Source organism: Pinus tabuliformis, chromosome 2_2 (assembly GCF_031772625.1).
Source record: "Pinus tabuliformis cultivar Carrire ecotype Pingquan chromosome 2_2, CPIR1, whole genome shotgun sequence".
Lineage (NCBI taxonomy): Eukaryota > Viridiplantae > Streptophyta > Pinopsida > Pinales > Pinaceae > Pinus > Pinus tabuliformis.
Window position 1 is genome coordinate 1286154291 of NC_142300.1, and position 72089 is coordinate 1286226379.

The 72089-nt window shown below is 37.7% G+C and overlaps 1 protein-coding gene across 2 annotated transcripts; it reads right to left on the bottom strand.

Moving 5' to 3' along the window:
* Window positions 1-10129: 10129 nt before the first annotated feature.
* Window positions 10130-53013, bottom strand: LOC149198172 (uncharacterized). 2 transcript variants are annotated; one of them, XM_089406146.1, is made up of 7 exons: window positions 52461-53013; window positions 16768-16950; window positions 16524-16637; window positions 16136-16198; window positions 15470-15637; window positions 15173-15337; window positions 10130-10793 (listed from the first exon to the last, which is right to left on the bottom strand). In XM_089406146.1, exons 1-7 carry the CDS (start codon window positions 52683-52685, stop codon window positions 10554-10556), a joined length of 1158 nt encoding a protein of 385 aa, XP_089262272.1. In that variant the 5' UTR covers window positions 52686-53013; the 3' UTR covers window positions 10130-10553. The 2 variants fall into 2 exon arrangements, with proteins under 2 accessions (XP_089262272.1, XP_089262273.1); XM_089406147.1 differs by lacking the exon at window positions 16136-16198 and having other exon boundaries at window positions 52461-53011.
* Window positions 53014-72089: the final 19076 nt, after the last annotated feature.

Sequence of the window (72089 nt, forward strand, 5' to 3'; positions counted from 1 at the left end):
GATTTGAGATTCAAAATCTGAAACTAAATTTGAGTGAACAGAGAACAAAATACGGAGCAAGGAATATAGCAAGTGTTACATAGTGGAAAACACTAAATGGGACTTGTAGCTCAGATACCATGTCAGGCTAGGAGGGTAACTCTGAATGAATTTGTTGCATTTGCACTAAGATAGAACATAGATATATACATGGAGAGGGAAACTATTGGGTTTCATCTCCCAGTGTCTCTTTGACTTGCAACTCCCTTTATTTTTCTATTTACATGGATTTACCTAATCCCAAAGATTAAGTGTCAACAAGGTATCTTGAAGACACAGCTCTAATACTTAAAAGTTCAGAGAGCCACAGCAAGAATTTTCTATCATGTGTTATAAATTGTTGCAAGGTTGTTCTTTATGATGTTCGTTACCATATGATTGTTGTACATTTGTGGCAGGTTAATGAACTATTTTATAAACTAAAAACTCTCATCATTCTAAGAATTTTTTGATGATTTTTACATGTGTTTATGTTGGTTGTTGATTATAAACTATTTCATGATTCAATATAACTAATATGTTTTAGCCATCGTGTATCTTAATTAGAAATTGTATCACTCTTTCTATAAAATCCATGCTCATTATAAATCTATTGTAGTATTCTTTGTACAAATTCATTTAAAGTATTCTCATTAAAGCAGATTTTACTTGAATTCCATCAAGGACATTAGTTTGTGTTTCCTTTTCATATATCATCGTCCAAAATCTAACTTTCACAAAACATAAGATCGCAATCCAAGAAACAATCCAAATGGGACTCTCATCTCAAAAAATGTGAAGCCTAATTAGGGCCTCATACCGAAGAGATCCCCTTAAGACTATAAGCACTGCATTCATCCCCGTCAACAGGGCAGTAGCAAACTTTCTTTACAGGCAATTTATACTTCCTCAAATTTCATTTACCATTTGAGACGAGCAATGGTGAATGTTGTTCTAGCTCTTAGGCAGTGGAAGTCAAGCATCACTGGCAACATTTCAATGGAAGGCGCGCTCCCCTCTTGAGTGTTGGTGGACGTTTTAATGCATCATTGTTCTGGGCAATCGTGGTTGATTGATCCCCTTTCCCACTCATATACTTCAGTTTTTCATTCATTGAGCCTGACCATAAGTTTGTAGTCTTCTCTTTGTAAATTGACCTGATCCACCATTGAAGCATCATTGACTTCACTTGTACTTCTTTTAAAGTGAATTGAATTTGTGTTGTAAATGGATGCATTTTTTGGGTGAACTTGACAAACTTCATTTACTTTGGTTGTTGAGAAAATGGCCAAAATAAATAAAGTGACAGAGTTACTAAATACTCCTTACAACATGCACATAACAAAATCGAGTTTCTTCGGCTCGAATCACAACTTCAATGAGATGAAGTACAACAAATAAATCAACATTTCAAACTATTTTTTGTTTAGAACAATTCATTGTGTGAGATTGATTCCCATCATAAGTCAGCGCATGTTAGGTCCCTATAATACTAGTGATTCCCCCATTACTATTGTCATTGTAGCCCTTATTGTTATTATTGTGCCCCTATTGTCCCCATATTGTTATTAGTGTGCCCCATAGAAGCCCACTATTGTTATTGTTTTGCCCTTATGTTATTATTGTTATGTCGGCTTTGATTATATTGTCACCCCTTAGACTCCTATATATAGAAAGAAAGTTTGGTCATTTGTATCATCCAAGAATTGTTCATTTGTGCAATGTAAAGGAGGTTCCCCCTCGAAGAGGTTGATTTCTAAGGCATTGATCTATCTTTCCTATCTTTTTGTGAGTTGGTTTCATAATATTTGGTATCAGAGCTTTGGATTCTAGGGTTTCACTGCTCCAAACAGGTCATTGTGGAATTTTCCTATAACTTTTTTCTGCGACGTTTCAGAAGCTAGAAAAATCCATTTGAGCAAAATCTCGATGATCCTCGGGTCTGAATTTCAGATCTTATCTCGCTATACTTTTGGAGATATGATCTAAGGAAGTTAGGGTTTTTGCAGGCTCTCGAATTACATCCCAAATAGGTGACCTTGGGAAAATCATCATAGCTTTCTCTCTAAGGACGGACTGTAGTTTTTTGTGCATCATTTTCAAATCTGAAGGTTGAAACAGTGACACATGGCACTTCGTACAAGTTCGCTCTATGGAAAAAGTGTATAATCAGGTCATCTTGGGAGATTGGGCATAACTCTTTCTTGGAGAAGCCAATTTCGATCACACTGGTGGCGTTGGAAAGAAGACTCAGAGAGTTATCCCAATTCGCAATTTCAGACCTTGGAGATCTGAAATTTCATAGATACATTAGATTTAATATCGAGCTCCTACAAAGTGAAAAAAGGTGTGTAGTTTTTTTAAAATTTTGCATAAGTTTGGTTTGAAAAATTAGTTTGAAGGAATTCAAAGGGCATAGTGAAGCATAATTGTCATTAATTCATGCCTCGAAGAAAAGAAAATCGAAACACCTAATAAACAACCTGAAATCTCTAGCATGACTCATGAAAAAGAGGAAAAAATGCAACATGATATATCAGAATTACGAAACCAAGTACAACAAAATTCACTTTCACAAAAAGTAACAGAAGCTAAGATGGATGGTTTAAAGAAAGACGTTGAAGCTAAGATGGATGACATGGAAACTAAGATTGATGGTTTAAAGAAAGGTGTAGAAGCTAAGATGGAAGACAAAATGGAATATTTGAAGACAGATTTGACAAAGTTGCTACAAGAAATGTTTATTAATGGTGAAAGGTTAGTAAAGGAAACTCATGATGAGAATAAAATAAATGTTAATCATGATTTCATAGACTCTAATGTTGGATTGAAGACCCACAATGTTCCAAAGATCGATATGAGGAATTTTGATAGCAATGATCTCGTAACATGGATACTACAGATGGAGCAATATTTCGATCTCCATAATGTGCAAAACACACAAAAGGTACACATTGCAACTTTATATTTGGAACCAAATCAGTTTGTATGGTATCAATGGCTTTGCTCTCATAAACAAATTGTCACTTGGGCACTTTTTACGGAAACAATGATAGCACATTATGAGGATACAAAAAGCAATATTTTTTTTAATCAATTGATAAATCTCAAACAAAAGGGTTCAATGATGGAGCATATTGAGGACTTCCAAAAATTGAATATAAGAGTAAAAGATATTCCAGAGGATCATAGGATTGATGTGGTCATAGGGACTTTAAAGGATAACATCCAACATTAGGTTCACCTTTGGGAAATTGATTCATTGGAGAAGGCATTCAGGTTGAAAAGCAAAATTATGGCAACCAAAAAGCGTACCACTCACAACTATAAAGATGGAAGTGTTGTCGCCCCTAGCCTTCCACAACCTACAAGGTTGACACCACAACAATTGGAAGAGAAAAGAGCAAAAGGGCTTTGTTACAGTTTTGATAGCAAATACACTAAAGGTCATAAGTGTGTTGAGAAGAAAATATTTTACATCGATTGTGAAGGGGAGGAAGAAAATGAACAAGAAACGTCAAAAGACGAGGATATACACCAGGAACAAACCCTAGAGAGAGAAGAAATGAATCCGACCATATCTTGTAATGCATTGGTTGGAATTACCACTCCTCAAACTATCAAAGATAGAAGGACACAACAAGAAGAAAAAGGTAATAGTGTTGATTGATTCGGGAAGTACCCATAATTTTATTCATTGTAAGATAGACAAGGAATTGAATTGCTTCCTATATCCAGCGCCAAAGTGTCAAGTGATGGTTGTAAGTGGAGGAACCATAAATTGCTCTGGAAAGTGCCATAATATCAAGCTATCCATGGGAGAATATGTATTGAATAACCCAATGATTTCCATTCCAATGGGTGGTGTTGATGTTGTACTAAGAGTCCAATGACTACAATCCTTGGGTACAATAGCTTTTAATTTTCAAGAACTTTTCATGAAATTTTGTTCAAAAGAAAAAGGAAGTTGAATTAAGGGGTATCAAAGGGAAACCGGGAAATATAATCAGAGGTAACGAAATGAAAAAGCTTCTAAATAAAGAACAATGAGGCATAATTGCACAATTATGTTCGCTAGAGGTTCCCACATCGAAATCATCTATTTCTCCATATCTCCAAAAATTCTTGGACAATCATTCCAAGGTATTTGAGACTCCCAAAGGCCTACCACCTATTTGTGATCATGATCATGCTATTCATTTGATTCTAGGAAGTGTTCATCCAAACATCAGGCCTTACAGATATCCCTATGCCCAAAAGAGTGAAATTGAACATATGGTTGCAGAAATGCTAGAGGCTGGTATAATTCAACCTAGTCAAAGTTCTTTCTCTACTCCAGTAGTATTGGTGCACAAGAAGGATGGATCATGGCACATGTGTCCGGATTATAGGGAGCTCAACAAGCTCACTATTAAAGATAAATTTCCCATTCATGTCATTAATGAGTTATTGGATGAATTGCATGGAACAATTTACTTCACCAAGTTGGATCTTCGTTCAGGATATCATCAAATCAGAATGGAGACTGAAGATATTTCGAAAACAGCGTTTAAAACTCATGAGGGTCATGAATTTTTTGTCATTCCTTTTGGCCTTACCATAGCACCTTCTACATTTAAAGGTTTGATGTATCCCATTTTCAAACCCTTCCCTAGAAAATTTGTGTTAGTATTTTTTTATGATATACTAATCTACAACAAGTCTTGGAAGGATCATGTTCAACAGGTTGACAAGGTGCTCAAACTATTGGAGGAGAAACAATTATATGCAAAAAGCTCCAAATGTTTCTTTGCAGTACAAGAGGTGGAATATCTGGGTCATATTTTACCTCATAAAGGTGTTAAAGTAGATCCTAGTAAAATTAAAGTCATTAAGGAATGGAAAATCCCCACATCCATAAAACATTTGCGAGGATTTCTCGGGTTGAGGGTATTATCGCAAGTTTGTTAAGAATTATGGGAGAATAGCAGCACCTCTAACAACATTATTAAAGAAAGATGCATTTTCATGGACTCTAGAAGCAACAAAGGCCTTTGAACATCTTAAAGAGGCAATGTGCTAAGCACTGGTCTTAGCTACGCCGAACTTCACAAAAACCTTTATTGTGGAATGTGATGCCTCAAGAAATGGAATTGGTGTTGTTTTAATGCAAGAAGAAAGACCCATTGCTTTTGAAAGTTGTCCAATCAAAGGGAAGTATTTACACAAAGCTATTTATGAGAAGAAAATGTTGGCAATACTACATGCACTTAAGAAATGGTGACCTTACCTAATGGGAAGACACTTCAAGGTAAAAACGGATCATGATAGTCTTAAATGCTTTTTAGAGCAAAGATTATCTTCAAAAGAGCAGCAAAAATGGGTCACAAAGATGTTGGGTTATGACTTTGAAATCATCTATAAAAAAAGGAAGTAAAATGTTGTGGCAAATGCACTCTTAAGGATGAGGATGTGGAAGCATTGCTTTGCGCCATTCCATTATCCAACGAGATTGGATAAACGAAGCAAGAAATGAATGGAAGAATGACGAAGAAGTGTGGACACTCATTCAAAAGATACAACAAGATCCCAGTACATCTGATACATTTAGCTGGAAAAATGATTCGTTATGGTACAAAGATCACTTATACCTATGTAAAAATTCCCAACTCAAACAAGAGATTCTTATGGAATTGCACACTTCTCCCTTAAGAGGGCACTCAGGGTTTTTAAAAACTTACCACGAAGTTAAGAAGGAATTTTTTTGATATGGCCTTAAATCGGATATTCAAAAGTTTGTGGCGGAATGTTTGGTTTGCCAACAAAATAAAGTTGAAACAATTAAGACCCTAGGTCTATTACAACCTTTATCCATTCCAAGCCAACGTTGGGAGGAGGCTTCAGTGGATTTTATCACAGGTTTACCCAAGTCCGAAGGAAAGAGTGTCATCATGGTGGTAGTTGACAGACTTACCAAGTATGCACATTTTTGTGCATTATCTCATCCATTTAAATCCAGTACAGTTTCTACTGCATTTATGGAAACAATTCAAAAGCTACATGGAAACCCAAATATTATTGTAAGTGACGGAGATCCCATTTTCACTGGAAATTTTTGGACAGAATTATTTTCTTGTCTCGGTACTCAGTTAGCTCATAGCTCATCTTATCATCCTCAATCTGATGGGCAAACTGAGATAGTGAAAAAATGTTTGGAAGGATATCTTTGTTGCTTTGTCTCTGATAAATAGAGACAATGGGTCAAATGGTTGCCTCTCGCTGAATGGTGGTATAACACTTCCTTCCATACTGCAGAAAAAATGACTCCATTTATGGCACTTTATGCATATCATCCACCATCCATCACATCATATTTAAGAGAAAATTCTAAGGTTCAAGCAATGGAAGATCACATCGAGTATCAACAACAAGTTCTCCAACTCTTAAAGAATAACCTCACTTTGGCGCAGAATAGAATGAAACAACAAGCATATCAACTTCGCAACAAAAGAAGTTTTGATGTAAGTCACTAGATATTCATACGGCTATAACCATATAAACAAATGTCCCTCAAGCAAGCTAAGAAGGATAATAAATTATCACCAAAGTATTATGGTCCATGCAAGGTGTTGCAAAAGATTGGTACTATGACATACAAATTGGAGCTTCCTGCAGCTTCCCGAGTGCACCCAGTTTTCCATGTTTCATGTTTAAAGAAAGTTATAGGTGACAAGCTCCCAATTCAAACAATATTGCCAGAACTTGAAGAGGAAGGAAAAATCATATTAGAACCTGAAGCAGTCACAGAAACAAGAACTCGATAGCTACAAAATCGATCAATTTCAGAGTATCTCATCAAGTGGAAAAACTTACCCGCTGAAGATTCCACATGGGAGGATGAGAATTTATACAGAAGCATCCATAACTACTCAAGCGTCAAGGACAACACTTTTTTGAAGGAGAGGGACATGTTAGGTCCCTATAATATTAGTGATTCTCCCATTACTATTGTCATTGTAACCCTTATTGTTATTATTGTGCCTCTATTGTCTCCATATTGTTATTAGTGTGCCCCATAGAAGCCCACTATTTTTATTGTTGTGCCCTTATGTTATTATTGTTATGTGGGCTTTGATTATATTGTGACCCATTAGACTCCTATATAGAAAGGAAGTTTAGTCATTTATATCGTCCAAAAATTGTTCATTTGTGTAATGTAAAGGAGGTTGCCTCCTCGAAGAGGCTGATTTCTAAGGTGTTGATCTATCTTTTTGTACGTTGGTTTCATAATAGCACATAATTAAAATAATTATACCATTTCAAGAGCATTTGCACATGAAAATGTGGAGGTTTTGATTGCACTTCCCAAGTTCATCATCAAATCTTGGGAAGAAGAATTAATAACAAGTATGGAACCAATTTTGGATATGAAAAGGATGTGACCTTTCACCTCCCAAACTACTCCAAACCAATCCAGTTTCGAAGTGTTAGATTTCTTCAATATGGTCCTTCTCTTGCTCCTCTTTCTCATTCGCTTCGAAGTGTCAAATGCCAACATTGTGATCATGGTTACATGAAAAAACAGTGTTTTGATCTTCACCCTTGTGAGCATTATGGAAAAGATACTCATCATTCAGACAAATGTATTAGACACAGACTCTTACAAAAGGAAAGATTCACCTTGGATGGATTGCTTCTTGGCAACGGTCTTCAATACCCAAAAAAATATATCAGTCATCCCATAGAATTCATTCTCAAATATTGACACATCTTGCAATGGAGAAATTTTCATCTTCTCACCTTGTATTTGACAAGCGGGAATTGATAGTCAACTACAAGTTTCAAAATCATATTGAGCTTGAGCCTAAACCCGAGCCAAAGTCAAAGTTGTAGCCATAGTTAGGTTCATGTTCTATGAGCATGATTTGGTTGGTAGTCAACCTTAAACCACCACCGATAGAAGACTTTGGCTTCTACTACCCATTTTGTCAATTTGTATTCATCTTTAAACCATCATCAAGGAACACTTCCATTTCATAAGAGACTTCAGCGTCTAGCCAAATTCAGAATTGTTCCAGGAACTTCTTCAAACCAAGTTCCAAAGTTGGTTGACAACCATAAACCACCACCAATGAAGAAAATGTCGGCTTCTGCTACCTCATTTGGTTTGTGGTCTTCCTTAAACCAGTAGTTCAAATAACACATTCAACCATAGTCCTCACCCCTCTGCGTGGACTCACATACACTCCTTTGGATTAATAAGGGGAATGTTGACACCTAATTTCTTAGAATTAGAATATAAAATATGAACCATAACAAAGAATCTAAAAAACCTTAGAAATTAAATCCATCGATCACATATGTTGTCTTTATATGTTTATAAACTTGATAAAAGTTGAATTCAACATTTATCTCTCTCGTTTTCATTCAGTAAATCACAATCCAAAAAATGGATATTTATCTCTAACTTTATTTTCATTATAAATTTTCATTTTTTATTCACTTAACTTTTCATTTAATTTTCCTTAAATTTCATTATTTTTCCTATTAACCATGATACTAAATCAAAACCTACAATTCATCTCTGTTATTATAACTATGATAACTTTATTCTACGATTCATTTCTGTTATTTTAACCATGGATATTTATCTTTTTACCTTTTAACTTTATTCGACGATTCATTTCTGTTATTTTAACTATGGATAATAGGATATTTATCTTTTTACGTTATTCTTATAAATATTTACGAGAGATTTTCATTTTGTTATCAACTAATTTAACGTTTAATTTAATTTTCTTTAAATTTATTTTATTAATTTTGTTGCTTTATTAATTTATATCGTTATTTTAAATATAATTTATCCCTTCTCAAGCCAGTCGGCAAAAAGTCAGCAATAATCAGATCGTTCGCAGTAACAATTGATTTACGAAGGTTCTTAATCAAAATTCACATAGGAAGCGTAAACATATATCAAATGTGATAGCACAAAGGATAATATTCGTACTCCCAATCACCAATGTTAGACCCAAGTAACTATTTTTGTCAATTTCCCTTTTTTACTTATTTTAGAGAGTGCTCTACTCCTTTCAAGACTATATCTTAATCCTCTTCCCCTAATGATATCAACTGGAAATGTTAAATGTTGAGAAAGCTATAAACACTGAACAGAATTAAAATTCCAAAAAAATTACACTAATGATGCTGAATTTTGTTAAAATCTACATCCTCAAACACCCATTAGATACCTCCAACCCATCCTCACCCACCATCAACAAGGTGCAGGGGAAAAAACACACCCCCAAAGACACAAGGAAGACTAGTACCACCGAGATGATACACAGCAGAATATAAGGGACTCTGGAACAAGCCTTCATCGCTGCTCAGTGTTTCCTCCATCTAATGGTTGTCTGGAGGCAATGGGAGAACCTCTACAACCTCACCCTTCACGTTATTGAGGCAACTGCTACGAAGTAACAGTTCAAACACAACCGAAGGGCACCGAACCACAATGCATCCACTGACACGGTGGGGGAAAACACATCCGGCCCACCAACCACATGGGGAGTGACACAAAAACCCCGCCACATAATAGGCAAGCAGCAGCAGGCAAGAAAGCAGACCTCCACAGACATAATCCAGCACAATACAATCTCTGTGCCTTATCTCAACAAACAAGGGGCACCTCCCGACATGCAGGCTATAAAGGCTATATGCCAGAGGCACTTAGGATCCTTTCTCAACTCTTCAGCAGCCATAACTCACTACGCAGGGGAAACCTTAATAGGGCTCGAGGCAGGGGCTGCCAGGATGAGAGGGAGGCCAGCACCACTCCTCTTCTCATACAGTCAATTCTCAAATACCTAACGTAGTTCAATTTTCAAGATTTGTTATTTTGTGATTTTCTAAGCTATCTGAGGCCAGTCAGATTAAAAGAAACTAATTTTATACATAATCCTTTTGTTATCATGTTTGTCAATAGAACCGCGTGTCAATCTCTGAAATAAAGTCCAAGACACCGAATTAAATTAGCAACCGTGATCAGGGTCATCAACAAAATATTTTCCAAATACAATAATAATCAGGTTTTCATACAAAACTAAAAGAAATACACACACCAGGACACCAGAAGCAAGCTTGAAATATAACCTTTCTTATTAGAGGCAAACCCAGAACAGTTGCGAATAAATAAATGTAATAATACAGCCCAACAACCTAAAGAATGGTATGCCTGCGAACCACGAACACCCCAAACAGTATTAAGATATTTATACACAAACACCCCAAATTGCAGTGGCGAACAATATCCTACACACTATACAGAGATCTGCATGGAAGTAGGGAGATAAAGATTTAATGGACATGCATCTACCAATAATCTTTGACAACAAGATCATCAAAATGGAACCATCATAATACATAAGATGAATTTTTCTTTTCTAGATGTCCTCCAGCTGTGTCCCTGTATTAGGATTGAAACCTATCTGTTACTTGCCACGCATTCTCATCCAAAAGAACCACATCTTCCAAAGCTAGCTGCGGATACTTGTGCAGAGTCAACGGGATCTGGATGAAATTGACTTTTCCAGGGGAAGCATTCCTATCTGGGTCTCTGAATCAGGGTCCAAACCAATTTCTGTCACCTCACGCATCTCATCCAAATGAACCACATCTTGCATAGTCATCTGGTGATACTCCACTATTTCACGTAGAAATCGATTTTCACGGGCATAACTGGCATTCTCTTGGGCAAGACGTGACTTTTCAGCCAGCAATGTCTCCAACTGAAGCCTTATCTGAAAAATAAACAGTGAAAACAGATAACTGAATATGAATGGCTGGAAGTAATGGCTTCTGAAACAATAATCTTCAAGGCTGCAATTAATTTAAATATTTGGATACTGAAAAAGGAACCTCAGACCCTTAGCATAACATGCCTCAAGTTTTCAATCCAAAATAAATCCATCGATCAATTTATCCTCAATTTATCCCAAACTTGATGAAAGATAATGGTGGACGACTAAATGCTTTTCTCATGCATTCTCAATGCCCTCTTGTTATCAGTAATTGCTATAATATGTTTTGTCCTTCATCTGGGGTTATGGACATAAGTTCTGGTTATCAAATGTTTTACAGATTTCAAGAAAAATACCCGATCGCATGTGCCTAGATACTACTAAAAATATAATGTCACTGTGAGTTGGGTACATCAAAGGCATTTGGATCAAACATAAGTGCAAAAATAAAAGCAACAGGAGTGCTTCCGTCAAAAAGATTATTTAAGCAAGAGATAAAGAACTGGAAGTTCATGAGTAAAAAGCATGATACAGGGATTTCACACTGCAAAAATAATTAAGAATAGGGCTGTGAGATGTGATGGCGGAAAGCCAATACCAAGGAACAAGAACAAAGGATGAGAAATCATATGAAAAGAAAAATGAAACTAGTTCTGTGTTCACTCTGAGAGATTGGAAGAAGATGGCCTGGACTGGGCCCATAGGCTGTGACTCCAAATTTGTACTGAAGTTTATTAATGAAGAAATGCAGACCCATCCAGTGTCTCCATTTTTTTTTCATTCATCTGCCATACGATCTTTCGCATTGGGATTTAATAATTTATATAACAGAGGCATACAATTTTAATGCCAGCATTGCCACGTCAGATTTCTTTGAGATTTCCAACAGTTCCATGTACATCAGCATGGAAGAGGAATCATAAGACTCGGCAAAATTTGAATGACCCCTCTAAAGCATTGCACAATATTTTTTTCCATGGTTACGAAGCCCAGCTTTTTTCCATGCACAGATGACAGCAGTATATGTGAAGAACATCGCGGTCATGGAAAAAGTGACTAGTTGCTGTGAAATTAAAAGATGCCGCACTATCTTTGAGAATATGGTGATTATCTTGGAGGTAAAATCATTACCATAACATTAGGCTGTTGGGACATTTTTGAAGATGCCAAATATTCTCTTAGTTTGTCAGTTGTTCAAGGTCAAACACTGTTGATGATGAATGCGGGAAAAGGCCCTAGAATGTTGATACTAATATCATTGGTTGTAATTGTACTGCATTTCAAGCATTATGAATATCAACTTCAAACATGATTCTGCCCCATGTGCTCCAAGACACAGTTGTCTCTATTTCTAATAGGAGTTTGTGAGCACAATAAAAACATAAAAAATCAAGGCACATGCTTGCACTAATATTATTGGCCGTGGTTATGAATATCAGCGTGAAGCATGATGCCATCCCCATGTGCTCCTTGACACAGTTGTCTCTATTTTTTCATAGGAGTTTGCAAGCACAACAGAAAAATAAAGATCAAGGCACATGGACAGCAACAGTGTAGAACAAGTTACAAATACCGATGCACTCCTAGAAGGCAAAAACGATAAGCTGTTATGAACAAAGTTCGTAACATAAGCCCAGTAAGTACATTACTACATTATGAATGATAAGGAATATTACATGGATTTTTCATTTGTTTACTAAGAATATTTGAAGTTCACAAAGGATATTTGAAGTGAAGGCATGACTCTTAGTATATTGGTCATGACTTTCCATCATTAATTAATGGCCATCAACTGGAACAAGGAACCGCCAACAGGAATATTGGCATTATGGATAATTGACATCGGGAGTTTACTCTGGTTGCAGAATGAGAAACAAAGTTATCCAGTTAACCTCCCAGTTGAAACAAGAACTAGGATTATCTTCTCAAAAAATAGGTGTTCCTAAAAGTCAAAGATTCCAAGGGAGCACAACACTTTTAATATGTTCTGAATGATTAACTATATAAGCCTCCATGCAAAGATATCCTACTAAGTTTGCTAGTGACTGGAACATTATGTTCCATGGAATCTCAGTTTCCTACCAGCTATTATAACTAATGAACTACATAACAAGAACCTGCTATTAAACTATAGATGAATCACAAACTATTAGTACTAAAAAAAGGGTTATAATCAGCTTCGAAATGAACAGCAGAATTGATTCTTTTGAAAAATAAGAAGAAAAAAAATCATGCAAAAAAGAAACCACCTCCTGTCTCCCGTTATCTACCATGATTGCAAAAACAAGTTACAGTGCTTCAACCTCCACAAACTAATGACACAGAGAGAGCACAGATTGCAAGTTTCAGATTACTATACTTTTCATCACTGGAGTTAAAATACTAGCCAGGGTTTTCATCATAAGTCTGGCAGTGAAGAATCGACTACAGCATTATGGTTTTACTGATTGGCATTACGTGATTGGCCGTAAAGTGGAAAAGGTTAAGCAAGTTGAGCATGATTTACTTCTGAGTACAGCATTCTTTTTACTTTCCCTTTCCATTAGAAAGGGATGCTCTTTGGTGAGAAGGGGTGCTCAAACAGGCAGGAAAGAGAGTATGGAATGTTATCAGACTGATGGACTTCATGTTTTATGCAAAGGAATGTGCTGAGCAACCTTTCATGAGGCAACTCATTCAATCCATTTTGCAGAGTTAACAGCTCATAGTTGGCTATAGAGTTCTTCACCAGGATTAAAAAAAATAGGAAAGATGTAGATTCTTTCGAGGTTGGAGCCAAAGCAGAAATGCCTTGCTTGCCTATGTAAGGAGGGGGCACTTGTGTGACCATCCTTTGGCTTAATGATATACCAGGGGGCACTTGTGTGACCATCCTTTGGCTTAATGATATACCATTTTTTATGTACTCTTGTATTGTTTAGTATTGTTTAGTATTAGACTATTAGTAACCAAATATCTGATGAAGAAAAGAATAAAACAAGTTTTACGTCTAGGATCTCAAGGCATCATTAATAATTATTGAACGCTACTTTTATCCTGGACTTAATAATTGCAATTTTAACATGTGCATTACGTTTCACCCTAAAATCATTTACTTCGAAAATGACATATGGCTACATATTGACCAAAGGGAATCACACCAAAACTTTGATTCTCCATTCACACAAGTTTCAAATTAAACAAAGTCTTTTGGTAGAAAACACATGAGAGAATTTTTTGGCCGACGCGTTTCGAACCAACAAGTGTGGTTCATCATCAGACTTTGTTTAATTCATTATGGATCACAGAAGCTTGAATAGAGAAGTTTCAAATTATCAAAACTTCATGTATTCTCTCAATTCAGAAAATGGAATACAGTATGGTAAATTGAACTCAAGCATCTCAGCAACAAATAGGAAACTGGAGTAAACCGGTTTATAAGTGGAGTGCACCCCAATTGATATCTTTTTCTAAGAAGAGACCTTGACTGGTACAATACATCTCGTTCATCACACCAATTGATGATGATTAAGAAGTTTAGGAATCAATGCTTCTTGTTCTTCAGCAAGTCATTTACCTACGCAATACCAAGTCTATTCCTTGTGAAGATAGCCGAACGAAGGGGGAGCTATGATGAGGAGTCTGTTATGTTGAATCTTGGAACTAATCTTTATTTATAGTCATGATCTAAATATCTTCTTGTATTTGTTCTTGACATCTTATATTCTATCAAAGGGGGCTTGCTTGTGAAGATAGCTGAACGAAGGGGGAGCTATGATGAGGAGTCTGTTATGTTGAATCTTGGAAGTAATCTTTATTTATAGTCATGATCTAAATATCTTCTTGTATTTGATCTTGACATCTTATATTCTATCAAAGGGAGCTTGCTGGGTTAGTGAAAACAGGATGTTATCAGTGCAGCCACCAGAGTTCAACTCCCCCGTATGATATGGTTGCCCCTCATGGGCTGGTACACCCCTGCACAGGGGCTGTTGTTCAAGCAGAAATTATCATAGCTATTCAATCAAGCCAGAAGTTCACTTGCCAGAACTGCAACAAGGCATCCCACCGCTTGATAGGTGGTGGTTGCTCAGCAGTGAAAGAATTACGAAGCATCTTGCAATACGTCCACCATCTTATATTCAACTCTACAATGAGATCACTGTGAATGCCAAAAGGACCATTATAGCAAGTACTTGTTATTTTGTGATTTGAAAACTGAATCATCCTTGTTTAAGTTATACCATTCACAGTTTTAATGTAGTTACACTGTAAAAATTTAATCAACCTGATAGAACTATAGTTACCAAAGCTTTGCCAAGCTGCAAGAATTTTTCTCCAATTAAAAAGGCTACTGTTCAATATTCCTAGGTAAATTGTAATTAAAACAAGGAACTCACCAAGTCATCTTCATCAGGCCTATCACCTTTCTCAAGGCTCTCCCTTAGTACTTTATTTTCCTCCTCTAATTGTGTACAACGCTCTTTGGCAAATGCAAGGTCTGCTTTATATGTCTTCAGCTCACGTAGAAGAAGCTTAACTTTTGCAGCCATTGCCATCGCAACCTGCCACAAATGTAACCAACCTGAGCATCTTGCACGCCTTGAGGAATTGCAAATCTAGAATATTGCAAACAAGAAAAACCACAATAAAAGAAAAACTGATTGTGCTTCCAGTGGTGCATATTGCCACCTTACGTCGCGAGATGCCTTTAGTTGTGTCTCTTGATTTGTTTCCACGTTTGGTGCTTTTTTGCATTGACGTTGCCGATCAGCAGCTTTACCAGGATCAGGGGTCTTTTTCATGGACCGTCGAGTATCAGATATAATGTCTGAAGCTTTATTTTCCACAATGTTCAACCCCTCCTAGAAGGCACCAAAAATTACACCCAATAAACAACTTGGTAATTTAATTCACTTCATAAAACTCGATCACAGGAGATTAAATTAGGAAAAAGAAACAAAGAAAAATAGGGGCTAGGCTTAAAGAAAACACCTAAATATTTTAAAAATCATATATTTTGCATCAGTTCATAAAAGATAATTTGCTTTTTACGAAGAAAAAGATAAGTTTATACACACTATTTACAAGCTCCAAGATAGGTCCTAATTTTGAATCTTCACTGTCTTTCACTACATCATTGTGATTCATCACATATTTATCATGCATTGTAGCTGTCATACATGTCATTCACACACCTCAGGCGTGCCTCAATAATTCTTTTGGTGCACAAACATTAGATGCATGCTCAATAAAAAAGGCATAAGACTTGATTCAAGCTCACAAGAATCAAGGGCAGATGCATCAAAAAAACTATCAGGCAAGAAGAGATCCTAAGATAACGAGTTTAACTAAAGACACACCAAGGAACTATTATCGATGCCAGACTCCCTTCCAGGTATTCCACAATCCCTGCATTTGGATGACTTTCACCACAAAGAAATAGCCCAAATTCAGCATGCATTAGAACTAAAGGTATCTACAAATAGTTTTGATCATCATTTACTCTGAATATAAAACACTATAAAATAATGCTGAACAATTAATCATAAATAAGATTCTGAACTTCAGATGTGAGCCACATGTCTTCTCATAGAACTATAAGACCAATAAAAATTTAGAGGACCAACGCAGCCAGAATTTTTAAGCTTGGGAATAAGTTCTTCAATAGCAAACCATCCTTTATACATTCAAGACATTACAAATGCTATTTTTTGAATTTGCAGTACATTACTGCCCCCAATTACTTACCTCTAAGGCATTTCCGATGCTGCCACCAATTAATGTAAGGGAAGAAGTAATTGCATCTATCCCTTTCTGAAAAGCAGGAGCATCTGTTTGCCGTTGTCTCTCAGGTATACTAGCCTGCCAAGTTTTAAAAACCTCCAATTAATGATCTTCATCCTTCATACCTTTCATGTCGTCCTAAAAAAGTAAGATCACCTCCATGAAATTAATAAAAAGTACAAACTGCACATCAGTATACAGTACCCACCTGAATATGTGCACGTGCTTGTTCTACATGGGATCCATTTCTTACTTGTGACTCGGGATATTGGATAGGACTGCCATCTTCCAGAAGAGCTGACTTTGCTTTCTTTGCAAGAGCACTCCAAAAGCTCTGTTTGGGTTCAACTGTATCTTTCAAAGATGTCGATCCATTTGGAGTAAAAGATTTCTGCACATATGACACAAAGATAGTTATTCCACAAGAATGTCACACTATTCTTATTCAAGGTTCAAAGCATCAAAATGATATTTCTTTATAGGTACAAAAAGGGTCTATTAATTGGCTATATATATATTGAAAATTACATCTTATGTTTCATTACTGCACATAAAAGCATACTTCAGATGGTCATACATCAGCAGGCCCCAGTATTGGATTTGTAAATAGGTTTGGTCTTCATAATTGTCATTGTACTTATGCATTTTCATATAAAAACAAAAATAAGAAAAATTATTATTTTTATTTTATTGTCAAGCATGTTCTTCATGTTTTATTTTGGTCAAAAGATAAAAATATAGGGGCATGTTTTTCAAGACCCTATGAAAAGAAAGAAGATTTGAATTTTTGTAATTCGTCCCTCGACACTACCAATTCAGCCCTCCAGATGACAAGTCGGCCTGCCCAAGAGTCGTGTCTTTTCGTATGAGTAAACAACTATATATTGGCATTATTTGTCCATCATTTGGCAAGCAATTCGGTCTTCTTTTGTTGAAGATAATTTGGCTCTGTGACATGGAATCTAAGACACCTTCTGTAATATAAGATCAAGTTGTGGCACCTTCTATCTCTGTGAATGAAAGCTGCAAGACACCAACTTCTGTAATAATGATGATGCGAGTTTTTCTGTGACAAGTCTCTCCTTGATGATGTGAATTTCTGTAATGATGTTGATGCGAGTTTCGGTAATGAGTCTCTACTTGGTGACACAAAAATCCTATGGAACATTTCTGTGCTGATGCGAGTTCCTGTAGCATCTATCTCTGTGATAAAGCAGGCCTTCTATGAGTCCTGTATCTTAGTGACGTGACAGACATGTATAAAGTTATAAACAGATTGGTTGAACATCTTGTGAATGAATCATGGCAGAGTTTGGACTGACTTGGCACTTGGATCACTAGTTGGTTGACATGGATTTCTCTCGTTGATGAAGAATAAGGAAAGGATTGATGGGCTTTCCCCTTGTGGGTTCTACCCTGGCCTCTGGCCTAATTTCTTGTGTCTTTTGTCTTTTGTCTTTTGTGCATTCTAATCGTATAATTGCTTGATGACCTAGTAAATGAAGTAAAACACTTACTGGAAAGACACTTATAAACAGTCACAAGTAATTATCATGTCTAGAAATTCAATCTTGCAACTGTATTTCAACATGGTTTCAGAGCTAGAAAGAATTGCAGAGCAGTGGCATCCAAAGTTTCTTGTGTGTGAGATCCGAGTTATCTCATATGAAGCCACCTCTGTAGTTCAAAGGTCCTACCTGTGGATGTCTTTTGAAGCTAGATCCGAACTCTCCTCCGATCCAAGAAAGAAGTTTGAAGCTCTGTCGAGATCCAAAATAATATGCTCCCAGTCCGAATCTAAGACTACTGTACCCTAAATTTGCTTCAAGATCGAAGGTATCAAGGCTATCTTTCTGTGTAGTTCTAGGCTGAATCCTAGAGGAGTCTAGGCCAAGACCTAGAAGAGAAGTCTGTGTTTCTTGAAGACTTGTGACATTTAATTACTAGACCTGAGCCTAATCAATGATCAGAAGTTCTCAATACAAGATATCCCTGTTGACAAGTTCATGGTAAATCTTTGGGACCAGGACAAGGCACATTCTCTATAAGTGATTGTTATGAATAAAATATATATAAAAATAATATAAATATAAATAATAATGATAATTATAATAATGATTAATTAATTAGAGATTAGTATAGAAGAGGCATGTCCCTAAGGACATGACCGTTCATGAAGGAGCACTTGCCTAGGTATATAAGCGGGCCATCATTTGTAATGATTCAATCATCATCTCATATCTTTTGAACATTTTTTATATAAATATAATATTGTCCTATCATGGATATTTATATATTTCAGATCTTTTTAGTATTATGTTGCATTTATGAACTTTGTTCATAACATTGGTATCAAAGTTGTTTGATCCTAAGTTGCACGAAATGGGGAAACGGGTACGAGTTTCCAAAACGGAAGCGATACGAAACGCAACCTCCCCAAACGCGAATATATATATATATTGAAAATATTTAAATATATATATGTGCAATCATAAAGCATAAATGATACATTATAATTTATTACACTTAAACATTAAGATTTAATTTACATCACATTTACCCATGAATAATCACATAATGAAAATAAAAATATCGGAGTATCCAAAAGCAACCTTTATTATATATCCAAATCTCAAAAATCAGCGTTTATTTATATTAGTATATGAGGCTGCAAGAGAGAGATCCAAATCAGGATTTTCTATATCCACATCCCATTCTTTAGAAGGACCATTGTTGTATTGGGAATCTCCTCCTACATAGTCGAACGACCTTAGTGCTCTTGATTAAATACACGTTTCATACCCTAGTACCCTACATGATCTTGATTATTGGGAGTTTCCCATGCATAGAGAGCTTGGTTCTCTTGATTAAATACAAGTTCCATACCCTAGTACATGATAAAATCCAATGGAAACATTGCGATCCCTCCAATCCTGAAATCCTGAAAAACAAATAAGTCTGCAGGACTTTGAGTGAGATCTAAAATTCTACTTTCTCCATATGAAATCCAATGAGGTCGAAACCACTCTCAAACATCCTGAGTCATTTCATGGTAATGTTAAAAATTTAAGTAAAAGGATGAAAATGAAAAATAAAGGAGAATATCACTTTTACTTTAAGAATTTAACATTACCATGAACTGCATATCCCTCAAACTTCCTGATGAACTGCATATCAACACTAGGGCAAAAATTCACTTTTATAACTTTAGACACGCATCTAGAAGCAACAAGAAGTCACTAACCTACCCTAAAAGTAAATTAAAAAACAAATTAAAAAAAAAAAATAATAATAATAATAATAATAAATAAAAAAACACAAGTTAATGAGGAAACGTGGGTCGTACGACCCTGAAACGCGTTTCCGGCCATACTGGCCACGTTTCCGTTTCGGGAAACGTGGCAGTACGGCCGGAAACGCGTTTCACGGCCGTACCCGTTTCCGTACGGAAACGGACCTCTATACCACGTTTCCTGCAACATAGGTTTGATCCTTTGGCCGCTCAATCACTGCATAGAGCCAGTGTGATCCGGACTTTGGCCATCAACCCTTAAGTCAACTTCATTGTCGTCGTGATTCAGGTGTTTCGCTACACAATTTTGGAGATTCTCTATTTTGTTGTTGGGCCCTAGGCCATTAAAAGAAATTTAAAATAAAAAATAAAAAGAAGAAAGGAAAGATTAAAAAATAAAAAATGAAAAGGGTAAAGAAGTGTTTATGTAAGAAAAAATTTAAAACCATGTGAAAAAAAAAGGAATATATAAGAAAAGGATAAAAAAAGTTATATAAAATAAAATTATAAAAAATAAAGAAATTAGAGGAAAAAAAAGAAGTCAATATAAAATTATAAAAAATAAAGAAAATAAAGAAATTAGAGGAAAAAAAAGAAGTCAATATATATATATATATATATATTAAAAAAAACAATTATATTGAAAAAAATAATAGAAAAAGATATATATATCCCCGGAAACCAAGGATCGAATCACAATCTTGTTTCCTGTGTTTTTGCTTGGTGGTGAGAAACATGGGAAGGAGCGGAAAATTGAACAAGAGTGAGCCTAAGGCACCTGACTTGCTCGAGATTTATCCAAAAATCCAATAGTGGTTTTGGGAAGCAGGCTGGGAGCAATTTTTCAATCGTTGTGCAGGTTACCATGATGAAGTTTCTAGAGCATTTGCTGAAGGTTTCGATGGTCAGCAGGTGACTATTGGGGGAATTACATTTCAGGTCATAGAGGAGTTAATCGTTGAAGTCACAGGTTTGCCTGCAAATGGAGAGAGAGCTTTCAGGAGCCATGTTTTGGCTGGCATTGATGTACCCTTTTTTCTAAAAGATGAATTTAAGGAGATGAATTGGCGTTCAGGGGTTCATAGGTCCTGGTTAAAGGACGAGTGGCATTGTCTCCTACAGATTACTCAATCATACTTCACATGTGAGGGATGCTACAATCATGTCAATCTTTATCATTTTCGTTTTTTGGCTCATATAGTAGGTCAGTTGAGAATCAATACTCCTTATTTTCTGTTGGAAAGCCTGAAACATATCTCTGCTAGAGTCAAAGCAAAAACAAATACATCCTCCCACTTTATATATCATAAGGGTCTGATAAAATTGTTAATTGAAAGTCGGTTAAGAAGAGCTAGAAGGACCTAGGAACACTTTTTGTTTTAGGGAGGGTTTGAACTTCAACCTGCAAAACCAAAAAATGATAGGAAGAATGGTAATAAAAAGAAAGCTAAACAACCACAAAAACCTGAATAGAGGACCTCATTTGTACAGACAAGGAGCCAACAAAAGGTGGAAACAATTCCCCCTTTGGTTCCTGAATTACCCGGGAACTAAACCAGGAGAAGTGATAGGCTAAGAAAAATAGAGGATACTCCTGCTCCCATTGTCCCCATATTTACAGAAAAAGAGGTTAGTAAGCAAACAGAGAAAGCCAAGGGCAAAATGATTGAGCCCGAAGCAGAGCAGACACCAGTAGAGAAGGAACCCACCTTGGTAGAGATGTTTAAGGGTGGAAAAAGACCCCACACCAAGCCATGGAATAAGCTGAAACTGAATGTCAAGTTGAAACAGAATCCTGGGTTAGCAAAGGAGGTCATAGATGTAGATAAAACTCCTCAAAAGGACTTAATCATAAATCAAGAGAAGGCCACAAGCTCAAAGAGACCAAAGAAAACCAAAGATTCAAAGAAAGGGGTCACTATCGAGGTTCAGAGGAGTAAGAGACAGAGGAGGACAAATGTTTGGAGGCAGCTAGCACGCTTAGCTAGTTGATTTTTGACCACCTAGTTTTGGTTACCCACTGTCAAAGTGAAATTTTGATTAGCGTTTGACACCGTTAAAAGTGGAAGAGCGTTGACATTCTCATTGTCAGCGCATTTTTGGCAATCAGTTCTATAAAAGTGCAAACAGCAAGCCCGTCAGCAATACTATTTATATTTCGGCTTCAAAAGGATAACAGCGAGACTGTCAGCGCTATCTAATCAGGAAGCCTGAAGGGAGAATTTGCTCAACAGAGGATATTTTTGGAAGGATGACAAGGCACAAGTTCCAACAAATCAATCAGAGGATCAATCATTGATTTTTGACCCAGTTTTATAGCCATTTTTATAGCACACTGATATCTTTAGATACAGATAGTTTTGAAAAAATGTGTACAACTTTTTCTACAACTTCGGTCTACCGAGAACAATCTTCTACAACTTCGACCAGCCTAGAAAAATCTTCTACAAAAACCCTAACCCTTGCACGTGTGAGAAATGATGATGTGATTTTGTGCCTTTCTCCTTCGTTTGGGTAGATTCTCTCTTCTAGAGAATTCAGCGTCCAGAATATTTCCTCTTGACGACCTAACTTCACTTCTGCAACTTGGCTTTTTTGCAGCAGCAATAACCCTAATTCCTTCCCACGTGTGGAGAGAAATAGCCCTAGAAAGAATCCAAAAACTCGATTTTCTCTTCCTTCTTCATCCTCTTCTCCTTCGCTCTTCTTCTTGTTCTTATGATTAAACTTGATGTGATTGATGTGATTGATGTGATGCCACCAAGTGAAGTCGATGTCTCCTTTATATACGCTTCGCATTGGATCGAATTGCTTCTTTTAGGCCGACTTGTTCTTGAGTGTAGGCCGACTTGAATATTGCAACATGGCTTGGTCTTGGAGGGTTTTTTGACTTGATTTTGACTCAAATAATTTCTTTTTACAATATGTAACATGCCCAAATGGGTCATTCATACATGACAATGACTCACAAGCCCTAGAAGCTCTCAATGGGACCTTGACCTATTAACTAAATTTCCTTGAGCATGAAACACATGCCTCAAGAACAACAATAACAAATTTATTTTTCTCAATACATCAAATACATAAAATCATGATTACATATGTCATTATGAAGACCGAACCTAGTTACATATTTCAACAGTGCAAGACAAATCTTTGTGACGAAATCTTATGTTGAAGGACCGAAACTTTAAGGCATTCTAGAGTTGCAAGACTAGGTTTATGGATGAAAAGGAAGGCTGAAATTTTTCCCTAACAGAGCAAACCAGATCAAGTTTCTTGGGTAGTCTTTTGACATGACTAGGAGGTTGGTGGACCAAGTTTGACCTAGCTATATTGTTGGTTTGATTGACCATGTATTTGACCGATGTATCTCTGTTGAACTTGATGATTTATCTAAAGAAAAGGTTGTTGGGATTTTCCCCCATGTGGTTTTTCCCTATTGATTTTCTAGTGCAATAAATACTAGTACAATTTTTCAAACTAATAACTACTTCCAATGATACAATTAAACTTCTTAAAGCATTCCAATCATCAAGCAGTCATACATGACAAATTTCGACCAGTAACAATAGAGCAGCAGTAGAGATCACAGTAGACAATAAGCCAAGAGACACAAAAATTTAGGGCAGTGGCTAGGGAAAAACCCACAAAGCGAAAACCCAACAAATCTTTCCTTATGACAGAGAATTCAGTTCATCAGAATGTACATCAAAATATTCCAAACAAGATTCCAATCTCTAACCTCAATATTTTCTAAGACAACCAGTGAAAGGAGACAAGAAATAATCAGTGTCGGTCCAAGTCAACGTCTGCAACAGTGGCGTTGAATTTTGGCATGAGGTAGTTGAACAGAAGGAACTGAAATTCGGTCAAATCTCAATCAATGAATCACAATCAAGATCTTGATCAAAGTCCAAATGTTGACCTATGGTCAACCCTCGTTCAATGTGCCAAAACAGGAGCAAAACTTTCGGATCAAACAGAGTCAACAAACCACTTAAAAACTTGGCCTTCAAAACCACTCAAAATCTTGGTCAAACAGAAGCCAATAATCCCAAGTCAATGTTGGTCAAACAAAAGACAAGAGGGCTAGTCAATGCAGAAATATTCTTCCTCTTTTCTCCTTCACACCTGTGGATGAATCTCCTTGTTTCAGATCAAATTGATGAGTTGATGTGTTTTCCAAATGAGGTCAACGAACTTCTATTTATATGTGAGTTAGAAGGAGGGTTTTGACCTTGGGGCCAAACCCATTCAATGAGTGGGGCCGACTTGACCAAATAAAGCTAACTTGACCAAATGAGGCTGACTTGGTCACCATGAAAAATATAAATTTTTCCCTTTGATTTTCCAATGAAAATATTGACCAAAGCTACCAATATTCAACACTCCCTCTTAGCTAGGGAGGTACTTTTTATTCTCTCTCTCAAGATCAATCTCTCCACCAAACCATTGGTCTCTTAGTAATAACTTGAGGGAAAGATCAAATGCACAAGTCTCATCATAAGGAAAGATACATAGCATCAAACTCATCCCATAAGCCAAAAACCCAATGGCATCAAGGTTATTTCCCAACTAACCATGGGATCAATTAGTGAGGCCAAAATATCCAACCATATGCAATGGTTTCTCAGTCACGCACAATGACCCAAGGCAATACACAAGCTCCATCTCCCCAACTATAAACAAGGTCTCTTGGTCCATGAGCCAAGGGAGGAATCCCTATCGCAATCCCCAACTATATAGTCTTTTAGTCAAATACAATGACCTAAGAGAGAGAACTCAAAAATTAGTGTCCCCGACCAAACCCACTAGTCTCTCAGTCAAACACAATGACTTAAGGGATCACTTCAAGCCTCAAAACCAAACTCCCCAACCATATTGGTTTCTTAGTCAATCTCAATAACCCATGGGAGTAACAAGGGCAATCTTCCTGACCATAAATCTTGGTCTATCAACTAAGCCCAAGGAAGATTATCAATCACATGATGTTATCCAATCAATGATCCCTCTCACCCAGAGAGGGATTCTCAACAACTCCATGTTGTTCTCTGAAATAAGCGAACTTCATCTGGCACAATGGTTTTGTCAAGACATCGACAACTTGTTGATCAGTAGGGACATACTTGAGCATCACAACTCCTCTCTAGACAATATTCTGGATGTAATGATACTTGATCTCAATGTGCTTTGACTTGTCATGAAAAATTGGGTTCTCATAAAGCTTTACACAACTTTGATTTTCACAATATACAATGGTCAATTCCAACCATTGATCAAACAAATCAGCAAACAGCGTTCGAAGCCACACAGCTTCACAACAAGTTGAATAAGCAGCAATATACCCCGCCTCAACCATACTAAGAGCAATAGAAGATTGCTTCTTACTGTTGATTTTTGAGTAGCTTAGGAGGTACTCCACGCACTAAGGTTCAGGGTTTGGAGGGTGAAGCGCCAAAAAAGTCATTTGTGGGCTTGGAACCCAAGGTTGGGGTTTTGTACCCAAAGGAGTTGAGCCAAAACCATGAGGTATTTCAGCATGAGAAAATATGAGGTGATAGAGGATGGCGTGGAGAATCCAACGCTTCGAAAATCACTCATATTGGAGCTCTAGAACTTGAGTTATGAATTTTTTAATGTCACAATTGGGTTTTGGTCAAGTCGGCCTAATGATTACAAGGCTAATGAGATTTGTACAAGCCCATATTGACGTCCAATGAATCCCTCCTTTAGTGTATAAATAGGAGGTGAGGATAGTTCAATAGAACACATCCAAAGTGCAAACAACAAGGAATACTAACCTCTGAGGCAGCCGCAGACTTCAATCCCTAGCGTAGGAGAGAAAGAGGGTTGTTTTGTGCCCTAGATTCTTGTGACAGTAGGCCGAAGTTGTGGAGGCGGCAGCTGAGTGGAAGAGGAGAAATTATGGGCAGATTTCTTGTGTTTTCCAGGTATGTTCTCTCTTGCACAGGTAGTGGATTTGTTGCAAACTTGGACTGTGGTAATTCTAGGCTAAGCCAAGGTTTTGAAGGCGTTGGAACAGCTCTCTATTGGAGGTCGAATAGCCGCAAGTCAAAGGAATATCAAGGAAGGACCTCAGCGTGGTATTTGGAGGTAGTTTGGTCATGTTTTTAGTGTTGCAACAGTAGTTACAATCAGCCCAAGGAGGGCCGAAAATCTTAGATTGTAAACACAGGAAGCCTATGTCAAGAAGTGCAGAAAGGTATGTTCAACCTTCTTAGTTTTTTGCTTTGCTAGACGGATGGTAGCCTATAGAAGAAAAAGAGGAGGGGACAGACTTGATGCCCTAACCTGTGGGCAGATTCTACAGTGAAGGATCAGTTTTGGATCAGTTTGATGAGCACCCTGTGGGAGCCATTTGTTGGGGTTGACTTGGGTTGTTAGATACCCCAACTAGGAGCAGATCTTGCAGTGAAGTATTGGGTGCCATTGGACTGGTGGAGGGCAGCGTGTTTGCTACCCAAAGTAGCCCTTGACAAGCCATCATAAAGTGGCGTTGACAACTGAAATTTGGGTGAAGGTTGAAGCCTAATGTGTAGCTCTTTGACGCACTAAAGAGGCTACTAGATTGGCAGAATGGAGCTCAGGTGTTGACCAGCCTAGAAGAGCATATTGGATCAGCTCATGTTCATTATATCATAAGCGACTTGCAGTAGTGATAGGTGGCAACCCTCCTGGAGACTCTGTGTGTTGTCCTTTGATGGACTAAGGGGCATCTAGAGTGCAAAACGAAAGCGAAGGACCGGCAAGACGAGATAGGACATAAAGACCGCAGCGAGATTGTAATTGTATCTTGTATTCCCTAGATTGTTGTATTATTCAAATTGGTTTAATATAACGAAGATTGGGTTGTACATATTTATACAATATTTTGTAAAAAGTTGTTTATACTTGTGCATGTGTGATTTACTGCTTTATATTTTCCACTGTGCAAAGTAGCTTTTGTTGAGATTCTTGGTTTGGTAGCGTCAGAGATTCTAAGATTCTATCCTAGACCCAAGATCGTGGAAATTCAACATGGTATCAGAGAGTGTCTAAGCTACTTTGAAAGACAGTGAATCATCAGAGTGCACAACGAAGTACAACTTAAGAGGGAGTTGGTCACATTGTAGGTGAAGGGCTCACTACAATGTCAAAGTTGTAGGCTGGGCTCCGATATGAGGACAAGTTGGAGGGGTTGTCCAACTATAGTCCATGGAAGGAAAGGATGAAGTTGGTCTTGCAAGTCAACAAGATCTGGGATTTCGCCGAGAAATCCATCAAGAAGCCAACTGACCCAAAGGAGCTAGAAGTGTACGAAGATTTGGATACGAGGGCGAGATTGATCATCCTTGATGGTGTGAAGGATCCCCTAATATCTCATTTGTCCAGGAAGAGAATTGCACATGAGATGTGGATGGCTCTTCAGAATTTGTTCCAAAATAAGAACGAGAACTGGGCACTGGTATTGGAGGATAAGTATAAGTCCACCACGATGATGCAGGGTGAAGGAGTGACTTCGTATCTGATGAGATTGTCTCAGGTCAAAGATGAGCTTATTGTCGTCGATGTGACTATTTCAAAGAATGATATGGTGAGGATTGCTTTGAAAGGGTTCACCGAGGAATGGAAGCCCTTCATCAAAGGGATTGTTGCCAGAGAGAAGTTGCCAAACTAGAATAGACTGTGGGACAACTTCATTCAGGAAGAGTTGCGAGACGAGGATCTTCATCCGAAGAAGAGGGCTTCAGATGATGACATGGCACTTGTAGCACGAATGAAGGGTAAGTAGAAGGACTTGAGTAAAGTCAATTGTTTCAACTATGGCGAGATGGGTCATTTTTCATCGAGATGTCCGATGAAGAAAAAGATGTGAGATGACGAGAAGGAGAAAGGGTAGCAGGTAGTCAGTGTTGCCACCTCTGCTGAGATAGATGCTCTCACCAGGAGGTTGGAGGAGGAGGACTTTGCTATGATCTCTCATTTCTTGCAAGGTACTATTGATGAGGATGGATGGTACGTGGATAGTGGTGCGTCGAAACATATGACAAGGTCACAGGAGGTTTTTGAGACTCTAGCTGAATGGAACTTGAAGTTGCACATGGTGTTGGGTGACAAGAGTCAAAAGGAGATCCGAGGATCGGGAGTTGTGCCATTCAGGACGGAGACAAGAAGAGTGGTGCGAGTCCAGGATGTACTGTTTGTACCAAGACTCAGATATAGCGTGATATATGTCTCAATGGTCGAGAAGAAGGGGTTTGAAATCTTGTTCGAAGATGGGAAGGCAAGACTCAGGCCCAGAGGCTCTAGCTCTGCGGGTATTGTGCTTGGAGTTAGAGAGCATGGTTTATACAAGTTAATGGGCAAGCCTATGGATCATGGGAAGAAGATGCAGGTGGACCAAGTGCGGGTTCCAGAGAAGCAGTTGTAGGTGCAGGCTTCAGAGGGGCAAGTACAAGTTCCAGAGAAGAAGGTCCAGGTTCGAGAGGCTCAAAGGGAGTCGAGTTCTAGTGGAAGCTTGCACATTCAAAGGGAGACTTTGCAGCCCAAGAAGAGTGTATGGTCAATGGGGAGCAAGGGTGCTTACACATTTGCCAAGAAGGAATCATGGAGGGATTGGAAAGCGATACAAGAGAAGAAGAAGCAAGATGCTTCTAGTAACAGTGACACTTTCGAGAGGGGCATAGTTCTTGCTACAGGGATTGTTGAAGTGATGAGTGCCAAGAGTTGGGCGAGTGTTGCAAGTAGTGATGATGATGATGAGTTACTTCCTAGTCTTGGAAGTGCCTCCCTTGCTAAGAGGGAGTGTTGATTTTTTTAATCGCTTGGACCTACTCCAAGCCCTAGGGTTTAGGGTTTGGAGGGTGAAGCGCCACAAAAGTCATTTGTGGGCTTGGAACCCAAGGTTGGGGTTTTGTACCCAAAGGAGTTGGGCCAAAACCATGAGGTATTTGAGCATGAGAAAATTTGAGGTGATAGAGGATGGCGTGGAGAATCCAACGCTTCGAAAATCACTCAAATTGGAGCTCTAGAACTTGAGTTATGAATTTTTGAATGTCACTGTTGGGTTTTGGTCAAGCCGGCCTAATGATTAGAAGGCTAATGACAGTTGTACAAGCCCATAATGATGTCCAATGAAGCCCTCCTTTAGTGTATAAATAGGAGTTGAGGAGAGTTCAATAGAACACATCCAAAGTGCAAACAACAAGGAAACTAACCTCTGAGGCAGCCGCAGACTTCAAGCCCTAGCGTAGGAGAGAAAGAGGGTTGTTTTGTGCCTTAGATTCTTTTAACAGCAGTCCGAAGTTGTGGAGGAGGCAACTGTGTGGAAGACGAGAAATTCTAGGCAATTTTCTTGTTTTTTTGGGTATGTTCTCTCTTGCACAGGCAGCAAATTTGTTGCAGACTTGAACTGTGGTAATTCTGGGTTAGGCCAAGGTTTTGAAGGAGCTAGAACAACTCTCTATTGGAGGCCAAGTAGCAACAAGTCAGAGGACTGTCAATGGAGGACCTCAGCGTGGTATTTGGAGGTAGTTTGGTCATGTTTTTAGGGATGCAACAGTAGTTACAGTCAGCCCTAGGAGTGCCAAAAATCTCAGATAGTAAACACAGGAAGCCTATGTCAAGAAGTGTAGAAAGGTATGTTCAGCCTTCTTAGTTTGTTGCTTTGCTAGATGGATCGTAGTTTGTAGAAGCCAAAGAGGAGGGGACAGACTTGATGCCCTAACCAGTGGGTTGATTCTACAGTGAAGGATCAGTTTGACGAGCAGCCTGTGGGAACCATTTGTTGGGGTTGACTTGGGTTGTTAGATACCCCAACTAGGAGTAGATCTTGCAGTGAAGTATTGGGTGCCATTGGACTCGAACGGAATGGGCGGGGATCAGAGTGACAACCCTCGTCCTGAACGTTGTCGCGGTGCCTGTACAATCCGGGTGACAACAATACTCTTGCATTGATTGCTATTTGTTGAGCCTTGGTTTTAAAAAGAGCGACGTTGATTCGAATTTGTACTTCAAAGTTGTTGAAGGTGAGCCCTTGATTTTGCTGTTGTATGTAGATGATTTGTTTCTGACAAGGGTTGAGGTTCTCATTGTCCAGTGTAAGAGGGAGCTGATTTCTGAATTTCAGATGAAGGATCTTGGTCTTATGCATTACTATTTGGGATTCGAAATTTGGCAAAAGCCTGATAAAATCATTGTTGGACAATGCAAATACACTATTAAGATCCTTTAGAAATTTGGCATGATGGACTACAAGTCCATGGACAATCCCATGGTGATAAATTTGAAGAAGATACGAGATTGTGATTTTGATCTGATTGATCCCTCTATGTATTTCAAATCGATTGGCTCATTGAACTATCTGGTGAACGCTAGACCTGATATATGTTATGCTGTGAACACGTTGAGCCAATTTTTGGTTGAGCCTCGACATGTGCATTGGGTTACAACAAAACATATATTGAGATATCTCTGTGGCACCATTGATTATGGTTTGAGATATGTTTCTAATGGAAAATGGCAACTACATGGTTTTATTGATGTTGATTGGGCTGGATGCACTGATGATAAGGGGCACCTTTGATTTTTGTTTTAGCTTGGGCTATGCTATGGTTTCATGGTCTAGTAACTGTTGAATTTCCACGATCTTGGGTCTAGGATAGAATCTTAGAATCTTTGACGCTACCAAACCAAGAATCTCAACAAAAGACACTTTGCATAGCGGAAAATATAAAGCAGTAAATCACACATGCACAAGTATAAACAACTTTTTACATAATATTGTACAATATGTACAACCCAATCTTCGTTATATTAAACCAATCTAAATAATACAAAAGTCTAGGGAATACAAGATATAATGACAACCTCGTTGTAGTCTCTATGTCGTATCTCGTCCTTTCGGTCCTTCTCTTTCATTTTGCTCTCCAGCTGCCCCTTAATCTATCAAAGGACAACACATAGAGTCTCCAGGAGGGCTGCCACCTATCACTGCTGCAAGTCGCTTATGCTACAATGAACACAAGCTAATCCAATCTGCGCTTCTAGGCTAGCCAACACCTGAGCTCCAATCTGCCAATCTAATAGACTCTTTCGTCCATCAAAGAGCTACACATTAGGCTTCAACCTTCAACTATCAACGTCACATTATGATGGCTTGTCAAGGGCTACTTTGGGTAGCCAACACACTGCCCTCCACCAGTCCAATGACACCCAATACTTCACTGCAAGATCTGCTCCTGGTATCTAACAACCCAAGTCAACCCCAACAAATGGTTCCCACAGGATGCTCGTCAAATTGATCCTTCACTGTAGAATCAACCCATTGGTTAGGGCATCAAGTATGTCCCCTCCTCTTTAGCTTCTACAGACTACCATCCATCTAGCAAAGCAACAAACTAAGAAGGCTGAACATACCTTTCTACACTTCTTGACATAGGCTTCCTTTGTTTACTATCTGAGATTTTGGCACTCCTAGGGCTGACTGTAACTACTGTTGCATCCCTAAAAACATGACCAAACTACCTCCAAATACCACGCTGAGGTCCTCCCTTGATAGTCCTTTGACTTGCTACTACTCGGCCTCCAATAGAGAGTTGTTCTAGCTCCTTCAAAACCTCGGCCTAACCCAGAATTACCACAGTTCAAGTCTACAACAAATTCGTTGCCTATGCAAGAGAGAACATACCCAAAAAAAAAAGAAAATTGCCTAGAATTTCTCCTCTTCCACGCAGCTGCTTCCTCCACAACTTCGGACTGTTGTCAAGAGAATCTAAGACACAAAACAACCCTCTTTCTCTCCTACGCTAGGGCTTGAAGTCTACAGCTGCCTCAGAGGTTAGTATTCCTTGTTGTTTGCACTTTGGATGTGTTCTATTGAACTCTCCTCACCTCCTATTTATAAACTAAAGGAGGGCTTCATTGGACATCAATATGGGCTTGTACAACTATCGTTAGCCTTCTAATCATTAGGCCGGCTTGACCAAAACCCAACAGTGACTTTCAAAAATTCATAACTCAAGTTCTAGAGCTCCAATTTGAGTGATTTTCGAAGCGTTGGATTCTCCACGCCATCCTCTATCACCTCAAATTTTCACATTTTCAAATACCTCATGGTAAGTTGGGATCCAAGGTAGGTTGTGGGAAGGAGGCCAACAGGATGCAGGTTAGGGCCTGATTAACGATACCTTCTGCTAGGCTCCTATCACCCGATGCCTTTAGCGCTGCAAAAACTGTGTCTCTGACGATTGCAAAATCACCGTGTTAACCACCAAAGAGTTGTTGAGGCCCCTCGAGCTAGATAAGAAGGGTTTTCATATGTCTCTATAAACCTAGCTTATGCTAGGAGGTAAATTTTTAGTGCAAAATTAGATCTAGTATGCTTATGCAAGAGATTATGAGTGAGATTTATCTTGAGTTAAGATTTTCTTAAGTTTGGTTAAGTACTTCATTAGAATCTTTTGAAGAGTACTTAACAATAGTGAATTGCAATCTTAGACAAGATAAAATGCTTACGGATACAAGTGTAAAATTCAACAATGTTCCACAAGATACTTAGTAACCCAAGATGCCAAATGCTTAAAATAGTCAATCAAGACGTTGACCACATATTTATGACAGTTTATACCAGCAATACTACTTCTGAAAATTCAGATCTTATCAATGTTGTAACAACAGTGAGTTAACCACAGATCAGCAAACTAATCAAGCTTAAGATGATGGCCAATATTTTCGGAAATTGAAAAATTTAGTTTTTTGGCCCTTATTAAGTATTTGATTCAGAAATTTCAGGTTTGCAGAAAATTTCAGTTATGCAGAAAAATCCAACAAGCTTAAATGTTAGATCTAGGCCAAAACTAAAATACCCAAGAGGTCAAAATTTGTGAAAATGAAGATTTTGCAATTTTAAATGACTTTGACCATTTAGTTTGTGATTTTAAGGCTTAGTTATTAGCAATTTGTTTTTTGTAATAAAACTGCATAAAACAAAGCTTTACAAGTAAAACCCTAGGGCCAAGGCCTTGAAGATCCCACCGTTGAAAATCGTTGAAACTTTGGGTTTACTTTGCCGCTTGAAAAATAAGAATCTTGAGACCTTAATTCTGCAAAATCGCCAAGTATTTAGCTTTAGAACTTCAGCTTGGGTTTTCGAGTCAAATTAGGGTAAAAGAGGCCAAGAAAATAGAGAACAACACTAAGGGAAACGAATTTGTGGGGATAAAAGGGATAGGATGATAAATCGAGGCACAAGGATGAAAAATACGGCCTCAAAGGGCCAACGTTATGCCTAATGAGGCTAGCGTTTGGGAAAAAGAGCGTATGGAGGCCTAGGGCCTAAAGGCCAAGGAAAGGAAGTTGCAAGCCATTAAGGTTGCGGCCTAGGGAGAGAGGACAAGAGGGCCAAGGGAGGAATGTCGACATGGAAGGAGGGCCGAGAGGGGAGGTCGAGGAGGACAGAGGGCGAGGGGATGGAGGACCAAGGAGGAGAGGAGAGAGTAGGCCGAGGCCTCAAAACCCCACAACAAGGCCCAAACAAGGCCCTAAACCAAGACATTGAAGGGAGGAAGGTTGACTCTAAGGCCTAAGAAGGAAAATCCAAGGCTAGAAGTCCTGAAAATGTTGAAATCCTTGCTCAAAAAAATTATGCTTCAGCTGCTTTGATTTTCCAAAAATTTTCCGTGGGAAACCTACAAAAAAATTCCAAGAGACTAGATCTTACCCTCAAGGGCCTAGATCTAGCTCTTCTCCCACTTGGTTTCTCGATCTAACCTGCAAAAATGAAAATAGAAACACCCAAACCCCAATATATACAAAAATAAAACTAAAACCCCAACCCAAATTAGAAAAATAATTTACAAATTTAAATTTACAAAATATACATGGGTTTTCAAATGGATTTTTAAAAAAATATTTTTATGATATTTTTTCCTTGAAAGAATGGCTAAAACGCTTCAGAAAAATTATTGCTCATTATAGCTCTAGTGAAGATTTAATCCACCATATAAAAACTAGGAATCCAAGCAAGATGATCCTTGCCCACAGTCTGTGAACTTGGAGACCAAGGATTGAATACCTGCAAACACTATGTATTATCTCAAAATATATCAAGTAAAGCACCACATAGGAAGCCTGTAGTCAATACATACCATAGATCAACAAACAAAAACACCTCGACTTGCACCCCAAAGTCTTTTATTATAGTATAGAAAATAGTTCTCAGCGGGACAATAATTTACAAAATGTTTCAACAACAATTCTAGTCAGAGATCAAGACGACTAGAGACTCAACTGACTCTCTAATTTATATATGAATCCTCCAAATGGAAAAATAACGGCTAGTTTCTTTGATCCTTGTCAAAATAATCTCGACCATTGATAACCACTTCAAGATCTTTTAATATTGGCCCTTGGATTTTTATTTACGAAGAATTTTCGAATTTATCATTTAATTCCATTTTAATTAGCTCAAAATTAATTATTTCGAGTTAATTTCCTCAAAAAATTGACTTTGACTTAACCACCAAGGTCCAAGAGTCCATATTTTCTTGAAAAATACAATATTCCCTTGGTGGAGGACCTTTAAAAATTGACTATTTTAAGATCCACGAATTTTTCCATTTGGAGAATTTATTTTCCTAAGACAATTTAACTTGACTCTAATTAATTAATTTTATGGCTTAGGATTTAATTTTATTTTGCCAGAAAAATTAATTAATTTACACATGAGGAAATTTAATTATTTTTCCAACCCTCTAATACATATGATTTTTCATTTACAAGACTCAAAGAGGGAATACACATTTGTCTTAGACCCTCAAAACACATAACCCATCTGCTACTCAACATGATCTAATTAGCTTAGATTATTCCCAAACCACTTTTACATCATACTCGACTAAAACACTAAGACTCACCTAATAATCCGACAATAAATTTCACCCCAAGCTTTGGGGGTTTAAGCTGGAGGGAAAAAACTCCTCTAATTAGCCGTGTCGAAAAACACAGGTAATTAGTGAGGTTAAAAAACCTCCTAGGATGGAATTTGTCATCAAATTATAGGCTTACCTAGGTTGTTACATAGACTCAAGGTTTTACTAAAATCATTTACACTATATAACTTGCAAAATGGGATGACCATGACACATGGATTGTTGATATGTGATCCGATCCTTGTTGAAAAAGTCGGTACTTCCGCTTCCCTGGAACTTTGACAATTTGAGTGCAACAAGTACCATGCACAAGGAGCCTGCTTAAGCCCATACAAGGCTTTCTTCAATTTGCAAACATGTGTCTCTCTATCATGAATCTCAAAGCCTTGAGGTTGCTCAATATAAACTTCTTCTTCAATGACTCCATTCAGAAAGGCAGTCTTGACATCCATTTGATGCAATTTCCAACCTGCAATAGAAGCAAGAGCAATAACAAATCTAATAGAAGCATACCTAGCAACGGGAGCAAATGTGTCTTCATAATCCTCTCCCTCTTTCTAGGAGAATCCTCAGGCCACAAATCTTGCCTTGTACTTCTTAATGCTTCAAAAATTGCATGCTTGATTTTGTAGATCCATTTGGAAGACACAACATATTTCCCTTCAAGTCTTGGCACGATTTCCAAACAGTATTCTTCAATATGGATTGGTGTTCTTTAATCATAGCATCTTTCCAAACTTGATGTTCCACAGCTTCTTCATAGGTAGATGGCTTAGACTCAATGATCTTACACAGCATTGTTGCATAGCAGTAGCTTGAATACTTATGCGACTTCTTGCTTTCCTTGAAGGTCCCACAAGGTATTGCATATCCTTCAGCTTACTTCAAAGTTCTCTCAAGCTAGGCAAGTCTCTTTTTGGTCTCAAGTACAATGAATCTTGGTGAGTCAACAAATTCATGTGGATCATCAAATTCTTCATGAGAATCTTGTTCCATAGGTTCATGTTCTTTAGATTTTGATTTCACATTCTTAGAAACCATCTGCATCTCATCATCAAAGTCCAAGTGTGATCCCTTGGACTTCTAAAAAGCGACATCCCCATCAAAAATAACATCCATGCAAGTTTCAATAGAACATTGTCCTAGTACATAAACCCTGAAAACCTTTGAATTTTCACTGTAGCCAACAAAGTTTCCTTATTCCCAAAAGGTTCCAACTTCGTCCTTTTCTCCTTGGGCACATGAACATAAACAAGACAACCAAAATTTCTCAAATGCTCAACATTGGTGTTGAAATTTGGTACCGGAGGACAGGTGGTTCCCTTAGGCTTTGATCTTTGGCCTAGGGAAAAGTGTCCAAAAGAATTTAATTTTTCTCCTAAAGTGACTTTATAATTTTATAAAGTTAAATCTAATTTAAAAGTGACTTTAAGTGATAAAGTTATTAAGTCTAATTTTAAAGTGACTTTTATAAAGTCAATGAAAAATTAGAAAGGAAAAGTGACTTTGGAAATAAATGACTAAGTGGGTCTTTATTAAAGTGGGGTGAATTAAAAAATAGAAAGTGAGATTTAAATGAGCATTTAATCTCAACCATTGATCTAAATCTATTTCAGCCATTGGATTTAGAGATCACCCAAAAGTCACTTGGAGTTATATTAAAGGAGGAAAAGGTCATTCATTCTTTCATGAGCAGATTGGGAGAAGGAGAGCAAGAGAGCAAGAGAGATTTCTGAGCAGGAAGGAGAAGGAGACAGCAGCTTGGCACACATTCCAAGGCAGCAGTTGAGCAGATTTGTACAGCTGATTCAGCACATAGTGAAAGGCAGATTTTTGCACAAACATCGAGGAGCAGTTTGCTGATTTTTCTGCACACAAAACGGAGGTCGTACAGCATTTATTGATGTCCTGTTTGTTGTAATTTCCAGATTGCTGTGAGGCACGGGAAAGGAGATAAGTTGTAAATTTGCTTGCTGATTTTTTGTTGAATAATTCTCACTGTAAAAAGGCAATTTTCAGAAATAAAGAAGAGCTCTCAAACTGGTTTTCCCCAAGAGTTGTAGGGGGTTTTTCCAGGGTCAAGTTGACCAAAAATATCAGTGTTTTAATGTGTTTTAATGGCTGTTTTTAATTGCTGATTTTTATTTCTGCAATTTCCAGCATTCTGAAAAATTTCCAGAATTTGTGTTTTCAGCCATATTTATTTTTTTCAGTCTGTTAAATGTATGGTTATGGGAATGGGCATTTAACTACATGGGAGAAATAAGGTGAAACTGAAAACCGGGGTGGAAAAATAGAAATTTTTACAATTGGGTCTCTCACCCATGAAGACTTCTTCAAGAGTCTTGCAGTCCAATACTCGTTGTGGACATCTATTTTGGACACAAATAGCTATCTTTGAAGCATCTCCCCATAGAAACATCAGCAGCTCTTGATCATGAAGCATGGCCTTGGCAACATGCATAATAGTTCTATTCTTCCTTTCAGCAATTCCATTTTGTTGAGAATAGTAGGGAACTATCAGCTCCCTCTTAATTCTAGCATCTCTGCAGAAAGCAATCAGCTCCTTAGATACATACTCTCCTCCATTGTTAGACCTTAAAGTCTTGATCCTTCTTCCTATAGCATTTCCAACTTGTGCCTTGAATTCCCGAAACTTCTCAAATATTTCATCATTGTATTTCAAGAAAAAAATCCCTGTTTCACGCGAGTAATCATCAATGAAAATGACATAGTACAAATGAAGACCCAAGGATTTGTCAAACATAGGCCCACAAACATCAGAATGCACAAGATCTAAGATTCCTTTGGATCCACTATCACTGCTAGTACATCGCCCTTTAACATTTTTTCCAAGAGCACATCCTTGCAAACTCCATCGTGCTCAATCTTGATTTCAGGTACACATTTAACAAAATCTTTCATTCTAGACAAGGCTTTATAATGAACATGAGCATACATTTGATGCCAAAGATTAGTGGTGTTGTGTAACGAGGCTTGAATTGAGCATCCAAGGAGACAATATAGGCCTCCAATTCGCACACCAATGACCTAGGCAAATTCAAAGGAGGAGTCCTTCTTCCATACTAGAACTTGTCATCAATGAAAGCAATTTTATATCATTTGTATTCAAGAGATGAAATAGACAACAATTTCTTCAAACTAGGAACATATAAAATATTATTAATATAGACATTACCTCCTGATTCCAGTTGGAGGGATGATGAACCAATGCCTTTGACTTTGTACTTGCCATTGTCTCCAAGCTCAACCCTTTGTGATGTCCTATTTTCAACCAATTCAGAGAGATGTTCATGACTTACAGTCATGTGCCTAGAGGCACCATTGTCCACCAACCAGATTTCATCATGACCTACAATGGATCGTGTAAAAGCATAATAAAATATATATTCATCATCATAATCTCTCTTTCTAGGCCTCCTCTTATGTGAGGGTTCATTAAGGTCAGTTGCAAAAGCATGGTGCTTCCCTTTCCTTTTTCGATCATCATCCCTTTGATAATCATTCTTTTGAGGACACCTATTTTGATAGTGACCATATGCTTGGCAACGAAAGCATTGAACATTTGTCATGTCTCTTCTTTCTTGAGAGGGAGGAGGAGGTCTTCTTTGTGGAGCAAGTCCTCTTCTTGGAGCAAGTCTTGAATTAGGTCTTCTACCTAAACTTCTTTGAAATCTTCCAAAATTTCTTCTACTTCTGCTATTCTTTGAGTGAGCTGCAAAAGCTTGAGAGTCTTCACCTGGATTTGCAATCTTACCTCTAGAAAGGAGCCTTGATTCTTCTTGAGTGCAAGCAGCCCACATCTTATCAAAGGTTGGAGGATTTTCTCTACCACTAATGCTTGCTATAAAAGAATCCCAAGATTCAAGTAAACCACCCATTGCTACAACTATTGTAACAGCCCTGAGTTAAATTTCCATGTAAATAAAGAATATATGGACATTATAAAAGCAAAAATCAAACCAAGGTCATGGGACACGTATTCCAAGCTGGATGAAGGGAAAAACATTACATTGGGATCCACTTGTGGTTAATTATTTATTGGCTATGGAAATTGGCATTGGCAAGAGGCAAAGGCCATAAATGGAAAATTAATTATTACAAGCTAGCAAAGACATGTGGAAAAATACAAAAGAAATAAAGGAAAATGAAAGAAATTCCACTTCAGCAAGTGGGGAAGAGGAACAGACAAGAAAAGGATAAAAATAGTAAAAGAATATGCATACAAGGAAAAATGAAGAAAAAGAAATTGGAGAGAGAACATTCTAGCATTCTCTTTGGGAAAAAGAGAGAGAACATTCTAGCATTCTCTTTGGGAAAAAGAGAGAGAACACTACATCACTTGGACGCAAGCAAGGAAAAAGCAAGGAGGGCAAGAGGAATTCGAGTGGCAGCCAAGAAGGAGGTTTGAACAGCAGTTACCAAGGGCGGAAAAGAACATATTGTTAAATTGGAAACTAGGGCCAAACTCCATGTGGGTCGGCTTATTTATGACAGCTGATATTTTTATTGGATCCCTCTCGTCGAGAGGTGTAGGATTGATCCAAAGATCATCCGATTCCGATAAGTATTTATGGAGATATGAATTTATTTTGTTTATATAATTATTGTCAAGCCGACCAGCGCTTATGTAGGCTCTAGAAGCCCAACCGACGTGTCTATTCATCATCCTTGCTTTAGTATAAATAGAATAGTTTTGATGTCAATTGGTACATGTATTCTTAAGGTGATCTCCTCTCCACGTCTGGGTTTTTGGAAGGAGAGAACCAAAAGATACGCTGGCCCAAGAGTGATGCCCTAGCCGCAGTAGAAGGTGCCCTAGCTACAGGTCAAAGAGGAGCCTTAATCCGCTCTTAAGGAAGGCTCTAATCCGTTGAAAGAAGAGATTTAATCCACACTTAATGGAGGCCCTTATCTGCTGTCCAAGAGGCTCTTATGCGCAGTCAAGGAGGAGCCTTAATACACTAACTGAAGAAGCCCTAGAAGCTGTAATGGAGAAGTCTATACGCAACAAGAAGAAGGCTCATCATTCGGTCTACAATTGATGCAAAGGAGACTGTGCTTGGGGGCAAAGAAAAGGAGACAAAGGTAGCTGCAGAGAAGTCTGTCCATAACCGTAGTAATGCCATAACCGCAGTGATGCCTTAGTCGCAGCGTGCCCTAGCCGCAGAGATCTGGCCGCAATAAACCCTAGTCGCAGAAATCTGGCCGCTGTAAAAGAGGTCACATATACAGCCAAAGGAAACGTTCTATTCACATTGCCATTGTGGTAGCCGCAGTCATAATGTTGTTCAAACCATTATACACTACGCATACATAAAGATACATATACGCAGATCAGGGAAGACATGTAAAACGCAGCCAAAAGGAGAATTGTTCACGCAGTAAAAGAAGACATGTTCACGCAGTTAAGAAGATAAGAATTTCGCATACTTCCTCACGGAAATTTCAGGTGTGGTAGCCACAGTCAAAAGATAAGGTATTCGTATATGCACTGATCTAATCTCAGGTACAGCAGACCTGCATTCAAGGTTGATAGATCACATTACAGACTACAACTCAGATTATTATAATCCGCAGATCACAGATTGATGGATCAGTTAGAAGGTTGGACCTAGCCACTGCCAAGCAGTTACAGCGTGGAGGATCCATGTTAATGGCACGTAGCTGTAGGTGCTGACATGTATATGAACTAAAGAATGATGCACATTAATAAAGGGCAGCATGTTAAAGGGCAGCATGATAATGGGCAGTATGATGAACATGGACAGCATCATGAGATATATGGGTTGGATGATGAATATGGACATCATGAGGTATATGGGAAGTATGATGTAGATCATGGACAACATGATGTATGGGCAACGTATGAGATCATGAGCAACATGATGGTGCTACACGGTAAGGTGCAGCAAATGGACGAGATGCAAAACGATGATAGGTGAAGGAGTCACCTTGGAGACTCAGTTGAAGTAGAATGTCTTCAACTGATCTCATTGTTATACTAAATGATCTTTGCTCAGATCTAGATAAGTCAAAGTGTTGACTTCTGTTGTAAATGTACTCTCTCTCTTTCTCTGCTGAACTTTGAAGATAAAAGAAGAATTGATCAAAGGGTTTCCCCACACATTGTGGGGTTTGTCCCTGGCTCGCGCCATATCTTGTGTCCTCTTGTCTTGGCTTGTCTTCTGCGTTTTATATTTATGTTCTATCTGCAGTTTATCATAATGTTGATGTGATTGCTAACTGTGAAAATTTAAATAAATTGCTCTAGCATAGAACATACCTAAACTTAACACATATAAAAGAGCAGCCAGTAGGAGGATTTTTGGCAGGTAATAGTGTCCATGTTTGATTATCTTGTTGGGATTTGAATGCATGGTTCGTGCATTGTTTTGCTGATCATTTTGATGTCATTGGCATGGGGAATTGCCTAGATTGAAAGTTGTGTACAGCCTTGCCTTATGCCATTTCCTGGATAGCCATGATGTAGTGGGTTCCTTGTTGGTTGAGCTTGGGATGCCAACAGATTTTGGATCCTAATTGAGGTGGTCTCAAGAAAATCCCAAGGGTTGAGGGTGGAGATGGTTTTCTCCCGGTGAGCCCTTGACAGGTGGGTGGATACAAGAAAAATCTTGTGGGTATGGTGAAGAAATTCTTAGGCATCCAAGATTGTATTGGTTTTGGTGATTTTCGGACCTAGTGTTAGGTGAAATCACTGTGGCTTGAGGGTGGAGGTGGTTTTCCTCCAAAATTCCATGTTTGGTTATGTTTTAGTTTATCCCATGTGATCCCATTCAAGCTTGGAATATGGCACGGGGGTGATTGGGCAAAAAGAAAGAATTGGTTCAGCGCAATCTATGGTCGAGTGGAACGTGGAAGTCCCTGACTTGGTTGGTACTATGCATATGTTAATATGTGTTATTCTTTAATGAATATCAATGAGCATAAGTTTTGGTTTAATGTGTTGATTATGTGATTGGTTTGTCATGGCTCCATTACTGGTTAAATGTATGTTACATGCATAGTGTATTTCTTGTTATATGAAGTGCTCTTGTTATTGATTTGTTTCATAGTTTAACAAGCTCTTGGATGATTTATATGGATGCATGAGCTAATCTATGTTTTATTGCAGCGAGTATGAGAGGGCAATAAGCCTTCTTGATGAACACATGATGAAACTAATAAAAACAGTGAACAAATTATGCATTCATGACCTACAGGTACCATAATCACAAAATGTTTGTATAAATGAATAACATGTGTTGGGCAAGCATAAGCCACAACAGAGCCTAAGAATAGAGCATGAAGACTTATACAAACTGTTGACCGAGTTCTGGAAAAGTTTGAGCAGTTGGCATGAATGTCGGCCCTAAATTTCTGGAACAAGGACTGTGGCCGCACTATCAGAACTGGGAAATCTCAGCCACAGTCGCATTAAGGATGGGTTATGCATGCGGTTGGAGGCCTCTGGCCACACTGACAGGTCTGCATGCGTGCGGCCGAGAAGTAATTTAGGTCAAGGAGTGGTCTAAGCTCAAGGAAAATGAACATCAAGGAAAGATAGTCTAATAGCAGTGTGATCATGAGTCTCTAGGTGTTTGCAATAAAGTTTTGGACAAGTGGACCCCACTTCCCTAACTGCATCTTCGAAGTTGGGTCATGCATAGTAACTCTCAACTCATGTTTACCCTAGTAAGTAAGTTAAAATGGGTAAATGTGGGGTGGGGTGTTATAGCTATTAATTCTTTGTCGGATACTTCTTCATCAATAGCTTTGAGTTGATCTCTTATTTGAGATATTCTTACAAAGTATGATGCCATAATATCATTCTTTGTCATCTTGACATCACAAAGTTGACCCCTTAGAATTATAGATTGATTGATGTTATTGATGGTGTACAATATAATAAGGGCATCATACATCTCCTTGGAAGATTTATGATCAACAATATACGGAATCAAATGATCTCTAATAGATTCCACAATGATGCTCATGGCCAAGATGTCATCTTCTTGAAACTTGTCCTTTCCTACTTGATCAATTGGTTCAATGACTTTTCCCAAAACAATACCCAAGACCTTATGCCTTGCAAGCACTAGGTCAATTCTAGTCTTCCATGCCCTGAAATTTGTAGCTCCTTCAAGCTTGTTCTCTATCTTCATGAAGGAATTCATGATGAAGATGACCAATCAAAACAAAAGATGCAGAATCCCAAAGCTCTTCAATGCTCTTCAAGGTGATCTCAATGCTCTTTCCCTTCACCAAAGCTCTGATACCATGTTGATTTTCTAGTGCAATCAAGACTAGTACAATTTTTCAAACTGATAACTACTTCCAATGATACAATTAAACTTCTTAGAGCATTTCAATCATCAAGCAGTTATACATGAAAAATTTCAACCATTAACAATAGAGCAGCAGTGGAGATCACAGTAGACAATAAGACAAGAGACACCAAAATTTAGGCCAGTGGCTAGCGCAAAACCCACAAGGGGCAAACCCAGCAAATCTTTCCTAGAAAATTCAGTGCATCAGAATGTACATCAGAATATTCCAAACAAGATTCCAATCTCTAACCTCAAAATTTTCCAAGTCAAGCCAGTCAAAGGAGAGAGAAAATAGTCAATGCTAGTCCAAGTCAAAATCTACAACAGTAGAGCCAAATTTCAAACTAAGGTAGTTGAATAGAAGGGGCTAAAATTCGGTCAAATCAAAACCAACAAGTCACATTCATGATTCAAGATCTCGGTCAACATGCCAAAATAGGAGCAAAACTTTTAGTCAAACAGAGTCAACGAAACACTGAAAAATTCAACCTTAAAAACCAGTCAAAATCTAGGTCAAACAAAAACCAATAATCCCAAGTCAACATTGGTCAAAAAAAAGATAAGAGAGTTGGTCAACGCAAAAATGTTCTTCCTCTTTTCTCCTTCACATGTGTGGATGAATCTCCTTGTTTCAGATCGAATTGATGAGTTGACATGTTTTCCAAATGAGGTCAACGAATTTCTATTTATATGTGAGTTAGGAGGAGGGTTTTGACCTTGGGGTCAAACCCATTCAATGAGTGGGGCCGACTTGATCAACATGAAAAATACAAAATTTCTCCTTTGATTTGCCAATGAAAATACCGACCGAAGCTACCAATATTGAACATTCCCAGGGTAAACACTTGTGTTAATGTGTGGTTGTCTCTTTATGATCCTTATGGAATTTTTACTTCATTGTTGAGCTCCTCTGTGTAATTGCTTTATGATGGAAAAGATCACAAGAAAAAGATTAACCTGATAAAAATCATAGGAAGTAATTATCAGTTTGGACTCTAGAGGATGCTCTGAAAATCAATAGATTGAAGGACCTAAGGAAACCATGGGAGGCCACTAGATGCACGATGATTTCTAATGATTGAACGGATGTAAAAGGAAAGAGCTTCCTTAGTTTCTTGGTACACTGTCCCTAGGGTACAATGTTTACATGTTAATGTATCGACACATATTAAATATGTGACATTGTCATGTGGATTGTTGGATGAGTTTATCCAAGAGGTAGTCATGTGGCATGTTTTGCAATTAGTAATAGATCTAAGATGACATAGATAATTATGTGGCTACCAACAAGTTGCTGACAGAGGCACTCCACAGTGTTTTGGACTCCATGTGCTGCCCAACATCAATTTGATGCTTGCCAATGTAGGAAAATCTCCTTTATCAAATAGGTCATTAGTCAAGCCAAGAGCATAGCAAAATACATATATAACAATGCATTTGTGTTAAAATTGGCAACTAGGGCCAAACTCCATGTGGGTCTTCTTATTCATGCCAACTAATATTTTTCTTGGATTCCTCTCGTCGAGAGGTGTAGATTGATCTAAAGATCATCCAGTTCCGACATGTATTCATGGAGATATGAATTTATTTGTGTTATGCGACAATTCGTCAAGGTCAGCCAGCAACCAAATTGCCCCCATCTATCCTCAACGTTTTACTATAAAAAGAGGTGGCTTGCAAGTCATTTGGAACACACCTCTTGTGATGTCTTCCTCTCCACTTGTCTTTGGGTTTTGGTGGGAGGAGAGATCTTAAGATGTTACGCTACCCTAGAGGATGCCCTAGACCCTAATGTTGTCATGGAGGAGACACAGCTTCTTATACGCTGCCAAGGAGAGCCCTAATCACAGTCAAGGAGAAGCCCTAGACGTGGAGGTGAAAGGGTTTTCTAAAGAGACCTACGCTGCCCTAAATGCAGTCATGGAAACACAGCAAGGAGTGGCTAAAACGCAGGTCTATAACAGACCCTAAGACGTTGTCCTTAAATGCCCTAACGCTGCCCTAAACACAGTCATGGTGAAGAGACCTTAACGTTGTCTATAAGAGACCTATACGCTGCCTTATCTCAGCCCTAAAGGAGATCCCTAATTAAAAAACAATTACATTTGGAATTTTGCAAGAGTTTACACCCGAACAAGCAAACACTCTTGCAATGAGCTATTTATAAGCTCAATGTCCTAACTACCTCTAATTATGGATCACTTATGCAATAACAAGTGTCCACTTAGAATAAAAGCTATTCAAACAATCTTACTAACAATTCTCCTAAAATAGAGCCTAAGATACGACACATTTGTAGAGTCATATCTTTTACAACAATATACTAATTCTAAATGTCTCCATTAAATAATTAAATATTCTAGATTAATAATTATTAATTTAATATCTTAAATTAATAATTATTTTATTCTAACTTAATTACCTATGATAACATTTATTTTTGGATCATCTAACATATCTACAGCAAAAGATGGCATTACACAGTCCTAAGGAGAGCCCTAGTTGCAGTCCAGATTCGCTCTAACTGTCGGGGTTATTCCGCACTAGAAGTTGCCCTACATCCGCAATTGAAGAAGGCTTCAAGCATGCCATAGCCACAGTCATGGAGGAAGCTGAATGATGCCTAATCTGTTTGGACAGGGACAGTGTCAAGCTTCACGCAGATAAGGAAGGTCTGGAAGTGACTTGAATGACATGGTGAAGAGTGCTGAAGGGTATGCATTAAAGTTTGTCCTGCAAAGCGTGTTTGGACAGTGTTGACAATAAATGCAAGAGCATTATTGTTGTATCACTGTGTAGAAGACCCTGGTACAATGACCTTTGAAGCAGCAAAAAGGGGACTGTTAGAGGACAGTTAATATAGGCCCTTTGTTCAGTGACCTTGGTGGAGCTTTGTCATTGATGAGTTGATCATGTAAGAGAATATGAAGGGGCAGACTCACTTGTGAGCAGCAGAGGTTTATGATGCTAATTGAAGACTGTGTGTTAGGCCACAGGCCATAACACCACAGTGAATATTTTGTATGGGTACCACATCTTCAGCCATCCTAGGAGTTGCCTTATGAGACATTCTGTTGTTATCTCAGGCCATCTTGACGACTATTAGAGGGTTGTATAGTGTTGTTCCAATATAAGATGGAGGGAGCTATAATCATGGGTTCATTGAGGATTAGACAGCTAGCTAGGTGCAGCATGGTGATGAGATGCAGCGTGATGGATGCAGCATGATGAGATGCAGCATGATGGATGCAGCTTGGTGATGGAATCACCTTAGAAGAATGTTTGCCTTCACCCAAGATAAGAACTGCAGTCCATGTCCTCAGATCTGCAACCTCTTTATGTCATCTTCATGGTGAAGATCTCTGCTCTTATTTTGACAAGTCAAAGTGTTGACTTCTGATGTATATGTACTATCTCTCTCTGCTGAACTATTGAAGAATATAAGAAGAATTGATGAAGGGTTTCCCCACATTGGGGTTTGTCCCTAGTTGGCACCACATCTTGTGTCCTCTTGTCTTGGCTTGTTTTCTGCGATTTATGTTTATGTTCTATACGCACTTTACTATCATTCTAATGTGATTGCTAATCTAAATATTGTCATTGGGCTAATATGAAAAATTGAAGTAAATTGCTCTAAGCATAGAACATACCTAAAATTAACAATTTGTTCTTAGCCTAATGAGGAGACTCACAGAGAACAAAAAGTTGTTGCAGTCCTATAATCACATGCTTTGCCAGCAACGTTATTTCTCTTCACTCCTTACACCATTGTCAATTTCAGGTGAAGCAAATGTTCATCTTCAATGAATGGCACAACTATGTATTTAGCACAAGACAAGATGGGAGAACCCTTGTTAATAGTGTACACCAATTCCTTCTCGAAAGAAGCATAGGAAGTTTGCCAAATTAACAAACCTTCGGGAAAGGTTCTTCGTTTAGTTGACAGGGATAAGCCCATAATGGGTTACTTGTATGAAGCCATGGTAGGGCCGAAACAAGCTATCTCATCTTATAATTTGGGCAAGGTTAGTCTTGGATGTGAAAAATATATGGTTCTCTAGTATTTGATTGATGATCAGTGGAACAAGATGCTCCATCATCTCATTCATGCATTAACTCCTATCCTCAACCCACTTTCTCACTTATGTAATTTTGATTTTGATGGAGAGGTTATGCAAGGCTCCTTATGCTTTTTCAAAGGATAGCCCTTGATCAAGATGCTCGCAAAAGCATTAACAATGAGATGGAGATGTATACAAATGTCAATGAACTATTTGATTTTGACATTGTTATCCAAGAAAAGAAGGTTTTCATGTCAAGTAACCCATTAAAATTTAGAATTCTAATTACGTGTTTGATTTGAAAGTTCAATTATGTTTTCTGTGTTTCCTATTTGCTAATGTCATGAAATGTAGTTTATGACTTTTTTCCTTCTTATTTGTTGTGGGTGTTTGGTGGAGAAATTACGGTGGAAAAGCACCACTTTTATAAAAATTTGTCATTCAAGTGCTCAATTAAACATGTTGTGCTTCAAGTTGTGAGTGCAATTGGAGTGTATTTTAAAAAACACACACAAAGAGATGAAATAAGCAAGAACTTAGCAATTACAATTTTTATAATTATGAGACTCTTAACATATTTATGATCCTCAAGACTCATTCAGTTTATTATAACCCTTTTAGAAGTTAGAGTTTCAACACCTTAATGATATGGTTTATGTCAACTACAATCTCCCACTATGGGTGAGGCACCTTAGAAAATCCCTAATGTAAACACAATTTCCTTGGAAAATGTTAACACAATGTTTAAGTGGAAGGTGGAGTTTCAAACGCCTGTTATGGGGAAGGCACCTAATGTTGAAAATTGGCAGCTAAGGGATGAATTTCCTTGAATAAAATCTCATTTCTGACTATTCTAGAGTGACTTTCTAAAATAGAAAGTCATATCTATCATTTTAAGCATGACTTCCCAAAAATAGTAAATCACCTTGTTTCAATTGGTAATCAAGTATAGATGATAAAAAATCACTTAATTTATCCTTAATCAATCTTAATTGTTCAATTTTTACTTAATCATCAATACTATCATTAATATTATTATTATTATCCTTATGATACTATAATATTATTATCAAATTAGAAATACTTGTCACCTTTCCTACTTGGCACTCAATCATGCCACTTCGCACCTCTCTCTCCTTGATGGCACTCATGCCTCTCTCTCACTCAATGATGTGTTACTCTCTCTCTTAATGAATTTGTTGCATTCCTCTTACACTCTCTTACGCACATTAAAGACTCGTCATAAAAGATTCCTCTTACACACTCTTCAATGCATATGTTACACTCTCCTTCAAGCCATGCATACCTCTCTCTTTATGGCATGAGTTACAAGGCATGTGTACTCCTCTCTCTTTATGGCATGAGTTACAAGGCATTCGTACCTCTCTCCCTAAATTGGCATATGTTACTCGCCCTCAAGGCATGCGAGTTACTCCTTCTTTATGACTCAAACTCCTTGCTCCTATATATATGTCCCTCGTATCTTCACTCTTACTTACTTGTGCATTGTGAAAGGAGAATTCGAGCTTGTGAAAGAGAGAATTGGAGAGACTAGAGAAGGATTAAGAGAGAGAGAGACTTGGAGAGTAAGAGCAGAACTTAGTGAGCCAAAGTGATTCAATGTTTGCATCAGTTGCTGCTATCAGAGATCTTCTTGCTACAGCTAGTTCAGATTTGGGTGAGCTTATTCATTCTCTTGGTCTCTCATTGTATTTTGTTTCTCTGCTAAACAATTGATTTCTAATAGAAGAAGAATCTGGTTGGGTTTTCCCCTTGTGGATTTTGCCCTGGTCATTGGACCTAAATTCTCTGTCTCATTGTGTTCTTGGTTGTCTTCTATTTTGCATATGGTTTATATGGTGTATGTTCTATCTACAACTACTTAACTAATATTGCAGCTGGAAGAAGTTTCATTTTAAGTAAATGTTTCAACATAGTACATCAATTTTCAACACCTAAGTGGTTAGAGGCAGCAGGTGCAGGAGGCAAGGGAGGATAACCCAAAATTGTTATGGGGGGGATGAGGACCTTGACACTAAGGAGGGTAATGTGGCAGCCTCTGCACCACCTTCTACACAGTTTGACACTCATACACCCACCAATTGGTAACAAACGAATGTTGCAAGACCTTCTAGTAGCAAATGAGCCTTTAACTTGTCCCATGAAATAGGGAGAGGGAATCAACAGCTAGGTGCTATATTAATCATTGTCAATGACTCATGATGATGGGATACATTTACATACATTTGATGTCATGTTGTATCGGTTATTCACTTTTGAGTCCTTGATGATTCAGTATCAACTTTGATATATCATTTGGCATCCACTACAATATTAGATATCAACGTTTTTTCATATCTGTGTACCAAGTCAATTATTTTATATTGTTGTTGGTTTATGTTTTGAAAAGCAAATGAGCCATTACCTTTTCCTGTAAAAGGGGGCGAAGGAATCGAAAGGTAGCTGCTATATTAATCATTATCTTATACTGTTGTTGGTTTATATTATAAAAAGCAAATGAACCATTCCCTTTCATGTAAAAAGGGAATGAGGGAATCGAAAGCTAGCTGCTATATTAATCATTGTAGATGACATGATGATGGGATACATTTACATATATTTATGTCATGTTGTATTGATTATTCATTTTTGAGTCATTGATGATTCAGCGTGACTTTGATATATCATTTGGCATCCACTGCATCTTAGATATCAAAGTCTTTAACATTTTTAAGTACCAATTCAATTATATCATATTGTTGTTAGTTTATATTTTAAAAAATAATAATAATACTAATCCATTCTAGCCAAATGCTGACTTGACATATGAGACCCCTTTGTAGTTTTTAATGCTTGCTGCAGTTTGCAGCTTTTTGTGCCGATGTTTCAGATGTTTGGACCCTCAGCAATTTTGCCAATGTGAATGTTGATGCTTTCGTCAATGCAAGTATGAGACCATGCCTAACATACCCATGTACTCACTTCCCCAAGAAAACTTGCTTTTTGGGAAGAAAAAAAAACAGAATTGAGCTAGTGATTAGTGGATGGTGCTTGTTATAAAACATTCACTTTCAAATGAGCATAAGATTACTGTATCCACACACCCATGAAATCTCGCTTTTGTGAAAAAACATTGAGCAAGCAATTAGTGAATAGTGCTTCTTATAAAACATTCACTTTCAAATGAGCATAAGATTCCCGCATGGAAAGCAGTTCAGCCAATATGTTTCAAAACAAGTCTAGTAAACATTGGCCAGATTAAGTATACTTCAATCATGCAGCTTGGACCAGTTAGAATGATAAAACTGTTGTAGTGCTAACTACACTGTCCAAAAAAGCTTCTTTCAAAATTTGATTATTCATCTAGCTCAATTCCATGGAAATACCTTTAAAAAAAGTTGTAACTTCTAGGTAAAACAGAAGTATGAACGGGGTCAATGTGCAGATCAGATCCCACACTGCATTGCAAGATCCTACAAAATCATTATTAGGACTTAAAAAACAACATTTCCCAGTTCTTTCCAGTTTCCACAGCACAAGGAAAAGCTGATTTCACTGTCTGAGAATGGCATTTTGACATGGTTGGAAAACCAACATTGCACATTCAGAGATGTTCTGACCATTCTCTTTCATTAATCTAGGGCAAGACTGTTTAATCTTTTTGTTACCAAATCCCATCTTTACCTCAATGTTTGCAATTATAAATGTAATTCCACCACAAAAAACCAAGCTGGGGTCCTATGTGAGGCACTTGCGTTCCATTCAATAGCATGGAGCTCTTGTGGGGAAGTCATTTGCAGTCAAGTCACTCTCCAGAAAAATGCTCAAACAAGTGGGCCTGTAGCTCAGTTGTCAGTGCACCCTGACCGGTATTTGGGAGGTCCTAGGTTCAAATGCTAGCAGGCTCATGCTAACTACTAACATGGTATCAGACCCACGTATGCAGCTCAGTGTGCTCAAGCCAGTGTGTAGCGTGAGGGAGGATGTTGGCAGTCAAATCACCCTCCATAAAGATGCTCGAACATGGGATGGTAGCTCAGTTAGAGCATCCTGACCAATATTTGGAAGGTCCTGGGTTTGAATCCCAGCTGGTCCACGTTTGCTCCTGCAAGATGTGTGTTCTGATCTCGTTGTTATCAAATCCATACCTTAAACTTTAATCTTTGTATTTGTAAGTCCACATCAAAAGACAAAACTTGGGTTTTCGGTGAGGCACTTGTATTCCACTGAACAAATATGCATCCCTTGTGGGGAAGCAAGATCGCAAAGCATTGAACTGCAAAAGGCCCCTAAGGGAATCAAATGCTAATGATGTTTGTGATCAAATTAATTCAAGGCAAATGTCAGAAAACATTGGGTTAACCACTTTTCAAATCATTGCATACTCTGTATGCCCGAGGCATATACACTAGATAATATCAACTAAGTAAAACATCGTACTGTAGAGTTTTGCCTCGCTCTTGCACCGTGACCTGGTCTATGATAATTTGTGTCAATCTCATCAGGTTATTCAACTTTTCTGGAAACACACCATCAAATTCAGAGAAACTTTCTCATTATCCGGTCATTCTTACATCCAGAGAAGCGGGGTTCTCATAAGCCAGTTGGAAGAGGAGATTCCCTCAACACTCTGTGTTTGCGCTGCGTGACTGAAATGGTGCACTGAATCTAGGCAGTGCATTAGGTGTATTATACGAAAATTAACCCAGACCTATGCAAATCTGTGTTGATCTATGCCTCGAGGTTGCAAGGCTCAAGAATATTAATATATCTTGAATTTACACAAATGGTACCCATATCAAATAGTGAAATTTGATATATGAAACGCTGAGCACTGCAACCTCGAGGTGCATATCAGACCTGGGTTTAGAAATGTATCTTCGAAAACAACAATATATGTCAATACCCTACCCCAATACCCAAATTTCAAACATATCAAGCTTCTCAACCTGAGGTGTACCAAACCTGGCCTTCTATGGGTCTGTGTTATTAACCCAAAAAAAAGAAATTGCAAAATACAATACCCAAATTTGAAATATATATTGAGGTGCATATCAAACCGGGTTTAGATGGGTTTGTGGTATAAATTGTGTTAAGTAATGCCCGAATTTGAAATACATCTCGAAGTGCATATCAGACCGGGTTTAAATGGTCTTGTGGTATGAATGATTTTTAAGTTTACCCTATTTTAAATATACACACACAGTTTGTGCTAAGAAAAGAAAGGCTGACCCTGATGCCGCAAAGGGAAAGTTAAAAGCCACCTGTTGAGTGGAGTTCGAGTTGGAAGAATGATGTCTGTGGATCCTCAAAGATTCTCTGCTGGCCGAAGCCAAAGCCGATTCCCTGTACGCTGAAGACAAAGAAGAATCCCTGCGCGCCGATGAATCCCTCATTGCGGCCGCCAGTGACGAAGCTTCTTCCATCGACGAATAATCTTCTTCTGCACGCCGATCATTCTTCCTCGAATAATTATTACTTTCGGCCATCCAGAACCTGTGAGATTCGAAACTGTGGCCTCTGAGATCCAGATAAAAGGCGGTTTTTTTACATTAAAAGCTGAGAAATCGCAGGCAGAGAAAGCAAAGCAAAGATCTGTAAGATCGATGCTAAGACTTCCCGGATATTAAAATGCCATGGAAGAGAAATTGAGATTTTGTAGTGGTGGGTCACTGGTTAAAATTATTGATATTGGTAAATGAAAGCCTACTTTTACTCCATTTGGGACGCAATGGTTTTTTTTGTCAATGGTCTCCCGATTAAGCGCAATGGTCGTCCCTGGTTTGCCTGAGAGTAAACTTTAAATTCACTTCTTACTTAATGTACATCTCATCACAGCATATATATGTAAATAAATGAAGTGGCAATGCGATTATTATATATTTTTATCACACTTCCCTGAAATACATACTATGTAGAATAATAAACGAACATAATAATAATCAGATATGTCTGTCTCTGATCTGTTTCTACACCACATGTTTTAAATATATGGATGATGAATATAATATTACTTGAAATGCAGTGTGTGAAAGTTGTATTAGTCACATATAAATTTTAGTGAATAAATTCATACCTCAAATAAAGGTTGGTTTGGGAAAATACAATGGTTACTAAATTTATGATAATGTGAATATTTTAATTTGACTAAGTTTTGAAGTGTTGAATTATTTTTATTTTAGTGTTTTTTTTTTATGTTTTGCAGTATATTAATATGATTTTATATTTTTGAGTTGAGAGGTTTATTTTACATGTGTAAATTGCACGTGAAGAAATTGGATATGCTCATGTTAGATCAGTATTTAAGATGGATCTATTCTCGTTAACTTCATTTTAAATATTTTGTTGGATTATTTTCATGATATTAGGTGGTTTTATGTAATTTTTTTCTTAGTTTTCATGTTTTAGGTAGTTTTATATGACCTTTTCTTAGTTTTCATGTTTTATGAGTCTCTTTAGGTTATTCTCGTTAACTTCATTTTAAATATTTTGTTGGATTATTTTCATGATATTAGGTGGTTTTATGTAATTTTTTTCTTAGTTTTCATGTTTTAGGTAGTTTTATATGACCTTTTCTTAGTTTTCATGTTTTATGAGTCTCTTTAGGTTATTTTTTAGTGTAGATAAGTTAGCTTCTTCTACAACCAAATTATTGCTTGTTATTGGATGTTTTGTAGGTGTGTTTTTATTTATTGGTATTTACGTTGGTATTGGTCTTTTTTTTCTTGCTCCTTTCGTAATTGTTTTATCCTAAGTGATTTTGTTCATACCATGTTGGTCTTTCATCTTTACATTAATCGCTCATTTTTCTTGTAGTATAGCAGAATTATTTTCATCTTAATGTGTGTAGATGGATTTACTTCCCTTATTGTTAGGAAGACAACACCCTCAGTTAAACAATTGTTATGCTTTTACAAAGTCCTATACCCTAGATTTATGAATTGTGTTGATGTCACTTCCTAGTAGATATATGTGTATAAATAAGTTGCTCTCCTCCTCGTTTGGTCTCCTCAAGCCCTCACTCCTTGCTCTCTTTAGCTTAATTTATGCTCTTGTAGATTATTGTATTATCTCTTACACACTTTGTTGGGTCTCCATTAGTTATGTATCTCAATCATCCTCCTTATGTTGGTAGCCATTGTTTGTAACTTTTGTTAGCCTATGAGTCCCTAAACAATCATAAAATCCTAGATCATGTCTTTATGAGTTGTCATCCTTGTCGTTGATGAGGTATGATTCTTATACACTAATGAGTCGTTAGTGTGAGAGCATATCTAGTTCTAAAGGGGGTCACATCCATGCATTATATATTGACATGACTACGATCAATATATTGTTAAGATGGCTAAAGCCCTTTAATCCAGTTCTTGTGTCATGTCTTGATGCATAGTTTAACATGGTATTAAAGCTGAAATAATATGGTACTACCAGAACTTACACAACTTGAATGATTTGACATGCTAAAACTTAAACCAAATTAATTGATGAAAACCATAAAATAATGATTGTAGGATGGAAGAAAGGAATAAACTTATAGTTGTGACCACCATAAAGCTAAAAAGTTGTTGACTAGTTCTAGCTCTTATTAATGAAGCTTCATTGTTTTGCTCTAAGAAAGGAATGAAGAATGGATCAAAAGTGGATCAAAAGTGAGGGGAAAATGGAATCCAGTCCTAGCATGCTATGAAGATTAAGTGCCAAAACTAGACACAACATCAAGCATACAAGATAAAAGTATATGTCATTGTACACAAGTGCAAAGTGTACCTTAAATCCCCTTGTTTTGGTTTTAGGAAAGATCTGGGACTAGGAGTGAAAAAAATCAAGTTTTTTATGGGTATCCTTCTTGCAATTACAAAAGTTGCCTAGATCATTATAAAGCCATCAATATTCATGTCCCAACATGGATCATGTTTTGTCACAATTGGCATGTTCCACTCCAACATTTGAGAAATTGAGAAAAAACAAATCAATAAATGCAAATTACATCCACTATCAATATCCTCTTGACCCATAAATTTCCCCCCTTTTTAAAAGTATCACCTTTAGAAAAAAGTGGTTTTGAGGCCTCAATAGCCCCATAGTCTACTGACATGGGGGATCCCTTTCAAATTTTGAAATCCAACCTTTTTAAAAGTATGCTTCATCTTTTTAAGACCTTATTCTTTTAAGCTTGATGATTGGTTGTTGGATGATGACTAGATTTTTTTTAATTGAATGCATGATCAATCTTTTTGCCTCATATTAATCTTTGACAATTGCTTTATCAAGTTAATTTGTAGCTCATATTCGTTGATTTGAATCCATCGCATTCCATGTATCATAAATCTTTTGCTCTTACATCCATTGGATTTGAAAGGATATAACCTATGTTGATGCAATAATAACTTCATCCAGGGTTGTTCAGTTATTGTGCACCATTAGCTAGTTCATAACTATTTTTATAAATCCGTCAATGTTTTCACCAAGTAATAGGTGTTAAGCGTTTCAAACGATAATTGGTAATTTTCATGGATTGAACTATTTGAGTGGGCTAAGGATCACACCAGTTTTAGATGACATCTTCAAAGCTTGGACAACAAAGATGTATGAAGAACTTACAGAATCCCATTTGGGTAGAACCTCATTTGACACGAGACCTAAACTTTTATTTAAAAAATGTTCTTACACATAATTTTGGTACTAGACATGTTGACATTTGGACTCCTGTAAGAGGATGTTAATAGCCTTATGGAGATTTAAATGCAATCATTAGACATTAATTCCATGGTCCACAAGGATGAAAACACTCAATGAAACTCCCCCTTTATCTACATGGCATAATACCAAAATTCGACTTGGCTCCCATTAGATAACAAGATGGACCATCTCCAAGTCCAGGAATTAAAGATGTTTGTCTATTGAAGATGGGAATGAATCTTGATTGAAGAGTTTTGATTTTAAGATTGCCCAAAGCAACGAGTCAATGAGTGGGCTTCTATATTACACAAACAAGTAAAGCCCAAAACCAAAGTTAAAGCCATAGCCATAAGCCAAAGCCACAACCGAAACCAAAGTCATAGTTATAGCCGAGAGCCAAAGTTGAGAGCCATGTTCTAAAGAAACAAATGAAAGGAACATTGATCTAAAGATTGGTTTTCTTTAAGCTTTTAGAGACCAAAAAGCCTCTAAAAGGGGGAGTGTGATCCAAAATGGAGTCAAACAAAGAAGAATGATTTGTTAACATCAATATACAAAAGGTAATTCAACAATTGATAGGGGTTGAAATAATAAAATATGATACAAGAAATAGGAAAAAAAAAAAAATGTCCTCAACCAAAGTAAAGGGAGTTTAGCCTTTACTGTTGGCACAAACATTACGGCACAAAGTATAGCCAATTGAAATCAATAAATTATAGAGATGAGTATTACAATGGTTGAGTGTGCACATACATTCTTGTATTTTACTTGAACAATAGCCACAACTACACATTGATTGGAAAAAATCGAAATCTTAATATAATGTGTGCAAAAGCCATAGTACAGCCTATGTATTGAAAATTCATCTAAATGAGTCATTAGTGTTTGGATTCATTAGTGATTTGTAGATTGTTTCTTCTTCAAGAAGGTGTTATATTTGCACCAGGAGGAAATCATAATGTTATATACTTATCGACATACAAAAAGTAGGTTGTGCTCTACGCAATGCCCATCGTTCCTTGCTTACTAATATACATGATAAATGTACAAGAATATTTGATAAACATAAGCCATCTGTGATCTACTAAGACCGCAAGAGGAGCCAAATCAACTTTGTCGTGTATACACTCTTCCAGGTCTGCTAGTGCATTCCTTTATAGTGCTAGAGAATGAACAACGACTAAAAACACTTCCAATTAAAGATTGATCGCATACAGGATAGTGACAAGGTATAATTTCATGCCTATGAGCTCCATTTGATGAACGATATCAAGGGTCTGAAGGCACTTTCCATTCGATAAAAGCATGCAATCATACATCTTTATATAACCAATCCAAAGATTAGAGAGTTATAGACATAAAGATTATCCATTTGCAATAATCAAATTGTTGAAATAGTTGACAATAGTCCTGGACATCCAAGAGTTGCTTCCTTTACTTCGTTATGACATGCCTTTTTTTTTTGCTTTGGTTGTCAAAAAAATATGGTTGATTGTTGTAGCTACCTGTGTCAAGCATAAATATTTGTATCATGAACAACCACCATCTGGTTAAGCACGTGAGTCATAAAAGATCTCTCATTTTGAGCTCTTCACAATATGCAATTGTTTTCAAATCCTTAACACTAGGTAACATGCAATAAGTCCCATTACACATTTGTAAACGAACATATGGGCCCCAATGTGGTTGCCATTAAATATGCAACAATGCAATTACTATAGCAGCACTTTGCCCTTGTACATAGATATTTGCCAAAACTAAACACATTTGGGGCTATTTCTAGTATCAGTTTGCATTTTCTCGTGCCCCTATTGATGCTATTATACAAGGACTTATCATCTACAAACTAATCCATGGTATAATAATTTTCGCATGAATTTAAAGTCTCCAAAATAAAGCATAACCTAATGACCCAGTAAAAATTGAAATTCAATCCAAAAAGGCCAAGCTTGCTCAATCTCATGTGAATGACATGATAGGAAAGGCAGCATTGTTACATGAATAATCAGTCTTCTTTAGCGCAAGATTTGTCACATACTTTATATTGACCATGATCTAAGCCCTTTTTCAGGACTAGAGGCAGGAAAGAGAAATTCTTCAATCATCTTCGGGCACGGATGACCATGGAGAGAATCTAATACTTCTTTTCTTCTTCTTGTATGATCTAGGTGGATATTGGTGGTCACCCACCTATTCTAATTGGACCCCCAACACTGCCTCTTTCAGCTTTTTTGGTTTCCTTATTTGTAGCACAATTTACTATTTTTGGCAGTTTTTCGGGTCCTGAACTTCCATAACCGTTTTGAGGCCCTAAACAACGTTTTTAGGGAAAATAGAGTGGCTTGCAAGGGCTCAATTTTTTTCACCTCCTCTTCGAGATCTTCAAAATGAGGTATTATAATAGCCAAACGGAGATCGTATGTCAAAGTTACGACCTCGAGAAGCTGATGTACCAATTTACCCAAACGGGGCCCACAGTTTTGGCGCTTCATCTCCTAGGGTTAGGTTTTTTTTATGTTTAGGGTTTTCCATTGTTTCTCAATAATAAATAGGCCTTTGAGCCTCATTGTAACATAGTTCAAAGGCATATAGCGTCGCATCTCTTCTCAGATATAAGTTACCATCGCTCGAGCTAGTTTATTTCCATTCTGTTTGTAAGCATATTTCAGTATTCTTATATTAATGAAATGAAGTGTTATTTTTGTTGCATTCTGTAATTACGGTTATATGTGTAATTTGTTGTGTTCCTGTTTAAGTTTGGATCAGTGGTATTAGAGCGGTTTGTTCTTTCTTTGTTTTTCTTTGCATGTCGCCAACGAGGTCAGGGTATAAGGAGTTAGGGCTCGATCTGGTTGAACCTTTGCAAGAACAGCCTCGCAAACCCCGACAGCCTCCCATGGTGGAAGAAAAGAAAGACGAGGGCACAGGAAATCCTTTCCAAATATCGCTCGAGGAAGCCCTTGAGCGACAAGGGAACGCGATGATGGATAGCTTTGCCCAGATCCTTCGACGGCTACCCATAGGCGACACATCTTCATCCAACAACCACTATGGAGGCGCCACTCCTTTTAACATACAAGTTAACTTCATTATTCTCGTATTTCAGGAATAGATAGATGCAGATGTCATAGATAAATGGTTGAATCTGTTGGAAGGATATATATATATATATATATATATATATATATATATATATATATATATATATATATATATATATATATATATATATATGTACATTTTAGTTCATGACTTTTGCAATCGGGAAAATATTAATTTTGCACTTCTCAACGCTGCCCCACACATCAAGGACTAGTGGGAAACCTACTGTGAACAAAAGTACGAGAGCGAATCCTCACTTATTTCAATCGCACCCACTTGGGATTCTTTCTGAGACGTCATCAAGGAACAATATTACCTTGTTGTGAGCTATGAAGATAAATGCATAAAGTGGACCACGCTACAACAGGGAAGGGACCAAGATGTGCTAGAGTTCACAAATGTTTTCCATACCCTCTACACAAAGTTGGGTATCAAGGATTCTGAGTGGAATTTGGTACTCAAGTACCATGGTTGTCTACACAAGTACATCCAGGACGAGATGGAGTTCCTGGACATCTCCTCACTCGGCACGATATACTGATACACTATGAAGATTGAGTAGAAGTTTAAATAGAAGAAGTGAGACTTTGGATCGGTAAATCCGAAGCAAGGAAAAAGTGCCCCAAAACCATAGAGCAAAGGTCAAAGCCAAGGTAGGCTAACCTAGGACAGCCCGCCAAAGACGCAAGCAAAGAAAAACACCACGAAGACAAAGAAGGACACATGAAAATGGTGTGAGTTCCATAAGATCTCCACTCACAACACAAGTTAGTGTCGGTCCAAGTAGTCACTGGTGGTCGAGCTAAAGGCTTCCAAATCAGACGAATGTTTTGACTCTGAGTCAAAATCCGATAAGGGGAATGACAAGGGGCAGCAAATCATTGAAGCAGAGCCTAGTGCCACCATGGCCACCACCAAGATCCAGAAGAATAAGCCTAAAAATCTATAGGAGGGGGAACACCTCTTCCGCTCACACATGTGGGTGAAAGGTTCTCCGCTGCAATTCATTATCGACAACAGGAGCCAAAAGAACCTCATTTCAGCAGAGGTCATGAAGCGGTTGGTCCTACCGACGACAATACATCTTCAGCCGTACACAATCGGGTGGCTTCACCAAGGACGAGATATTCACATCAGCCAGCAGTGTCGCCTTCCCTACAACATCAAGCCCTTCACTGATGAGGTATTGTGTCATGTTTCTCGTCTTGAAGTTTGTGATGTATTATTAGGACAACCATACTTGTGGAAGCGACATGTTGTATATGAGTTTAGACCTCGCTATGTGATTATTAATTTGGGAAATAAGTTGTACAAGAGACCAGAAGTAGTCCCACCTACTGTCATCTCTTTAATCACTCCAAAGCAATGCAGTAAGATCATTTCCCAAACCAGGAAATTTTTTTTCCTTATGATTCACCCTAAGGGCAAGAAGAAGGTTTTAGCTAGGACTTCCAAACAGGGCCCCTCCGCACAACAACAACAGATGGACAAGGTCATGGAGGAGTACAAGGACATTTTTGCCTCACCTACAGGGGTACCTCTGCACTGTCAAGTCAAACACTCCATCAATATGACTGCGAGCATGCCACTACCCAATGGACCGATCTATCGACACTTCATTTTGGAGAACAATGAGGTCAAGAGGCAGATTCAGGAGTTGTTGTAGAAAGGGCACATCAGGCCAAGCTCATCACTCTGTGGGAGCCTGATTATATTGGTACAGAAGAAGGATGGGACCTGGAGACTCTATATTGACTATCGGGTGTTGAACAAGACCACTGTCCGGAATATGTACCCAATCCCACAGATTGATGACCTTCTAGACTAGCTCAAGGGGGCCAAATATTTCAACAAGATTGACTTGAAGTCTAATTATCACCAGGTTCCTATCGAACCCTCTGATGTGTGGAAGATTGCCTTCAAATCCAAGGAGGGCCTTTTCGAATGGTTGGTCATGCTTTTTGGGTTGATGAATGCCCCCGCAACCTTCATGAGATTGATGGACGACATTTTGCGACCATTCTGTTGTAACATGATTAGTTTTGATATAATAGGTTTTAGTAGTTTAGAAATAATAAATGGGTTTGCAAGAGTAAATGTGCCCTCAAAATGTAAATTTAAGTCTCATTAGCTGGTTGATTTAGTTAATCATGCATTTAAACATGATTAAATGATGTAATAAAGTAAATTCAAACATGGTTTACAAACAACCGAGAATGAATTTTAAAAAACGGAAAGAGGTTTTTGTTGATAACATCCTCATGTACAAAAACCTCTCTCATTTTTCTAACATCTATTATGATTTGGGAGATGCTAATGATTTTTTTAAAGGCATATTTTTTAGAAATTTCATGTTTCAATCACCTTTTTGCAGAGAATATTGTGGATAATCATAAATGAATTGTGGTAAACTGGAGGAGGTTTTTGTTCCTCGTATTCTAATATACAAAAACCTCTCTCATTTTTGTAACAGAAGTTATGGTTTGAGAGATTCAAATGAATATTTGCAAGCATTTTTTCCCGAATTTTCTTGTTTTTAGCCAGTGCTTTCAAATGCGGTTTCCGAGCAGGTGGAAATTAATTTTCAAAATATGAAAGAGGTTTTTGTTGCCAACACCATCATTTACAAAACTTCTCTCAGGTTTCTAACAACTATTATGGTTTGGGAGAAACAAAGGTATTATAGGTCCCTATTTTTCAAAATTTTGGGAGGAAAAAGCTCAAAGACAGTTAGTGACTTGGAGGCTACCTCATCAAATATGAGTTGCAATCAAATTCAAATTGCTCTTCTTTATCAACATAAATCCTCAAGAATAGTACCAGAACTCTTCAAATAATTTTAGTTACCTTTATTTGTGTTCTATTTTTGTAATCTAGTTTTCAAATATTTAAAATAGCTCTTGATATTTTTATCAAGATATTTTGTGAGGAAATTGTATAAATACTTCATCAATTGAAGTAATATGTGTGGGCTTTTGATGCCAAGGCTCTTCACTTTGTAATAGCTTCTATTATAGGATTTCTAATGAAAGCCTTCCAGCTCTAGTTTATGACAAAAAATTTTGTTTTCCAGTATGTCTTTCTAGTATTTCATTTCTTATTTCTACACATGTTCAAAGCATTTATATGAAGGTCTGGGTAAGTGTAGATCAAGTCTTAATATTTCTAAAATCCCTTGTAAAATGATAACCTTTAAAAAGATATTAGCTTATTGGATTATCTGTTTGAAATAACTCCTCTTAGAATTGGTTTCATTTGGCCTTTAGTTGCCTTTGAATATATTTTGTTGGGTTGTAGAAATCTTCTACATGCATCCAAATTTCCCTAGTTGTTAAGAAGCTTGTGTGTCTGCTTAATTATTAGGAATCTCCTTACATTCCTCTATCAGAATCCTTGAAAAGCTAAGTCATTGTGTCAAGCTAGAAGCTGACACATTCTGAAGAGACCCTGTGAGAGAAGCTTTTAATCATGAATAGGGATTGTCATTGATCGCCAACCACCCCCAATTAAAACCATAAATATGGCCATTGTGCTTCAAAGGATGATGTTTAGTGACAGGTAAACAGCGTTAAACAAAGCCTCGTAACATCTTAGGGATCCCCCTCTGGTTCAAGGGCCAGCTTGAACCTAAAGGCTGGTTGAGTTGGTATCCCGGTGTAGCTTTTGTAGCCAAGGACTACCTACGGGAAACAAGTACAACATCTGGCACCGTTGTCGGGGAGCGAAGTAACAAAGATATCTTTCTTCGGGGAATGATAAAGATTAGATCTATTCCTTTCTAGTGAACAAGGAGTAGGCATTTAGTATTGGTTGCATTTATTTCACTTGGCAACTCCAGGCGATTCCACTCGGTAACCGATCCCACTGTTTCGAAATTTCAGCTACCTTTACTGCTATGCAGGGTTCATTGATACTTGTAATCAGCTGTATATGTCTCTCCCTCTTAGCCATGGTCAGAAATCTAAAATGTCTACAGAGGATGCAACTTTTAAAGTACACCTGCAAGTAAAAGTTTCCCATGGGATTTCATGTTCATATTGTATACCTTCTTCATATTTTTAGTTGTTGGCAACGTGATTTATCAATAAATCCACTCTGCACTTGGTTACATTGGAAAGCAGATTACACTTAACAGTGTAAAGTTTTTCAGTTCAGTTAGATAGAGGTGTGGGGATTGAATAGATATTCTGAGTTTCAGTATGCAGTAGATCAGCGTGTTTGTTGTTTATGAGTGGTGTGATTTGAAGAGTATATGATAGATCAACTTATATTTTTCAGTCTCTAGCAATTTTCAGTTTTCAGATTTCAGTATGAAAGAGTATCCGCATTAGTGAAGGCACATGGTTGCATTTTAGAGTTGTAGGTTGCAGTGTGCAGTAACAGAGTATTCAAATGACAACACTGATCCATGGGGATTGGTTATGTTTCTACATAAGATGGCAAATCATTGGTTGATGATTCTATGTTATGACTCCATGCCCAACACTAAAGGCAACTGGTCTACTAGTTCTCTGCATCCCACAGGGGGAAGCAGTCCCCATTGGAGCTGATGTTGTAACATGATTAGTTTTGATAATTTAAATTTGTTGATATAATAGGTTTTAATAGTTTAGAAATAATAAATGGGTCTACAAAAGTAAATGTGCCTTCAAAACGTAAATTTAAGTCTCATTCGCTGGTTGATTTAGTTGATCATGCATTTAAACATGATTAAATGATGTAATAAAGTAAATTCGAACATGGTTTACAAATAGAAGAGGATGAATTTAAAAAACCGGAAAGATGTTTTTGTTGATAACATCCTCATGTACAAAAACCTCTCTCAATTTTCTAACAATTGTTATGATTTGGGGGATGCTAATGATTTTTTTAAAGGCATATTTTCCAGAAATTTCCTATTTCAATCACCTTTGTGCAGAGAATATTGTGGATAATAAAAAATGAATTGTAGTAAACTGGAGGAGGTTTTTGTTTCCCATATTCTAATGTACAAAAACCTCCCTCAGTTTTGTAACAGAGGTTATGGTTTGGGAGATTCAGATGAATCTTTGCAAGCATGTTTTCCCGAATTTTCCTGTTTTTAGTCAGTGTTTTCAAAATGCAGTTTCTGAGCAGGTGGAAATTAATTTTCAAAATATGAAAGAGGTTTTTGTTGCCAACATCATCATTTACAAAAACCTCTCTTAGGTTTCTAACAACCATTATGTTTTGAGAGAAAAAAAGGTATTACAGGACCCTATTTTTCAGAATTTCAGGAGGAAAAAGCTCAAAGACAGTTAGTTACTTGGAGGCCACCTCATCAAATATGAGTTGCAATCAAATTCAAATTTCTCTTCTTTATCAACATAAATCCTCAAGGATAGTACCAGAACTCTTCAAATAGTTTTAGTTACATTTATTTGTGTTCTATTTTTGTAATACAATTTTCAGATATTTGTAATAGCTCTTGATATTTTTATCAAGATATTTTGTGAGGAAATTGTATAAATACTTCATCAATTGAAGTAATATGTGTGGGCTTTTAATGCCAAGGCTCTTCACTTTGTAATAGATTCTATTATAGGATTTCTAGTGAAAGTCTTCCGGCTCTAGTTTATGACAGAATTTTGTGTTTTCTAGTATGTCTTTCTAGTGTTTCATTTCTTATTTCTACACATGTTCAAAGCATTTATATGAAGGTCTGGGTAAGTGTAGATTAAGTCTTAATCTCTCTAAAATCCCTTGTAAAATGATAACCTTTAAAAAGATATTAGCTTATTGGACTATCTGTCTGAAATAACTCCTCTTAGAATTGGTTTCAGTTTGGCCTTCAATTTACTTTGAATATATTTTGTTGGGTTGTAGAAATCTTTTACACGCATCCAAATTTCTCTAGTTGTTAAGAAGTTTGTCTGACTGCTTAATTATTAGGAATCTCCTTACATTCTTCTATAATAATCATTGAAAAGCTAAGTCCTTATGTCAGGTTGGAATCTGACATGTTCGAAAGGGACCCTGTGAGAGAGGCCTTTAATCATGGATAGGTATTGTCATTGATCGCCAACCACCTCCAATTAAAACCATAAATCTGGCCATTGTGCTTCAAAGGCTGTTATTCGGTGACAGGTGAACAATGTTAAACAAAGCCTCGTAACCACTGAGGGAGCCCCCTCTGGTTCAAGGGCCAGCTTGAACCTAAGGGTCGTTGAGTTGGTTTCCTGGCGTAGTTTTTGCAGCCAAGGACTGCCTACGGGAAACAAGTATAACATCTGGCGTCGTTGCTGGGGAGAAAAGTAACGAAGATATCTTTCTTCGGGGAATGATAAATATTAGATCTATTCCTTTTTGGTGAACAAGGAGTAGGCATTTAGTATTGGTTGCATTTATTTCACCTAGCAGCTCCACTTTGTCATATGGCGATTCCACTAGGTAACCGATCCCACTGTTTCGAAATTTCAACTGCCTTTACTGCTATGCAAGGTTCATTGATACTTGTAATCAACAGTATATGTCTCCCCCTCTCAGCCATGGTCAGAAATCAAAACGTCTACAGAGGATGCAGCTTTTAAAGTACACCTGTGAGTGTAAGTTTGCCATGGGATTTCATGTTCATATTGTATATATTCTTCATATTTTTAGCTGCTGGCAACGTGGTTTATCAATAAATCCACTCTGCACTTGGTTACATTAGAAAGCATATTACACTTAACAGTGTAATTTTTTTTCTATTCAGTTAGATAGAGGTGTGGGGATTGAATAGGTATTATGAGTTTCAATATGCAGTAGATCAACGTGTTTGTTGTTTATGAGTGGTGTGATTTGAAGAGTATATGATAGATCAAAAAAAAATTAGTTTTCATATTTCAGTGTGAAAGAGTATCTGAATTAGTGCAGGCATATGGTTGCATTTTACAGTTGTAGGTCGCAATGTGCAATAGCAGAGTATTCAAATGAAAACACTAATCCATGGGGATTGGTTATATTTCTACACAAGATGGAAAATCAATGGTTGATGGTTTTATGGTATGACTCCATGCCCAACACTAAAGGCAACTGGTCTACTAGCTCTCTGCATCCCACAGGGGGAAGCAGTCCCCATTGGAGCCGATGTTGTAACATGATTAGTTTGGATAATTTAAATTTGCTGATATAATAGGTTTCAGTAGTTTAGAAATAATAAATGGGTCTACAAGAGTAAATGCGCCCTCACAATGTAAATTTAAGTCTCATTGTTGAAAATTCAACAAGATGATGGAGCTTAGTGAAAAGAAGTCGCCTTCACTAAGTGGGCCCGCAGGCTATTTTTGGTGCAAAGTCTATTTTTAGACTATGCCTATTTTTAGACATATGGATCATGGTCTATGAGTTGCAGGATGCTATTTGTGGATGATTGGTCATGTTGGTAAAAATAGATGGACTTCTATTTTTAGACATATGGGCGGAGTCTATTTTTAGACTGCCATGCTAAAAATAGAACAGTCGAACATTATTAGCTCTTAATAATATTTGGACTATAAACATTATATTATCCTCTTGGAGCACTTCAGTTCGAGCTATGGATGTGGCACATGCAACTGTTAGAAGGAAATACACTTTTCTTATGGGTCAGTTGAGCTATTGCATGATGGAATTCAGTTAGAACTCAAGTGATTGAGTTTGGTGGAGTTGATTGAGGAGTTGATGGAGTTGTGTTCAGTTTGACTTGGTTGAACTAGTTGTATTTAGTCTAACTGCAGAATACACTAGTGATGAGTGATGTGAATTAATTATTAATTAATTCACTAATTATTAACTCATAAATCAACTAAATAATACATCAGTTAACTCAGTGCATGGACAGTTCAGTGGAGACAAGTGTTAGAGGTGAGTGAAAGGGCAAGACAACTATCAGTTGTGACTATAGTTGTGCATGAGATTTGCACAATCAATGGATTGAGTATTGCCAATGAGGATTGCGTGGTTCAGCCAAGGGAAATACGAGTTTGGATCAGCCATTCTCATCCATTCTCATGCAGGATTGCGCAGTGGAGGCAGGCAAGCAGCGGAGGAGATTTGAACCTGTGATTGATTCAGATCTGAGCTAGTTTGTGTGTAACAGGTGGAGATAGTACTGAGTACTTGCGAGGAGTATTGTACTATGTATTGTTACATGTTCTCAATCAATATAATATACAGATATTTGGGGGTTTTCCGTTGTATGCTTTCCCCGGGTTACATATTGTGTTAATGTGCGCATGCGATTGATGTTTCATTGTTTTTAATTCCGCAAAATTGATGATCAACGTAGAGGAGGTTATGTATTATGCATGCATTCCGCAATAGTTTATAATCGGGATAATCTCTGTGAATAAGTGTCATATTATTCAAAATTTCTACATGGTATCAAAGAAGAGTTGATCATCATATCTATTATTCAGAAAGTGGTTACATTTTATTTCTTCAGGCAGAGTCTGTAATCGGGCCAGGTAGCCTCTGGATTCATCCTTCCTTTGGAAGGTGAGATATCCGGTAAAAGCCCATACAGTTAATCTCTGTACGAGAAATACTTTGTTCTCACGAATTTTAGATCAGAAGTGGTTGAGTTTTGAGCTGGTGGAATTCGAATTTGCAGCAGTGTTTTCTTGGTGTCAAAGTTGAAATGTCTTTCAACGGATTGCGATTGGAGTATGCTCTTGAAGGCAGCTCAAATTATATTGCATGGAAAGACAGGATGGAGGTGGTGTTAGATGACAATGGGTTGAAGGATTTCATAGATGCTGAAGTCCCAAAACCTACTGATGTTGCTGAAGCTGTGGCTTGGCAAAAGAAGACAGCAAAGTGTCGAAGGATTCTGTTGGAGGGCGTGAAGGATCACATTGTATCCAACCTGCATGGAAAGGCTTCTCCATACTTGATGTGGAAAGCGTTGACAGATTTATTCCAAAGCAAGAGCGACTAGAGGAATTTGGCGCTCAAGGATAAACTCAGAAACATTAAGTGTGAGAATGGAGACAGTATGCCCAAGTATCTCACGAAGTTCACCCAATGCCGGGATGAGCTGGGAAGTGTGGGGGTGACTGTCGATGATGAGGACTTGGTGAGCTTGGCTCTCCTTGGTCTTCCGAAGAGTTGGCATTCCTATCAGGACTCTGTCAATGGTCGAGAGAAATTGCCAGGATGGGAGAGACTTTGGTCGGATCTTGTGCAAGAGGAGATCAGGCGGAATACCAGGGACGGATCTTCATCAAAGGCATCTGATGAAGAAAATTGCGCTTTGGCTGCCAAAGCAAAGAAGGGGAAGGAGAAGGGTTCTCTTTCTGAATCCAGTTCTTCCAATGATGGGAAGAAGGTTGACAAATCGAAAGTGTGATGCTTTCGTTGTCATGAGGTGGGCCATTATGCTACAAATTGTCCACGGAGGAAATGCAAGAAGGGATCTGGGGAAGGATCTGAAGGTGAGGCACTTTCTTCACAGTTTGAGTTGGATTTCACACTCTTCGCATGCATGGTTTCATCCATGGTGGGAAGTGGTTGGTTTCTTGATAGTGGAGCTTCTTTCCATATGACCAGTGACAAGAGTTTGTTCAATACTTTGGAGGAGAAAGATCTCCAGATACTCATAGCGATGGGTAATGATGAGAAGTATAGTGTCTCAGGTGTAGGCACGATTATTTTTTAGAGGGAGCATGGAGCTCGCCTTACCTTGACGGATGTCAAGTATGTACCAGGACTGAAGAGAAACTTGGTGTCGATCGTGATGCTAGAAGACAGAGTCTGTGATGTACTCTTCAGTAAGGGAAAGGTTTTCCTTAGACACATCATCACTAGACAGGTGAAGCAGATTGGTTCACGGGTCAAGAACCTGTATGCTCTTGAGGTTCAAGATGCATGCAAAGCCTTGAGCAACGAGGCAACTGATGGAGACTTGGTGGTTGAGAGGGAGCGTATATTACCTCTCAACATGCAGAGCCAGAAGAAGTCTCAGACGTTTGTGGAGGAGCCACGATTGGTGTAGCAGCTTCAAGAGGTTGTCAAGCAGCCACAACAATGGAAGCTGAGAGGAGATCGAGTAGAGACATCTACTCATGTAGAGACCTCTAGTAGGGGGAAACTTCGAGCCAGGTGGGTTGAGGGTCACATGCAGCCATACCTCCAGGTAGGAGGTGGGGCGATATAGAGTGATCATCCCAAGAAGGAGGGGCAGGATCCTTGAGGTACCCAACCTCTTGGATGAGACCTTGCTACGGGAGCCCCGATGTGGAGTAGCAGGAACTGACTGATTGGGTAGAGACAGATGTGGATGGAGTGGCAGAGAGAGCGACAGTGTAGGGAATCCCAGGACAGCGCATAGCTAGTAGGCTGCAGCACTGCGAGAGGCACAAGTGTTTTGCACAGTGCTAGGTGGCACAGAGAAGTGTGCAATGGTGCGAGATGCATGGAGATGTTGCAGTAACACATATGTCAGAGAGGAGCACTTTTGAGCAGTAGGTAGAGCTTCAACATCATAGTATGTTTCTAACCCAACAGAGTGGTCAGTTGGGAGTGTTTTTGTTCCAAGTGTTGTTGGAGCAAGTGGACCGGGCAAATGTGTTGCATGCAGAACATTCCAGAGTTGCAGGATAGGGGTTGCAGATAATCCATATCTTGTTGAGAGGGAGTGTTGAAAATGCAACAAGATGATGGAGCTTAGTGAAAAGAAGTCGCCTTCACTAAGTGGGCCCGCAGGCTATTTTTGGCGCAAAGTCTATTTTTAGACATATGGATCATGGTCTATGAGTTGCAGGATGCTATTTGTGGATGATTGGTCATGTTGGTAAAAATAGATGGACTTCTATTTTTAGACATATGGGCAGAGTCTATTTTTAGACTACCAGGCTAAAAATAGAACAGTCGAATATTATTAGCTCTTAATAATATTTGGACTATAAACATTATCTTATCCTCTTGGAGCACTTCAGTTCGAGCTACGGATGTGGCACATGCAACTGTCAGAAGGAAATATGCTTTTCTTATGGGTTAGTTGAGCTATTGCATGATGGACTTCAGTTAGAACTCAAATGATTGAGTTTGGTGGAGTTGATTGAGGAGTTGATGGAGTTGTGTTTAGTTTGACTTGGTTGAACTAGTTGTATTTAGTCTAACTGCAGAATACACCAATGATGAGTGATGTGAATTAGTTATTAATTAATTCACTAATTATTAACTCATAAATCAACTAAATAATACATCAGTTAACTCAGTGCATGGACAGTTCAATGGAGACAAGTGTTAGAGGTGATTGAAAGGGCAAGACAGCTGTCAGTTGTGACTATAGTTGTGCATAAGATTTGCACAATCAATGGATTGAGTATTGGCAATGAGGATTGCGTGGTTCAGCCAAGGGAAATACGAGTTTGGATCAGCCATTCTCATGCAGGATTGCGCAGTGGAGGCAGGCAAGCAGCGGAGGAGATTTGAACCTGTGATTGATTTAGATCTGAGCTAGTTTGTGTGTAACAGGTGGAGATAGTACTGAGTACTTGCGAGGAGTATTGTACTATGTATTGTTACATGTTCTCAATCAATATAGTATACAGATAGTTGGAGGTTTTCAGCTGCATGCTTTCCCCGGGTTACATATTGTATTAATGTGCGCATGCGATTGATGTTTCATTGTTTTTAATTCCGCAAAATTGATGACCAACATAGAGGAGGTTATGTATTATGCATGCATTCCGCAATAGTGTATAATCGAGATAATCTCTGTGAATAAGTGTCATATTATTCAAAATTTCTACACTCATTAGTTGGTTGATTTAGTTAATCATGCATTTAAACATGATTAAATGATGTAATAAAGTAAATTCAAACATGGTTTACAAATAGTTGAGAACAAATTTTCAACAATGGAAACAGGTTTTTGTTGATAACATCCTCATGTACAAAAACCTCTCTCAGTTTTCTAACAGCTGTTATGATTTGGGGGATGCTAATGATTTTTTTAAAGGCATATTTTTCAGATTTTTTTTGTTTCAATCACCTTTGTTTAGAGAATATTATGGATAGTCAAAAATGAATTGTGGTAAACTGGAGGAGGTTTTTGTTCCTTAGATTCTAATCTATAAAAACCTCTCTCAATTTTGTAACAGAGGTTATGGTTTGGGAGATTCAGATGAATCTTTGCAAGCATTTTTTCTTGAATTTTCTTGTTTTTAGTCAGTGTTTTCAAATGCGGTTTCTAAGCAAGTGGAAATTAATTTTCAAAATATGAAAGAGGTTTTTGTTTCCAACATCATCAATTACAAAAAACTCTCCCAGGTTTCTAACAACTATTATAGTTTGGGAGAAACAAAGGTATTACAGGGACCCTATTTTTCAAAATTTCGGGAGGAAAAAGCTCAATGACAGTTAGTGACTTGGAGGCCACCTCATCAAATATGAGTTGTAATCAAATTCGAATTGCTCTTGTTTATCAACATAAATCTTCAAAGATAGTACCAGAACTCTTCAAATAGTTTTAGTTACCTTTATTTGTGTTCTATTTTCGTAATAAAGTTTTCAGATATTTGTAATAGCTCTTGATATTTTTATCAAGATATTTTGTGAGGAAATTGTATAAATACTTCATCAATTGAAGTAATATGTGTGGCCTTTTGATGCCAAGACTCTTCATTTTGTAATAGCTTTTATTATTGGATTTCTAATGAAAGCCTTCCGGCTCCAGTTTATGAGAGAATTTTTTGTTTTCTAATATGTCTTTCTAGTGTTTCATTTCTTATTTCTACACATGTTCAAAGAATTTATATGAAGGTCTAGGTAAGTGTAGATTAAGTCTTAATCTCTCTAAAATCCCCTGTAAAATGATAACCTTTAAAAATATATTAGCTTATTGGACTATCTATCTGAAATAACTCCTCTTAGAATTGGTTTTAGTTTGGCCTTCAGTTGCCTTTGAATATATTTTGTTGGGCTGTAGAAATATTCTACACGCATCCAAATTTCCCTAGTTGTTAAGAAGTTTGTCTAATTGCTTAATTATTAGGAATCTCCTTACATTCCTCTATCATAATCCTTGAAAATCTAAGTCATTGTGTCAGGCTAGAAGCTGACACATTCTGAAGAGATCCTTCGAGAGAGGCCTTTAATCATAAATATGGCCATTGTGCTTCAAAGGC

What these genes read in the sequence shown, in the direction of transcription:
- LOC149198172 (XM_089406146.1), bottom strand. Translation starts at nt 52,685, where the DNA reads ATGGCCGAAAGTAATAATTATTCGAGGAAGAATGATCGGCGTGCAGAA. An exon ending in GCATCGATAATAGTTCCTTG is followed by an intron (nt 15,638 to 16,135) that starts GTGTGTCTTTAG and finishes GGTGCCTTCTAG; the next exon opens with GAGGGGTTGAACATTGTGGA. An exon ending in AACTAAAGGCATCTCGCGAC is followed by an intron (nt 15,338 to 15,469) that starts GTAAGGTGGCAA and finishes CATTTGTGGCAG; the next exon opens with GTTGCGATGGCAATGGCTGC.